This window comes from Bidens hawaiensis, unplaced genomic scaffold, assembly GCF_021521415.1.
Source record: "Bidens hawaiensis isolate Kalapana, Puna unplaced genomic scaffold, B.hawaiensis_p1.1 tig00027762_1, whole genome shotgun sequence".
Lineage (NCBI taxonomy): Eukaryota > Viridiplantae > Streptophyta > Magnoliopsida > Asterales > Asteraceae > Bidens > Bidens hawaiensis.
The window spans coordinates 57,041-129,129 of record NW_027494497.1 but is presented as its reverse complement, the minus strand read 5'-3'; the positions used below and the strand labels follow the sequence as shown (position 1 = coordinate 129,129).

Genomic DNA, 72,089 nt, shown 5'->3' with positions numbered 1-72,089 from the left:
TCAAATGTTACGTATGCCGCTTAGCCTTTACAAGTGATATATAATTTATAACAAAATCTTTCATATGCGTTTATCTCAGAAAATATGTTTATCGGAGTATGTTATCTCCCCCAAGTGAAAAACGTTTGAAAACAGTTTAAGAGTGGGGTAAGTGAACTCACTGTTTGCGAAGAATATCCGATCTAGATCACCGAGTGATGCGCGTCGTAGAAAACTCTCCAGCGTTCTAAAATAACAAAGAGATTTTCTAAGTATCGGAATGTTTAACGAGTCTCTAGACTCGGCACATAATACCTATGCACGTAACATGTTTCGTGTTTCGTTTGTGAATCGTGTGTGACTTAAACAAGTAAAATTGTGATACGATACATGAGTGAGCAATTACTTTCGTGTCACGTATTAATAACATACTTATTAGCAATTATTCCCGTAGGGGCATTTTGGTCAACAAACAAAGACTAACTAACCATTATTCCCCATAAGGGCAATTTGGTCAATTCATGGCAATCAACTAGCAACTATTCCCCGCAAGGGTATTTTGGTCAAAATACAACAATTATATAAAAACTATCATATTTCATGCATTCCTATACAACTCAGCAGCTAGTTTCGTTATGACAGAATTTCTACTTGAAAGATTGCACTAGTTTACCGATTATAACGTCTCAATTAATTTACCAAAAATTACCACAGGAGCATACATATCTTAGGTTTCCAGAACATCTTTTATCTTATTTTTATTCCATATAGATTGTTCATAATGATCAAAACATTACAGCTAACTTATATCAGTCAGATTCATGCACATCAGAATGTTATTTGCAATTCCCGTTAAACGAAAAATCCAATAAATGCAAGACCACTTGGGTTTGGTTCCTAACTCAGTGAGTCAACCTCCAGAAGTGGAACCAACCCAATTGGTCTCGTAGTTCATGAGATATAACATTTACAACATAACCTAACAGCAGGTCTAACAGCTCAGCTTTGCATCACGTTTTTGTAAAATCATAAAAGTATACTTCCACTTATCCAAAAATTACGAATTTATACTTCATAGAAACTAGACTCAACCTAGTTTACTGCAGTACCCACAATCTCAATCAATTTTCACGTTTACACTTCGTTACAGTCAGTTAAACATCGTATATACGTTCTGTCCAGAATCTGTTCACATCAAAACTCATCATAATAACAATCTATGAACTATCATGCATCCATATAACCCTCTAGACACTATAACTACTATCCATGCATATCAATCACACCATACATACAAGATTAGGGTTTGTGTTTTAATTCAAATCAAGAACAACAATCAATCATGTATCAATATCAATCTAGTTATCAATCTATTATCCAACTAACAAGAATCATAACAATCACATACATACAAGATCGGCCGATTTAGGGTTTTCACACAACCCATCAAACATCAAAATTAAACAACAAAGAGGTAAGAGATGATCAAGTATACCTTCCTAGCACCTAGTTCTTGGATTAATATCTTGATTTGATGTGTATATGTGTGTGATGGTGGACGGCAGCCGTGGGTCAAGAGAGGGAGAGAGAGCCGATCGGTGGTGTTGTAGGTTTAGAATAATAGGTTAGGGTTTGTTTATTAGTGATATATTTATAAACAAACAAGTTACACTCTAGTCCTTCTACTTTCAAGTGTTGTTTTTCTAGAACATTCTATCCTAACTTGCACATAATCATGACAATAATATAACACATAATCCTAACACATAGTTATCACATCATTAGTGTTTTAGTGTGCTTCGTTTATTCCTCAATCGTTTGCGTTTCGGTGCAAATCCCGAAAGACTACTACACATGTAGTAAGTGTTAAGCGTCATTTAAACCCTAGTTTAAATGTAATGAAGTATGCGTTATAGATTCAACGATCTTAAAGTTTGAATTAACGAGGTTAACCTGAAATTGACGATTGTCACATCATTCCCATGTTAAAGAATTTTCGTCCCGAAAATTTGAGTCAAGTCGTGATGAGAGCCTGAAAAAGTAAGAAGGATTTTCAGTTTGTCATATCATCCCCTAGTAGAAAGAAATTTCGTCCCGAAATTTAGTTCATACCTCCGGTGATGTTTGACGGTTTGCCGGGTTTCGCGGTTTTCTGTGTTTGGTCAGCCCTTCAAAAAGGTGAGGATACTTTTTCATCATTTGATCCTCGCGTTCCCACGTGAACTCCGGTCCACGTCTCGAGTTCCAACGAACCTTAACGATTGGAATTTTGCTGTGTTTGAGCGTTTTGGTTTCCCAATCCAAAACCTCGACTGGTTCTTCAATGAAACGTAACTGTTCATCAACTTGTAGTTCCTCCAAAGGGACTACATGGGATTCATCAGATAGGCATTTCTACAAATTTGATACGTGGAATACATCGTGTACGCCACTGAGTTCTGTTGGTAGTTCCAGTCGGTACGCCACCGGGCCAATGCGCTCAGTTATCCGGTACGGACCAACATACCGTGGGTTGAGTTTGTTTCGCTTTCCAAAGCGAACCACACCTTTCCAAGGTGAGACTTTGAGTAACACTCGATCGTTTACTTGAAATTCGAGAGGTTTTCGGCGCTTGTCGGCGTAACTCTTTTGGCGATCTCGTGCTGCTGCCCTGCGATTTCGGATTTGAACAATCTTTTCCGAGGTTTCGAGTACCAGTTCCGGACCAGTGATTTGGCTATCACCCACCTCTGCCCAGCAGAGTGGTGATCGACACTTCCGTCCGTACAGCGCTTCAAACGGCGCTACCTTAATACTTGCGTGGTAGCTGTTATTATACGAAAACTCTACCAAGGGTAAGTGGGGTTCCCAACTTTTTCCGAAATCTAAGACGCATGCACGCAACATATCCTCCAGGGTCTGAATAGTCCGTTCACTTTGCCCATCCGTCTGAGGATGGTATGCGGTACTCATATCGAGACGTGTGCCCAGTGCGCTTTGCAGCGACTTCCAAAAGTGTGAGGTAAAACGAGAATCTCGATCGGAAATGATCGAGACAGGCACTCCGTGTCTCGACACTACTTCCTTCATGTAGACACGAGTCAGTCTTTCCATTTTGTCTGTTTCCTTAATCGCTAGGAAGTGCGCCGATTTAGTCAACCGGTCAACGATCACCCAGATGGTATCGCATCCCGTCGGTGTTTTAGGCAAACCCGTAATAAAGTCCATTGAGATGTGTTCCCATTTCCACATTGGGAGTTCCGGTTGTTGCAGTAGACCAGATGGTTTCTGGTATTCTATCTTGACTCTGGCACAAGTCAAGCATTTGCTCACGTAGGTGGCAATGTCGGCTTTCATGTTCGGCCACCAGTAAAGTTCCTTTAAATCATGATACATTTTATCTGAGCCAGGGTGGATAGAATATCGGGACTTGTGAGCTTCGTCCATCACTAGAGTTCTCAATTCTCCGTATCGTGGAACCCAAATCCGGTTCTCAAAATATCGGACCCCGTCCGATCTGGTTTCAAGTTGCTTGCTCATGCCCCGCATGAGTTCCGATGGAAGATTATCATCTTTCAACGCTTCCAGTTGCGCATCGCGAATCTGATCGGGTAAGCTGGCATGAATTGTAAGTTGCAATGCTCTCACCCGTCTGGGTTTATCTGTTTCTTTTCTGCTGAGGGCGTCGGCCACCACATTGGCCTTGCCAGGGTGGTACTTGATGGCACAATCGTAATCTTTAAGCAGCTCGACCCAACGACGCTGTCGCATGTTCAGCTCCTTCTGATCGTAGATATGTTGGAGACTCTTGTGGTCGGTGTAAATGGTAAACTTGGTACCGTACAAGTAATGCCTCCATATCTTAAGAGCAAACACTACAGCTCCGAGTTCCAAATCGTGGGTCGTGTAGTTCTTCTCGTGAACCCGTAGTTGTCTAGAGGCGTAGGCTATAACCTTCTCGAGTTGCATCAGCACACAACCGAGACCTTGTATAGATGCGTCACAGTGTACCTCAAAGTTTTCCGTTCCCTCGGGGAGAGCTAAAATAGGGGCGCTACAAAGCTTGGTTTTCAACAGTTGAAAAGCGGATTCTTGCGCGTCACCCCAGTTGTACTTAGTGCCCTTGTGAGTCAAAGCGGTGAGGGGTTGAGCAATCTTTGAAAATCCCTCGATGAAACGCCGATAGTAGCCGGCCAGTCCTAGGAATTGTCGCACCTCAGTCGGAGTCTTAGGTGCTTCCCAGTTTTTGATGGCCTCTACCTTACCGGGATCGACATGGATACCATTCTCGTTGATCACATGTCCTAAAAAGTGAACCTCGCGAAGCCAGAATTCACATTTCGAGAGTTTAGCATACAGTTGTTCCTTCTTCAGTAGTTCCAGAATTATCCTTAAGTGCTCTTCGTGGTCAGTCTCGTTCTTGGAGTAGACGAGAATATCATCAATGAAAACAATCACAAACTTGTCGAGGTACGCCTTGCATACTCGATTCATGAGATCCATAAATACGGCTGGTGCGTTGGTTAGGCCAAAAGGCATAACTGAAAACTCGTAGTGACCATACCGTGTTCTGAAAGCCGTCTTTGAAATATCTTCTTCGCGCACTCTCACCTGGTGATAACCGGATCGTAGATCGATCTTCGAGTAGTAACTCGATCCCTGAAGCTGGTCAAACAAATCATCAATTCGGGGTAAAGGATAACGGTTCTTGACCGTCATCTTGTTCAACTCCCGGTAGTCGATGCACATTCGGAAAGTCCCGTCTTTCTTTCGGACAAACAAGACAGGGGCTCCCCATGGCGATGAGCTAGGTCGGATAAAACCTTTATCCAACAAATCTTGCAACTGGGTGGACAACTCCTGAAGTTCCGCCGGTGCGAGCCGATACGGGGCTCGTGCTATGGGTGCTGCACCGGGTGTCAACTCGAGCTGAAATTCGACTTGACGAATAGGAGGGAGTCCAGGTAAATCCTCCGGGAAAAATTCCGGGAAGTCTCGCACAACCGGTATGTCTTCAATTCGTTTCTCCTCCGCGGGTTTCTCAACAATCTGCGCCAAAATTGCCGGATGACCCTTTCGTAAATACTTCTGTGCCTTCAAAGGGTAATAACGCTGGTGGTCATGCCGCTTCTCTCGCCTCGGACCGAAATGATCTCGCCAGAAGGGGTGGTAATATGGACTATCTTATCATGGCATATAATCTCCGCTCGGTTCTCGGATAACCAGTCCATGCCGACAACGACATCGAAACTACTAAGCGTAAAAGGAATAAGGTCGATGTCAAAGACATGACCTGACAGTTTCAACTTACATCCCGCAAGTATATGAGTTGTTATTACAGTTTTACCGTTAGCTAATTCAACAGGAAACTTAGCGTCTAACGGGGTTGGAGTAAGGTTTAAAAGTTGGCTAAAGGCCTTTGACACAAAACTCCTATCAGCTCCAGTGTCAAACAAAACAGAAGCAAAACAATCGTTTACAGGGAACTTACCAGACACCACATGCGGATCTCTGCGGGCTTGACCCGATCCAATCACAAACGCTCTTCCTTTGCCATTTCCTCCACCGTTACTGCCACTTCCATTACCCCCATTATTGTCATTCTGTTTCAGCTTGGGGCAATCCTTCCGGAAATGACCTTCCTGTCCGCATTCAAAACATCCCTTAGTCGTCATCGGTGGCTTAGGAGCACCCTTCGCCGCAAGGTCAACTCTACATTCCTTCGCTTGGTGACCTATCTTTCCGCATCTTTGACACTTGACACGGTCACACTGGCCAACATGATGAAAGTTGCACCTGTTGCACTTTGGATATTTCCCAGCATATCCGCTCGAAACCTGCCCGCTACCGTCGTTGTTGTTGTTGTTGTGATTCTGAGTGTTGAAACTCCGAGTGAACTCGGGCTTACGGTAGTGTTGTTGCGGTGGAAGTTCGAGGATGAAGATCTGGTGTTGTCAAACTTTCTCTTCCCGCTGTTCGGGTTGCTGTTGTTGTTGCTGTTGCTGACGTGGTCATTACTCGGGTTGTCACGGGCTTTAGTGGTCGAACCCCTAGGTGGTAACGCACCTTGGGTCACAGCCTGATCCGTCAGTTTGTGAGCTAAACGGATCGCTTGTTGGATCGTGGCTGGTCTGGAAGACGTCACCATGCCCTGAATCTGCGGTGCTAACCCTTCAATGTACATTTCAATCCTCTTACTCGGCGGATCCACCATCCGCGGACACATCACAGCCAACTCGTGAGAACGAATAGTGTAGGCTTCAATTTCTGAGCCCACCATCTTCAGCGACCAAAATTCTGACTCTAACTTCGAAATCTCTTCTCTCGGACAGTACTCCTCTCGCATCATGTTCTTGAACTCCTCCCAGTTCATCGCGTTAGCCAGTTCCAATCCAAGAATTTGCACATCTGCACATCGTCTGGGGACACCTCTGAGTGTGCCTCTGGCTCAGCCGGTTTTTCCTCCGGTTCTCCTTCGGGTTCCTCCTCGGGATTCTCCTCAGGCTCCTCTTCGGGATCTTCTTCAGGTTCTACTTCAGGCTCTGCCTCGGGCTCGGCCTCAGGTTCTGCTGCGTTCTGAGCAAGTTGCATTTGTAGGTCATCGCAACGCTCGAGTGCTATTTCGGTTCGGGTCCTTGCTTCTTGGAGTTGCTCATGCAAGTCTATCATCTCGGCTTGCATCTTCATCATAACCTTCGTTTGTTGCTTACTAGTCTCTTGCATTTCTTTCATTGCCGCTGCCATGCGGGCAATCTCCTCCTGAGTCTCGGTTCCGTCTTTAAACAGTCTGGAAACATTCTCTCTCGTGTAGCGCATGTAACCCACATCACGCTCCAAACAAGAAACGACAGCTGCGAGAACTCGCTCCACAGGTTCGGTTATGGGTGGTAGGGTGTTAGGGTAAGCAGGGTGGTTCGGGTGAGGCAATGGGGGAACTTGTTCACGGTAGACCATACGTCTGATCATGTTGGGGTACCATTCCCAGCTAACGTTGTTGTCATACAAGCCTCCGGATAGGCGGTACCTCTTTGGTGCAGGAGCTTCAAGTTCCGGGACTACACGGGGTGGCGAGGCAGTAGGTAACTGCGGTTCCTTCCCGTGAGCATGCGTCATCGAATCGGATGATGATGAGGGTGGCGTCGACATTCCTACAGGTAAGCCGGGTATATGCGCGCGTATGAGTGAAGGAGATAAGGAAATAAGATTTCAAGACTACACAAACCTATGCAGTGCGTATCATTATAACTAATGGGTCGTCGCGGTTATAGTCTAGTATTCATGCAGCTTCTAGTTCGCTATAACCAATGGCTCTGATACCAATCTGTCACACCCTCAAAATCCACTAACGGAGTTTTACCGTCAGAGGGTGTGAACTGGCAGGATCGGAATCATTAGTTATAACCAAACCAAAGAAAAACATTTAAATGAAAGTAAGTGCGGAAGCGTAAAACCTTAATTCAAAAGTTGCGTCACGCAGGACGACTTAAAACCAAATGTAACTGTTAAAATTAAGTTTGCAGAATAAAAGTGTTTTCATTAATGCATGCTCCTAAACCGCGCGCCCGCCTCGGCTACCTGAGAATAACATACTAAAAGTGTCAACACAAGGTTGGTGAGTTCACAAGTAAAATAAAATAAATCGTTTAGCGTTTTGCGTAACCTCGTTACGACGTTTAAATGTTGCGTAACCCCGTTACGACGTTTGAGTGTGTAACCACGTTACAGCGTTTGAGTGTGTAACCATGTTACAGCGTTTGAGTGTGTAACCATGTTACAGCGTTTGAGTGTGTAACCATGTTACAGCGTTTAAGTGTTTTGCATTACCAGATAGTGTTATGTCAAATTATATATCGATAGGTAGCTAATCTATACAACAAGTATCGCTAAGTGGTTCGCGACCGAAGCTGACTGTTTATCAAGTGCCCGTCACCAGGTCCTCCAGACCATGGTAAGTGTTAGCCAAAATTTACACCCACTCAACCTCCAGTTGAGCTTAGCGTCGGGTGGGGTTTGTCAAACCCAGTAGTACTACCCAAAAGTGACTCGCTATTCCAAATATTAACCGGTCCGATGTGTGGGACTTCAAATGTTACGTATGCCGCTTAGCCTTTACAAGTGATATATAATTTATAACAAAATCTTTCATATGCGTTTATCTCAGAAAATATGTTTATCGGAGTATGTTATCTCCCCCAAGTGAAAAACGTTTGAAAACAGCTTAAGAGTGGGGTAAGTGAACTCACTGTTTGCGAAGAATATCCGATCTAGATCACCGAGTGATGCGCGTCGTAGAAAACTCTCTAGCGTTCTAAAATAACAAAGAGATTTTCTAAGTATCGGAATGTTTAACGAGTCTCTAGACTCGGCACATAATACCTATGCACGTAACATGTTTCGTGTTTCGTTTGTGAATCGTGTGTGACTTAAACAAGTAAAATTGTGATACGATACATGAGTGAGCAATTACTTTCGTGTCACGTATTAATAACATACTTATTAGCAATTATTCCCGTAGGGGCATTTTGGTCAACAAACAAAGACTAACTAACCATTATTCCCCATAAGGGCAATTTGGTCAATTCATGGCAATCAACTAGCAACTATTCCCCGCAAGGGTATTTTGGTCAAAATACAACAATTATATAAAAACTATCATATTTCATGCATTCCTATACAACTCAGCAGCTAGTTTCGTTATGACAGAATTTCTACTTGAAAGATTGCACTAGTTTACCGATTATAACGTCTCAATTAATTTACCAAAAATTACCACAGGAGCATACATATCTTAGGTTTCCAGAACATCTTTTATCTTATTTTTATTCCATATAGATTGTTCATAATGATCAAAACATTACAGCTAACTTATATCAGTCAGATTCATGCACATCAGAATGTTATTTGCAATTCCCGTTAAACGAAAAATCCAATAAATGCAAGACCACTTGGGTTTGGTTCCTAACTCAGTGAGTCAACCTCCAGAAGTGGAACCAACCCAATTGGTCTCGTAGTTCATGAGATATAACATTTACAACATAACCTAACAGCAGGTCTAACAGCTCAGCTTTGCATCACGTTTTTGTAAAATCATAAAAGTATACTTCCACTTATCCAAAAATTACGAATTTATACTTCATAGAAACTAGACTCAACCTAGTTTACTGCAGTACCCACAATCTCAATCAATTTTCACGTTTACACTTCGTTACAGTCAGTTAAACATCGTATATACGTTCTGTCCAGAATCTGTTCACATCAAAACTCATCATAATAACAATCTATGAACTATCATGCATCCATATAACCCTCTAGACACTATAACTACTATCCATGCATATCAATCACACCATACATACAAGATTAGGGTTTGTGTTTTAATTCAAATCAAGAACAACAATCAATCATGTATCAATATCAATCTAGTTATCAATCTATTATCCAACTAACAAGAATCATAACAATCACATACATACAAGATCGGCCGATTTAGGGTTTTCACACAACCCATCAAACATCAAAATTAAACAACAAAGAGGTAAGAGATGATCAAGTATACCTTCCTAGCACCTAGTTCTTGGATTAATATCTTGATTTGATGTGTATATGTGTGTGATGGTGGACGGCAGCCGTGGGTCAAGAGAGGGAGAGAGAGCCGATCGGTGGTGTTGTAGGTTTAGAATAATAGGTTAGGGTTTGTTTATTAGTGATATATTTATAAACAAACAAGTTACACTCTAGTCCTTCTACTTTCAAGTGTTGTTTTTCTAGAACATTCTATCCTAACTTGCACATAATCATGACAATAATATAACACATAATCCTAACACATAGTTATCACATCATTAGTGTTTTAGTGTGCTTCGTTTATTCCTCAATCGTTTGCGTTTCGGTGCAAATCCCGAAAGACTACTACACATGTAGTAAGTGTTAAGCGTCATTTAAACCCTAGTTTAAATGTAATGAAGTATGCGTTATAGATTCAACGATCTTAAAGTTTGAATTAACGAGGTTAACCTGAAATTGACGATTGTCACAGTTAAAAATATGGTCGTTTATTTTCCCAATGCGTCTTCTCAGTACATATTTTAAGGGTTGTTTTGGGAATCTTGATATAGTTAGGATTATTTTTTCTCTCTCTCCTCATTTGGATCATTTTGGAAATTTTCCCTATTATAAATTGTGTATGTGCGTACTCTATTTTTCATAACATGGTTGTAAGTGGAGGAAAGAGACATGTTGTCGTTCATGAGTTAATTTGGAAAAACATTATTCATGCTCTATAATTTTTTAATATATATTGAAAGTGGTTGTGAGTGGAGGAGATATCAAATATAATGATAAATGTATAAAAAAATAATATTTAATTAAAAATTCGAGATTAGATACATTGAATTTTAGTGTAATTACAGATATGGAGATATATGACATGTCGGGAATGCTCTAATTACAATAAAAATTATTCTTTTTTTTTCAATTAAATAATACTTCTTTATACTTTTATCATTAACATGTTTATTTCATTCACCCATAACCATTTTTAGAATGTATTAAAAATTTATACGATATTAATAGTGTATTTTCAAATTTATCTTTTTCACATAACATTTTTCTCTCATCTACTCACAACCACTTCCAATCATATTTTATAATTTACAAAACCTTCTTACAAAGTATACGAAACGGATTGTGAATGAATGTGTGTCACACCCTTAAATTTTGACTAACGGAGTTTAACCGCGAGGCATGTGACATACCAGGATCTACTCATTTGTTATACCAAACATCCAATTCAAATATTCAAAATATTATTTAGGTCTCATTCAAACATGAGAAAACAAAAACCAAACCATACAAATTAAAATTTTGCGGATGCGTAAAGTTAATGGTTTAAAATAATAAACCACGTGCTCAAACATGCACAACCCATCAAATGTAAACAATGTGAAATAAAAGTTCATGCGACAACTGTGACTCCTGACATAGACAATGCAACCAACTCCTTAGCACATCTAGCAACCTAGGCAAGTATAAATACTTAAGGGTCAACACGGGGTTGGTGAGTTCATAAGTTGTAGCAAAAAGTAGTATATACATTGTAGATAGTATACGTAGCATAAGTAGTGTATGTATAAGTAGATTTAGCACTTTTCAAATATTAGGGTAGCTAATCCATTTACAAGCTACTAGACGTTTGAACCGAAGCTGACTGTATGTATGCCTTCTTACCAGGTCTATCACCAACATTGGCGTATAAAAGTTAAATAAATATAACACCCGTTTTACGACATCACAGCCGTGCTAGCGCGACTAGCCCAGGTGGGTTTGTCAAACCTAGTAGTACTACTCCATATAACCCCGCGATCCCATCCTATCGGTTCAAGGTAACGTAAGGACTTTAAGTGATATAAGGGCATCTAGTATAAACTTGTGATATATAAGAAATTACATAAATCCAAAATAAGTTGCTGCGTTTTCCTCCAAAAAACCAGTATGTAAGTATGTCCGTGTTTTCAATCCAGAAAACATGTATGGGCAAATGTTTTGTGTTTTCAATCCAGAAAATAAGTATACGAAAATAGTTTAGTGTAATCCAGGAAACATGTATTCGTAAATAATTTAGTGTTTTCAATCCTGAAAATAAGTAAGGAAAATGTTTGGTGTTTTCTTTCTAGAAAACAAGTATACGAAAATAGTTTTGTGTTTTCTCTCCCGAAAACAAATAGGAAAAAGCATGAACTCACCTAGTGTCGCGTGTAATAGACTTTTCTCAAACCAAAAGGATGCACTTGACTCACTAATCATTACCTAGTACAAGTGTTTAAGTTATGAGAATGTGTTCAACAACACATGACTCTAAAACCCAAGTATGGACTCACAAAAACTTGACCCGATGACTCGTTGGTGATAATAAGTAATTTCAAATGTAGCAAAAGTCTTAACATGTATCCACACATCATATTACGGCAAATAAACCAAATATTTATCATACAACTCAACTTATGATCATTCAGTTCACGAGACAGATTATGACATGCACAAACTGATTTTATTAACTAAGTAAAAATTAAGGATAAATTATACAAAATTTATCACAGTAGCATATAGGAATTAGGTTTCTAAAGCAATTTTTATTATATTTTCTCATGCATACCAAATGCACAACAATTCAATCGTTGCAGATAGGTACCGACAGTTCAGCAGCTTGCGCAACAAAAGGTTGTTTCATGGTTCTCTCAACTTATTTATCCAAATTGTACCAGTCCAATTGGGTTGTCTTCTAGACTCATAATTTTAAGTTCCAAAACTGAAACCAACCCATTTTAACTTTCCAAGAAAGAGTTATGATGTTGGGAAGACAGACCAGAATCTGACTCCCCGTATCAGCTTTGACACACGTTTTTGTAAAATCATAAAAAAAAATTCAAAACTTGTCCAAAAATTATAAAATTTACCTTTCTAGAAAATAGACTCCGAATACTATATCCTAGAATCAATAATCGATTAATAATAATCGTTTAATATCAAGTTACAAACCAATCAATAAACGAGAGCGAATCTGTCAGCAAACTGTTGTCATTAAAACTCAAAACCTAACATGTTTATGTCATCCTTAGGGTTCTAAATCATCAATTAACATTATAATCATCAAAGTTACAAAGATTGAACATCTAGGGTTTTACAATAACTCATCAAAACACAAAAATTGATACATAAAACTTACCAATTAACATTAGGAATCATGTGAATCACTCAAAGACACCTCTAATTGCAAGATTAAGATTGAATGGATGATGATTGTGTGATGATCAGCCATATGGGAGCTAAGAGGCTGGTTACGATTCATGGTTGGGGAATTAGGGTTGGGTAATATGTTATTTTAATAAAATATTAATCTTATTTACAATAGTGACCCTTTTTGAATGAGTTTCGGCTTAAAACGAACCTTTTAACACCAAACCGAATTATAACAAACCATTATGACTAAATACCAACCCAAGTTAGTAAAAATAAAGACTCATTGATATATTTGTTATAACTATTTTATAAAATCCGAAAACATACAAATCACACGCAATTGAACGCAATTTCATGAAACACACTATAAACTAAACACATAATCATTTAGCAAGCAATTTCACACAGATAATATTATAAACATATGCTTGAGGTACCACATCTTAAATAATAGCAAGTTAAGCTAGCATAATGTACCTAATCGTGTAACACGTAAAATCATCTAGCACATAACAATTATATCAAAATAATTTATTCATATTTCATTCGACATTAATCACCAACGCTTATTAACAGACTCATGTTTATGACTCGTTAATGACTCGTGTAAATGTTATGCATGACGTGTAAGATAACGAAGTTTGTGTTAACGGTGTTAACGTGAAAGTGCTGGGTGTTACATTATCCCCTTGTTGACAGAATTTTCGTCCCGAAAATTGATAGATGCGGCTAAGTAAATAAGTAGACTCACAGTCTAAACGTGTGATCAAAATGAACCAAGTAGACATCTCGTCTATATGTTTGATCAAAATAAATCAAGTAGACATCCCGTCTATAGATTAGTGTCGCTAATGTTTGGGTAGAGTTGCCAATGTTTAAAAAAAATAAAAAAATTTTTTGTCGGTTGTCACAATGTGTTCCCGAGTTCATTTAATGAAGGAAATGTAAGAAAATGATTCCTTTTCTTTCTTTTCCTTTCCATTTCCTTTTCTCCATTCTTTTCCTTTCAAATTGGAAGGAAGCATATCCATCTCATATTACTCTATAAAATACATCACTTTCTTTCATTCATCCATAACCACTTTTAGAATACATTAAAAAATTATACGATATGAACAGTGTATTTTCAAATTTATCTTTTTCACATAACATTTTTCTCTCATCTACTCACAACCACTCCTAATGTAACATCCTACTAGGGGTTGCCGCCCCTAGAACCTTAGCCAGGGGCTCTGCCCCTTGGACCCTGCTAGGGGCTGCTGCCCCTAGAACCCCGCCGCCAGGGGCGCTGCCCTCGGACCCCCGTTCGTTGAGGATTATAATAAACTAGAAATACGACCTGGGTAGTGATAATTAATTGATACGTGTAGTTGTTATATAGTTAGTCGCGCACAACTAAGGAAAGAAATAACCATTAACGGTGAACGTAACCGCATTCAGGTGAGTTTCTAGCCTCATTTCCTTGTTATGTTTTCGGGGCTGTGTGCATATTCGATGTGATAGTTAATACACTTACCTTAAATGATAAGTGTATGCCATGTATGATTTATATGTTAATTATGTATATCTTGAATGTGAACGGAAGCTTGTCGGTACGTGAACGATCTTCAAATATTGCACGTGTTGACAAGGGAGGTATGTATATAATAGATGAATGTGTATGATAGATAAATGCACAACATATGAGTATGTATGAATGAGTAAAGAATGTATATGTATGTTACGTGTATGTAAATATAGAATGTACGAAGATGAAGAGGTAAGGGATCAGACCCTAATAATATCTGAGATAGAGAAGAAATGGATCAGACCCTAATAATATTTGAGATAGACAAAGGAAAGAAGGATCAGACCCTAATAATATCTGAGATAGAAAAGAAGAGGACCAGACCTTAATAATATCTGAGATAGAAAGAACAGTAATTATATAGTATGAAAGTAATAAAGTATGAACGTATGTATAAAATTATGTAATGAAAGTAAATTAGTAAGTAATTATTATGTATCTTCGGATGCATACTTGAATGTAAGTATATGCATTGTATGATATGTGATTAACTAGAACTCACTAAACGTAGCTGATTTTTAGTATGCACGCAAGTGAGTAGGATGAGATAACTGGCTTGAGCGGGGACACATGGCAGAAGAATAAGAGTTTAGCATCTGAAAACTCATGATGTTTTATATTTAATGTTTAGTTTTGAAAGACAAGAATGTTTTAAGACAAGTTATGAATAATTGTGTAATGTTTATGAAAGTTTCATATTCCGCGTAAAACTTAATTTAACTCTGATATTTAGAACTGTGTTTATGAGTAAATCCAACGTCCGATGTAAGGCACCGGTAACGGGGCCTTACACCCAATCATATTTTATAATTTACAAAACCTCCTTACAAAGTATACCGAACGGATTGTGAATGTATGTGTTCCGGATTTCATTTAATGAAGGAAAGGTAATGAAGAAACATTAAATGAATCTGACCTGATCCATGATGATGTTCCCCGGTCTTCGAGATGAATGAACCACGACTCGATCTTCTTCTCCGGTAGCTTGAGATCTGCAATGGTTTTTGGGGGTGTGGAGGTGACTGCTAAGAAATCTCGAAGATCTCTTGTTTACAGACACAAAAATGGTTATGGTGGTGGCTCTTATTGAGAACAACAACCCTTAATAAGCCTCATGGCCACCATCATGGTACCCTAATGGGCCTAGCCCAGTTAGGGTTACCTCCACAAAACCCCCTCAACCCAATAATATTGTATTAGTCCATATAATAAAATAAGCCAGACATAATAAATTAAGGTCGTAAGCCGGGTTTAGTACCATACCCTTACAAGCCCCCCAAGTCCAGTGTTGCTCCTAGGCGTGCAAGCGTTTAGGTGGAGCGCTGGACTTCATAAGGTGTGTTAGGATATGAGGCGGTTTTTTCCCCTTTCTTCGGCCTTGTCTTTATTGTCTTTTAGTTTTGAGAGGTTTTCTCCATGATGGTGACATGTTGTGATCCTTATGATAATAATGGTGCACTGGCATGAATAAGATATAGCACGCATCATAACAATAGTGGCGCGGGGCCTGATAAAAGATAGAGTGCGCATCTCGATAATAATGTAATGCAACTTGCGCGCGAGGCAGCTTACGAGCTATAAAAATAATGAAGCTTGCGAGCGAGACGACTTTCGAGCTATAAAATAATGAAGCATGCGTGAGTTGCGGCTTATGAGCTATAATATGATGATGATGACTGGCCCACAAGGGCCTCTTCTACGCAGGATGACTATCCCAACTTGTTTTCAAAATAATAATGGAGGCACAAACGGCCAGATAATAATAATAATGTCATAGGTGCTTGTGCGACTCGTAGCCGAACCTGCAAAAACATATCAACTAAAAGTGGATGTATTACAAGGTTCCCATCCTCGGGCCAATTATGAGGTGCGCCCAACCTACGTTGGCGCGTGGCCGTTTGGGATATTATTAGGCTCCCGACCTTTATGTTTGGCGCGTGGCCATGTGGGATATTATTAGGCTCCCGACCTTTGTGTTTGGCGCGTGGCCATGTGGGATATTATTAGGCTCCCGACCTTTGTGTTTGGCGCGTGGCCATGTGGGATATTATTAGGCTCCCGACCTTTGTGTTTGGCGCGTGGCCATGTGGGATATTATTAGGCTCCCGACCTTTATGTTTGGCGCGTGGCCTTATGGGTTTATGAGGATTCCCAACCTTTAAGTTTGGCGCGTAGCCGTATGGGTTTATAAGGATTCCCAACCTTTAAATATGGCGTGTAGCCGTATGGGTTTATGAGGATTCCCAACCTTTAAGTTTGGCGCATGGCCGTATGGGTTTATAAGGATTCCCAACCTATATATTCGGATGTCTTCCATCCTTAGGCGAATTATGAGGTGTGCCCAACCTAATATTCGGCGCGTAGCCGAGCGGGTTTATTAGGATTCCCAACCTATATATTCGGATGTCTTCCATCATTAGGCGAATTATGAGGTGTGCCCAACCTAATATTCGACGCATAGCCGAGCGGGTTTATTAGGATTCCCAACCTTTATGTTTGGCACGTGGCCGTTTGGGATTGACCCGCGGACGTTCCGCAGAGCGGAAGTGATCCGCCGGAACTTGCATGCGGGGTGCTTACATCATATGTGGGAGTGTTTTAGTGCGTCAAAGCTTGCACTTGACTCTTGAAACCATACTTGGCATGCCGGAGCGTGCATAAAGTTTGCGTGGGGCGGAATTGACCCGACATAGTTTGCCCAGAGCTTTTACATGATCCGCGGATGTTGGTGACTCACCGGAGTGCGTAAATGAACCCCGGATGACACCCATTTGGCGCATCCAAACGTCCGTTTGGTGCGTATAAGTGACGCGTAGTTTGTAAGTGACCCGCATGTGCCCGCGGAAGCCAAAATTGACCTCCAAATTTATGCTTGCGGACGCAGAAAGCTGTGATGATGTGAGGAAGCTTAGTATGTGTTCCGCGGCAACGGAAATGCGGGAGCCGGAATTGATCTCACCATTGACCTACACTACCAGCCTTCACATCTTCTTCCTTGGTTTTATTGATATGATAAAAATTTCAGAAGTGATAGACATTTTATGTGATAGCAGTCATGTTTGAAAAACCGGTTCCGGACCTTCTACGTCTCCCTTCACCGAAGATGGTATGTCGAGGCAAAATAAGGTCCCTGCTTGAATTTGCAGGTTTGAGAAGATGAAGAGAATAATACAGCATAAAAACAACGCATGTAGCCCGCGATGATCAGTTTCCTTGATGCGTATGTAGTTCATGATTGCCGGAGCGTATCCACCTGAATCCGCTAATGACCCGCGGAAGCTTTTTTTTTTTTTTTTTTTTTTTTTTTTTGCGGCCCGTGGAAGCTATGGCGCGAAGCTGAAAACGACTTGCCATTGTCTTGCTCTGCGTGCGGGGGTTGGGATTGACCCGCGGATGTTCCGCTTAAGCTGCATACTTGACCCGCAGGGCGGGAGTGACCCGCCGAAACTTGCATGCAGCTGTGGTAACTGATGTTGACCCACGCAGCGGGTAATAGTGACCCGACAAAAAGATACGGTATTGTGTACAAGCCTCCATCCATGATTAGCTTTTTTTCATTTGTTGTATAACACATGTGGCCAATAGTGACCGGAGTCGATCTGGGTGAACCCGTATGTGATTATAGTTGATCCGCGGGAGCGTTTTTGATCCGCGGTTGTCCCGCAAAAGCTTAAAAGCTTCATTCGCAACGTGGAAGCAAAAAATGACCCGCATGAGATTATAGTTGATCCGCGGGGAGCGATTTTGATCCGCGGTTGATTGAAGTTGACATGCGGAGAGTAATCGCCGGGAGCGCGCATGCGACCCGCTGTGGCGGAGAGTAATCGCCGGGAGCGCGCATGCGACCCGCTGTGGCGGAGAGTAATCGCCGGGAGCGCGCATGCGACCCGCTGTGGCGGAGTGTAATCGCCGGGAGCGCGCATGCAACCCGCTGTGGCGGAGTGTAATCGCCGGGAGCGCGCATGCAACCCGCTGTGGCGGAGAGTAATCGCCGGGAGCGCGCATGCGACCCGCTATGGCGGAGAGTAATCGCCGGGAGCTCGCATGCGACCCGCTATGGCGGAGAGTAATCGCCGGGAGCGCGCATGCAACCCGCTGTGGCGGAGTGTAATCGCCGGGAGCGCGCATGCAACCCGCTGTGGCGGAGTGTAATCGCCGGGAGCGCGCATGCAACCCGCTGTGGCGGAGTGTAATCGCCGGGAGCGCGCATGCAACCCACTATGGCGGAGAGTAATCGCCGGGAGCGCGCATGCAACCCGCTGTGGCGGAGAGTTGAGCGCGCATGCATGGCGGGGAGTTGATCCGCGGCTGCATGCATGCATGGCGGGGTAGTGCATTATCCGCGGCCCGCGCATGCATGATGGTGGAATGCTCATCCGCGGGGACGCATGCATGCATTGTGGCGAAGTCTTCCACAGGTGGTGGAGTGTTGATCCGCGGCTGCACGCATGATGTATGAAGGCGTAGTGCACTATCAGCAGCGGCGCGCAAGCATGTCGGTGGAGTGCAACATGTGCATGGCGCGCATGCATGGCGGCGGATTGTTCATCTGCGGAAGCGCACGCATGGCGGCGTAGAGTTGATCAGCGGGACACACATGCATGCACGGTGACGCGATGATCCTTAGCTCGCATGCATGGTGACGTATTGTTGAAACCCATCGGCGCACATGAATGGTGGTCGGGTGCTTACCTGCGGAGCTTGCAGGTGACCCGCCTTGGTCAGAGTTTGTTATGTCGGAGCACGGCGCCCATGAATGGTGTCGTCTTCCAAGCTCATATTGTACTATTTTTGACCCGCATGGGGTCGTCTTCCAACCCGCATGGGGTTTTGATCCGCGGTGCGCATGCATGGCGGCGGAGCGGTTACTCACGGGCGCGCATGCATTGAGGCGGAGTCTTCTGCGTAAAACCGAAGGCATGGAGTCGTCTTCCGACCCGCATGGTGGTTTCCGCTGGCGCGCATGCCTCACGGCGGAGCATGGATATTTCCGCGGTGGCGGAGTTTTTCCGAGACTGTTAACTTTAGTTGCTCCGGTGGTGATGGAAGAGCACCGATATGCGTGTGTTGGGTACTCTTTTTTCATCACATAAAGGCAAAATTTTTTGGGGATGATTAAAAGCTGGAGTGTGTCATGCTTTCTTCAAATGAGTCATCCCAAATCATCATATTGTTGTATAAGAGTTAGAACCAGATCTGATTCTAGATCTGCGAAGGAATTAGAACCAGATCTGACCTCCGTCACTCCAGAAACACAGATCTGGACATGAAACCGAGAAGATTGAGGTGTGGTTCGTTGCCGGTCCCACGGATGGCGCCAATGAAGAAACATGAAATGAATCTGACCTGATCCATGACGATGTTCCCCGGTCTTCGAGATGAATGAACCACGACTCGATATTCTTCTCCGGTAGCTTGAGATCTGCAATGGTTTTTGGGGGTGTGGAGGTGACTGCTAAGAAATCTCGAGGATCTCTTGTTTACAGACACAAAAATGGTTATGGTGGTGGCTCTTATTGAGAACAACAACCCTTAATAAGGAGGTGGAGACCTCCTTATATAGGAAGCCTCATGGCCACCATCATGGTACCCTAATGGGCCTAGCCCAGTTAGGGTTACCTCCACAAAACCCCCTCAGCCCAATAATATTGTATTAGTCCATATAATAAAATAAGCCATACATAATAAATTAATGTCGTAAGGAAAATGATTCCTTTCATTTCTTTTTCTTTCCATTTCTTTTCTTTTTTCCTTTTCTCTCTTCTTTTCCTTTCAAATTGGAAGGAAACATATCCATCTCATAATACTCTATAAAACACACAACTTTCTTTCATTCACCCATAATTACTTTTAGAATATATTAAAAAATTATACGATATGAATAATATATTTTCAAATTTATCTTTTTCACATAACATTTTTGTCTCAAATACTCACAACCACTCCCAATCATATTTTATACTCCCCCCCGGTCCCTTTACAAGTGTCATAGTTTGAAAAACACAAAATTTAAGAAAGTTTAAATGATTGTACTTTTTTCTTAACAAATGACTATAATACCTTTGGCATATATAAAAAGACAAAATTTAAGAAAGTTTGAATGATTGATTTGTGTAAGGGTAAACTTGAATATTAGTTAATAAATTTTGAAAGTGAACATTTATAATGGAACAAACTAAAAAAAAAATCTGGACACTTTCAAAGAGACGAGAGAGTAATTTACAAAACCTCCTTACAAGGTATATATACGAAACAGATTGTGAAACTAAAGGATTAAAATTCGATGATATGGAATCCAAAACATAACTATTACATTTGAAGCTTTATTCAAATAACTTGTAGCCAACTAAAGGAATAAAAACAAAAGACTTAATTAGTTAATTACAGATAACTAAATATATATACTTGGGATGAACACATTTTCTTTCACTCATTTTTACCGATACTCCCTTTCTCAAGTTTTATACTTATACGATTCAAACACCTTTTTTTACTTATTTGTCATTTTGTTTGTTATTATTATTATTTTTAAAACACTTTTTCTCTAGATTTTATTTGATTAATTTTTTTAAAATGATATTTATTTTATTTTTATTAAATAAAAAAAAGAATTATTTAGTTAAAATAAACAATTTATTATTATTATTATTTTTTAATTTTTTTCTATTACTCTTTTATTTTCTAGAGAGTATTTTTTAATAGTTCCAGGGAGAGTTTATATTTTTTATAGCAAATTTCATATTGTCTATTACTCCTTCCGTCCCATTTTAAATGTCCATCTTTTCATTGTTTGTTGTCCCAATTTAAATGTTCATTTTCAAAAATAGAAATGCAATTTCCAATTTTACCCTTAATATTACATACAAATATTTAATCTAAGTGGTATATAAAAGTCAAAGACATTTTAATTAACAGAGCCTTCATTTTACTACTGTCCAAAACTTTTCTTTCTTTTTCCTTAAGAATATGAAGCTAGAGTAAATATGAAGATCTGTTTTTCTTCATTGCCACCAACAAACAAAAAAGACATGAAGCTCTAAATAGGACCCTTTACTGACCCAAATATGAAAGGACTTCATATATCAAGTTTTCGTCACACTCGATTTGTAGTGGTAAATTCCCTTGTCGTTCTAACTTACCTTTGCCGACATGCGGTGTTTTATAATTATTGCAACCTCGAACTTTCATGATCTCTTTCATGCATGTTTGTAATGTTAAAAACACTTTGTTAAGCTCATGTGATGGCATTCTTTCAGAAGACGTTTTAACAGCACTAACCAATTCATCGATTGATCCTAAAACCTCTTGTTCCTGAAGAGATTGAATCGCCCGAAAAAAGCCCAGGTCTAACACATTTAAATCTGGACTGTTTGGAGGTTGAAAATATAGTCGGATATCAAACCCATCTTTAGATGCCTCGTGCATGAACTCCGTGTCATTGACATCAATATGAGGCTTTGCATTGTCTTGTTGAATGAAAATTGGACCCGTGTGATCTCTTGGCCATGTAGATCTAATAGCCGGTAGTACTTTCTCGATTAACCAAGACCTTGTTACTTCTTTAGTCACTGATAAGATAGGTTTTGTTACTAACGTTCCCGCAACATGATTCTTACTCGACCGTTTTGCAGGTTCCAAAGTTGTGAACGGGAATATACCGATCTTTCCCGAAAACACTTCATTACCCGATGCATCGTATCTTGGCAGTGCAACGGTGGCTAGAAACATTACTTTTGTGATAAACTTTTTTGATTTACATGTTCTTAACGGCTCATCCTCGTTGGGAACAAGGTAGTAACGTTTGGATGGTTTTGACATATAAAACCATTTTTCATCTATGTGAATCACATTAAACATATTATATAATGTCGGACTAGCACTTGACAAAGATCGAGTAATCATTGATAAACAAAACTCTAACCTTGCTTTCTTATTCTGATCGGTTAAATCCGGCTTTATCGCATTTGTGTGTGGTCTTAAAGCTCATTCTTTAATTCTTCTATGCATTGTTGATTTTGAAACGTTTATTGCTTTTGCTAGAGACCGAATATTTGTTCGACGACATAGCGGGATTTGTGAGACATGAGTAAAATCGATTTGTATCCTTTTTCGTCTAATTACATTAGCCCTTTTCAAAGATACATCAACAACTGATCCATGTTGAAGTTGAAGTTGAAGTTGAAGTTGAAGTTTAGCGTCATGCCAAATGCGACTTATAGTCCGGGTAGATACAGAGTAGAGTGTCGCCACATCCCTTATGAATTCACTTTTCAATCCTCCATTGACACTTTGTTGGAATAACATTTGGTAAATGGATTGTCGTTGCTCATTGGTCAAGTTTGTTTTTTTACGTGGGTTTATTGAGTGTTCCATAGTTTAATGGAATAAAGAAAATTAGTGAAAATGAAAGGATTCAAACACTTTATTATGGGTGTTTCAAACAGAAGGCAAAAAGTAGGCGGCAATTTAAATTTAGTGAAAATGTAAAGGATTCAAATATTTTGAACAATACAAGTAAAAGTATAATTGTTGGTTCTATGAAAATGTGGCGGCAAAAAGTAGGCAGCAAATGGTTGGTGTCATGTAAAACAAAATGGATTTTAGCCAAATAAGTTAAGAAGATTATTGTCATTTTACACCTTAGAAAATAAAAAAACTAAAATATTTCTTAAATTGTGTGATGTGGGTCCCATGACATCTAAAATGAGACGGAGGGAATAATAAATTGAGAAGGAAATAGTGAAATTACTTTTATGAGTTAAGAATAAAATAATGTTAATGAGACAATTAATATTTTAACATAAGAATGCTTTTTATATTTCAAAAGGAAGGTTTAGTTGGACAAAAAGTCAGAGGTGTGATCATTTGTACTCCATATTATTAACACAGAAGAAATAGTTTTTATATTAAAAACAATGTGAAACCATTAAAAATTAGTTTAATAATAATATAAGAAGAAGCACACCATCAAGGCATACAAAGTTATGTGTTTTTTTAAAGAGTGTGTGTGGTGTGTGGGGTGGGGTGGGGGGGGGGGGGGGAGTGGTTGTGGGGTATGCCAAGTAATATCAAAGAGAGTGGTTGTGGGGTATGCCAAGTAATATCAAAGAGAGAAAGGTACGTTTAGTTTTGCCTTTCTGTTTCTATTTGATTATATTTATATAGCTAAGTTAACTCAATTTTTATAAATAAAATTAAGAGGTTCCAACCTCCAAGTATTTGTAAGTGCGCGTATGAGTAATAAGCAAGCAACCCCATCCAATGGTCGCCAAAAACGTGTCATATTAAACTTCAAGCTTCCAACAAGATAACAACATTTGACCTTATCAAAGAGTCAAACATGTTCCTAGTCTCATCATCAAGCTTCCTGGTTTCTACTCATAAAAACAACTAAACTAAACAAGTGTTGTCAAACACAATACCACTAACCCATCTTTCTATATAAACCTCAAACCACCACGTAACTCACCATATACACAAACCAAATGATTCTCAAATTAAACAAACTTGGATTCTCCCATCATCACCGCCACCACCACCATATGTCCGAAGCGAATTCGGCTTATTTACAAGCTTTCCGTTCACTAGTATCCGAAAACCTAAACCGCGCATTGGAAAGTTTGAAACTTGGAGTTGGATCACAATTCTTGTCATTAACATGGATCCACCAATGTTTCAAAATGGTGCCCATGATTAACAAAGCTTTTGCAAAGTTACTGGTGGATATAGATTACCCGGTTACAAGTTGGGAGGATGGTTCCATTGATGAGTATCTTGATTACACCATTAAATTATTAGACCTTCTCAATTCTATCAATTCTTGTATTTCACATGTGAACCAAGCTCGGGTTTCGCTTACGCATGCTTTAAGTCTCATGGAAAGATCTCCAGCTCTTGGTATTGAACGAACGAAAAAGATCAAGAAACATGATCATTCCATCATGGAGTTCAAAGCTGGTGAAGGGGACGTAGGCCGGAATTCGAATGAGAAAGAATGGATATTTCATGAAGCTATGATGGTTTTGAAAAGTACTGGATATTGGGTGTGTGGGGTGGTGTTATCCGGATTAACGAGTGGAGCCGAGCCGATCATGGCGATAACGGGAAACATGGTGTTCGTGGATTCGTCGTTGATGGCTTTGGATTCAGTCTTCAGGAAGAAATTTATGAAGGAAGGGGGTTTGTGAAGGAAATTGAAGGAGTGAATGAGTGTTAGTTTGATTATTTCAAGTGGAATTGGTGATTCGGATGGTGAAATGGAATTGAAGAGAAGATTGGAAGTGGTTAGAAACGGATTGATAGGTTTAAAAGAGGAAGAAGAAGGTGTTTTTGAAAGTGTAATGGCTGCAAGAAATGAAGTGCTTGAGAAACTTAGAAGGAAAAATAATTAGTCATGACTTTATTTCGATTGAAAATTGTTGTAATAATACATTGCTTAAAACTATTTATGTGTGAAATGTAACATGTATGTATCATTCTTAATAATATACGATTACCGTCACGTTGAGGCGACGCACCTACTTGGATTCGAAGCGTTTTAATATCGGTCAACTTCGTTAGGGTATCCACACTATATCCATAAAGTAATTTCGTAAATGCCCAAAGGATCAATATACGTAAAGTTTATGATCAAAACGAAAAATTAGGTCGGTATTTGTTAAGTTCATTATGCACCGACACTAACCAAAAAATAATTTAGCACCCAGAAGAGTAGCACCACCCGTATAGTGTATGATAAAAAAACAAACATATTTAAAACACTGTTTATTGGTTTAGTAAAACCTGGCGTGTTGAAGTGCTAGTGGACGTTTATTCGAAGCGTTCGCAATGATACCAAGACTAAACCTAAAAAGAATTTATAACAATATAACACTCTTTTAAAGCGACACAAGTATAACGATAGAAGAATTACATGTTTAAAACTTCATATTTAAACATATAAAATAAATAAAAGCGAATAAAATATTCAAAATATTTATTTGTGGCATCAACCATGGATTTTGACAATGTGTAATGAGGTATCATAGCACATTATATGGGTGATAAAATCCCTACACCATCTATAGGACCATTGGGGGGGGGGGTTGTGGTAAAGATATGAACGCTTTTACAATAAAATATATTTATATCTTATAATTGTAATGATTGAAGAGACAATACTGATTTACGTGTTTTTTATTTAAAGGAGATTAACAATTACCCATGGCCTAATATATAATATCATCCTATCGTTCACACTAATTCGAGCATTCTCATCATATCCTTTAAAAGTATATGAGTGAAGTTTGCAAATTGTATGATGGAGTTTTGAGTGTAAATTATAGGGTGAAAAGAGAAAAAATAATGACTTTTGTAAATTTGTGGAAACAAAGTTTGCTCATATTTATATTTTAATAGTTTTTTGAATTGGTTGTGAATAGAGGAGAGTGAAAACTGTAATGAAAAAATGTAGAAAATATATCATTTAATTAAGCAACAGAGAGAAATATAATGTTTTTTTAGTGTAATTATATTGACGATGATCTAGGATATATGTTATTCTATATACAACCTTTGTTAATACCATATGTACAAAATAACAAGAGTGCTATACTACTATCATTAATCGAAACATGACTTAACTATTATTCTTCCTTCTAAGTATCTCAACCACTTCATTCCTAGAAGCCATTACACTTCTAAAAATACCTTCTTCTTCGTCTTTTAAACCCTTCAATCCATTTCTAACCACTTCCAGTCTTCTCTTCAATTCCATTCTATAGAGGTAGGGTACCAAAAAGACCTAAATACCCTTAAATAAGGCCCTCGAGTCAATCAGAAGTCCCTCATAAGGCACCTACGGAACATATAAACTATCCGCATAGTCAATTGAGGAAGAAACACTCTCATAGCACATGCGGAAGCATCATAGCACCCTCAGAAGTCATCCGCAAGAAGGAATAACCTTCCGCGTAAATGGCCACGAGGTAATGCTCCGGGACAGCTGTCACCTTCTAGAAGATTTACCAAGATGCTTTCTTGGGTAATATGTGATCTTTAGGCCAAATAGCCAATGACATCTGGCAAGGTCGTTATAACTGTGCACATGGCCAATATTCCCCCGATAACCAAATATAAAGAGACACGTGTCCAGGTTGTTATACATGCACATGCAACGTATAGGTTGAACCTATCACATAGGGACACGTGTCCAGACGGTTATTCAAGCATATTCTTAAGGGACAGCTGACCCAATCACCTTCCACATCCTTCGGCTATAAATACCCTCTCGATCATCATAAGGTATTCATTCACAATCACGGTACTCTCTCAATTTACTTAAGTACTTTATCTTCTCATCAGGACTATACTTATTCTCACGCCGGAGGGTGGTTATGGGAAGACCCCCCACCTCATCCTTCCCGTAACGAGCTCACGGTGTTACGAACTGATGCCATGAACCCTGGAGGTTTTACCTTGGGTGGTTCAACGGCTCGGGGTTGTTTGCTCAACAGGAGGACGTCACTCCGGCGGACACCGGAAACGTTGTTACACCGACTACTGACTTGGGGTACATCACAGCCCCAGGAGGTTCTAATAAAAAGAACCTAGAACGTATTCCAAGAGAAGTCCATCAAACTTAGTCAGATTTAGGTTTAGAAGAAGATTCCGGTGACTCTAATCTAAGAAGAGCTCACCGTCATAATCTCAGAACCGAAGAAACTTTGTCTCCGGACGAGTGGCTTAGTGTTCAGCAAGAAAGTTTAAAAGCGGAGTATGAACATCGGGTCTGGAATGAGCGTTTCCATGGCCGTACCTTGACATACGATGAGCCTCCCAGGAGATCAATTTCTCTTCCCATAAGAGGAAGCCACATCCAATACAGTTTGCCACCAGAGCGAAACATGAGCGAAACCCGAAGGTTGCGTCCCCTTCCCCGCATAGATATGTGGGTGCCATCATATGAGGACGAACTGGACAGGTACGACTCATATTTTCGGCCGGATGGTAGTTTTTATAGCGGAGATAGTCGTCTTCCTTCTTACGGAGGAACTAGCTACCCGCGAACAGTTGTCCGCCATGCGGAATATCACAGCAATGCTGATCATGATTTTTTGAAACCATACCGTCTGGAATCTTTTGCAGAGAAGTCGAAATTTATTCCAAGTATCGCACAGGCTTCATTTCCAGTAAACGCGAAGATTCCAACATCTGTTGGAACATATTATGGAATGACAGATCCTAGCGATCACTTGTTGAGATTTGTGGCAGTTGGGGGAGTCAGCGGTTGGACTCTTCCGTACTGGTGCCACATGTTCGCAATCACACTCATGGGAGCTGCGAGAGAGTGGTTTGAGAAACTTCCTGCTGGACAAATCAAAAGCTGGAATGATTTCATAGCAAAATTCTCCCAACATTTTAGTCAACAAAAGAAACATACTCGGGACCCTTCAGAGATATTAGATGTTACAAGGCGAAATAACGAGTCTATTGAGGACTTCATTACTCGTTTTACTAACGAGAGCCTTAATATCGGAGGAGTAAGTGAAGACATGCTGCGCGGAGCATTTTGTAAAAACGTCCACAGCGATGCCTTGATCCGTACCTTAACAGGAAGGGACGGAATGCCTGAGTCATGGGATGAAATCATGAAGGCATCAAAGTTGTTTGCAAGAACTGAAAAAACTCTAAGTTTCGACAGTCAAAAGCAGTCTCGAAGGGTCGAATTCCAAACTCCGAGACCAAACAGACAAGCTAAGGGACCAATATGGTCAAGACTTTAGCCAAGTGCAGAAACGCCTAAACCTTTTGATGCAAGATCTTTGATCGGCAACAAGGTAACTTTTCGGCTCGTTCCACCAACAGTTGGACTCAGTTATCAAAAACTCCCTCAGAAATTCTCACAACCGAGAATTTGACTTTCCGGAAGCCTCAACCAATACCAAGGAAGTCATTCCTTGATACTAAAAAACATTGCTCATATCATAATGATGTTGGACATAACACGAATGAGTGTGTGGCCCTCCGAACAGAAATTGAAGCAGCAGTTAAAAATGGTAAACTCGAACATTTGGTTAAGGGCGTATGAGCAGGGACTGGCAAACCTCCCGCAAAGGATAACCAGGGCTCAGCTAAAAGGCAAATCAAGGATCTGAATATCCACATGATTCAAGGGGGATATTCAGGTAAAGGAAAGAGGAGGGATTATGAGGACGAAGAATGGAAGAGTGAACCGGTGATCTTTCCTCGGATCAAAGGTGGTCCGTGTAATAAAAACCCACTGATAATTACTGCCGAACTTGGCCACTACCGGTCACAATATGTATTCTTCGACACAGGCAGCACGTCCGACATTATGTACGAACAGTGTTTCGAACAGTTGGACGATGAAGACAAAGAAAGACTACAGCCAATCCATGCTCCCGTCTATGGTTTCGGAGGAGAGATAATGCACCCGCGCGGTGTTATCACTTTCCCGGTCACATTAAGCGACAGAGTACGTTCGAGAACTGAAGAAGTAGAATTTTGGTCTTACCAGCAACTTCCAAGCATGACATTATTTTGGGACGAGAGGCGATTGGATATTTCAATGCCCACCCGTCCACAGCACATGGTGCAGTAGGAGTTCCGACTCGCACTGGTGTGGCGATAATTCACGTAAATCGGCATTGTTTTGCAACAGAAAGCTCAAGACCAAGCAAGGTCCCAAGACAGGCTCAGAGGACTGCGCCAGAGAAATGGATTCTCAATAAAAAGTTTCCGGACCAAACCGTAATAATTGGTCCGTCCATCTATGAAATCGTCCGAACCTTTCTAAACCAGCTATTGATCAAACATCGACATTTTTGCATGGCAGCCTGCGGACATGACCAGTGTCCCGCGGAGCATTTCAGAACACAAGTTGAAGGTGAATCCATTAATCACCCCAATCGTACAGAAGAAGAGAAAAATGGGCCCGGAACAAACGAAGGCCATGAATGAACAAGTACAAGATCTTCTTCATGCTGGGATTATAAGAGAAATCAAATACCAAACATGGGTAGCCAACCCAGTGATCGTTCCAAAAAGCAACGGAACGTGGAGAATGTGTATAGATTATAAAGATTTAAACAAAGCATCTCCGAAAGATTGTTACCCACTTCTGGAGATCGATTTAAAAGTAGATGTTGTAGCCCCATTTAAGTTCAAGTGCTTCCTCGATGCCTACAAGGGCTATCATCAAATCCATATGGCAGCTGGTGATGAGGACAAGACAGCATTCCGCACTGACCAGGGAACATTCTATTACAGAATGATGTCTTTCGGGTTAAAAAATGCGGGAGCCACATATCAACGACTGATGGATCAGGCCTCAAAGGACAAATAAGTCGGAATCTTGAAGTCTATATGGACCATCTGGTAATCAAAAGCACTGAAGAGGATCAAATGTTGAGGGATATCGAGGAAACTTTTGAAACACTGAGAAGTATCAACATGAAACTTAACCCAGCAAAGTGATCATTCGGGATGGAGGAAGGGAAGTTTCTCGAAGTAATTGTTACAGGCACGGGCTTTAAAGCTAACCCATACAAGGTTCAAGCAATAGCCCGCATGCCATCTCCCGAATCTCTCAAACAAGTTCAAACACTCAACGGCAGACTAGTAGCATTAAACAGGTTCCTGGCAAACCACGCTGCTAAATCTTACCCGTTCATTTCAACATTAAGGAATTGCCTCAAAAAGGCATAGTTCAGATGGACTCCGGAAGCCGAACAAGCATTCCAGGAAGTCAAGAAGTGTTTAATGGAATTACCCACGCTAACTGCTCCTCACGCGGGAGAACCATTAACACTATATTTGTCGGCATCTGACATTGCCATAGGGGCGGTCTTACTGACGAATAGGAAAAATGTTCAAACACCAATTTACTACGTCAGTAGAACACTATCGGACCCGGAAACAAGATATTCAATGTTGGAAAAGCTGGTTTTGGCATTGGTATATGCCGCCAGACGGCTCCGCAGATATTTCCAGGGCCACCCCATCAATGTATTAACCGGGTACAAACTCAAGAACGTGTTGAGTAAACCCGAGCTGTCCGAACGACTGGCGAAATGGGCTATCGAATTGGGTGAACACTCGATTGAATATAAGCCGAGACCAGCGATCAAGGGACAAGTACTCGCGGACTTCGTTACGTAAGTCCCACTGTACAAAGAACAAGAATGCCTAATCGAACAACAAACCCAAGAACCTCCGGAACAAGGGCAAGTTTGGTCATTGTTCACGGACGGAGCTTCCAGCAGCGAAGGGTCAGGTGCAGGCTTAAGATTAATCAACCCGGAGGGGCATGAATTTACGTATGCCATCAAGTTGGACTTTAAAAGTACCAACAATGAAGCGGAGTACGAAGCCTTCCTGGCGGGACTGCGGATAACAAGAAAGCTTGGAGTGAAATATTTAGAGGCTCGGGTGGATTCTATGCTAATTGCGGGACAAATAAACGGAACATACGAAGCTAAAAACGATGTCTTGGCTTCTTATTTGTCACAAGCACGGGTCTTGATTCGCCAGTTTTCCTCCTTCAACATTGTTCACATTAAGAGGAGCGAGAAAAAGTCGGCGGACGCTCTTAGTAAGCTAGCTTCAACGAATTTTGAGCATTTTGCAAAAGATATTCGTGTAGAAGTTCTAGACCATCCATCCGTTCCACAAAATCAAGTCCTGGTAATTCAAACTGGTGTCGAGTCTTGGATGTCACCCATTATAGCTTACTTATCTTCCGGAGCACTTCCAGCAGGAAAGGCTGAGGCTCGAAAGATCAAGCATAAAGCTTTAAATTACCAGTTGGCTGATGGTATCTTGTACCGAAGATCATTACTTGGACCACTCTTGCGCTGTGTAGACGCGGAAGACGCAGATTACTTAATCAGAGAAATTCATGAAGGCATTTGCCGATTACACGCGGGACCAAGAATGACGGTTGCAAAAATCATGAACGCAGGGTATTATTGGCCCGGCATGCACTTAGACGTTGTGCAAGAAATCAGAAAGTGTGATTCGTGTCAGGGCCATGCCCCCAACACCCTGCGTCCAAAGAACGAACTGATTCTAGTAACTTCTGCCTGGCCGTTTCAGAAGTGGGCTATTGACATTATGGGACCTATCCCAGAAGCCGCGGGACGAGTCAAGTTCCTGATAGTGGCCATTGATTACTTCACCAAGTGGGTGGAAGCCAAACCAGTCGCATCAATTACGGCTTCAAGCGTGAAAAAAATTCTTTGGGAATTTATCATTTGCCGGTTTGGTCTCCCGCAAGATTTGGTAAGTGACAATGGGACCCAATTTGCTGACAGTGGATTGCAAGCATGGTTGAAAGAACTCCAAGTCATTCAAACTTTTACATCCGTTGCTCATCCACAAGTATATGGTCAAATCGAGAGGACCAACCGAACTATCAAAGAAGGGATTAAGGCAAGACTAGGGACCAAACGAACAGGGTGGGTGGATGAACTGCCTCATGTACTTTGGGCTTTTCGCACCCAAAAGAACTCCAGTAATTTGGAGACACCCTTCAGCCTGACATATGGAACCGAAGCCATGATCCCCGCAGAAATCGGGATTCCATTTGCGAGAGTTCTGCTGATCAATGACAACGATCACGAACTCAGGATAAATCTGGATCTGTTAGAAGAAAGAAGAGAGCTAGCATTGATTCGTGAACACAATTACAAACGACAACTTGAAAAATATTACAACTCACGAGTCCAAAGTTGCAAGTTTGATGCGGGAGACTTCGTCTTCCGCAACAATGAAGCTTCCGGCCAAGAGCCTCTGGGCAAACTAGCCCCAACTTGGGAAGGACCTTACAAAGTCAAACAAGTACTAACAAAAGGTGCCTATAAGTTGGAGAGGTTAGATGGGACTGAGGTCCCTCGAACTTGGAACGCAGCACAATTGAAAAATTCTATATATAACAGTTTTGTTCATCTTTTACTTTTTAGGCCTGCGTGCCCACATAGATTAGAAAGATATGCAATTTCTTTTTGTAAGGCTTCTGCCCAACGAATACAGAATGTCAAGTTATTTCCATGACATTTTAAGATGTAATCTTTTATTGACAAAACCGAAGTTTCGGATAAGCACTTATATTATAGTACATAAGACAAAGTGCACCAAAAGAAACATAAAGACTTCTTGTTTTAGATCAAAAGAGATTACAATAAAGGAAGCAAGATTTACAAGATAGAAGTACATATACATCTACGGAGCAGCTTTTTCGCCTTCCGCAAAGTCTTCGGCGTCCTCATCGTCTTCCTCTTCAAGGTCTAGCAACTCCTTTAGTTGCTCGATGGTATCCACTTTATTTGCAAGTTCCGATATATGGTCAGAAAGAAAAAACTTCAAAGTATCAAACTCCTTGGTTTTCTCCTCAAGGATAGACATAGTATCCTTGCCGGCCAACACATATTCTTCGGGAGACAGGCCCTCGGAACCAAACTTATAACCCTCCTCAAAACCCATTTGTCGGCCCGCCTGCTCGGAGGCACGGAGGAGTATCGCAACACAATTCCCGAGGTCATCACTGTTGCGAACGTCGGAAATCACCTGTTAAGTCACACAAATATAAGTAAGAACGCATAAACCCGGATCACTTATATCGGTAATAAGACTCGATACCTTGGGAATCGCTGTCGATAAGAGCCATTTTTTATCCGCTTGAGCCCGGAGGAGATCCATTTTATGACCAGCACATTCCATAGCTTGGTCCCGACTCCTGGCATTCAGGCCAGACAAACGTTGATCTTTTGTCACTGAGTCGGCTTGAAGGGTCTTGATAAGCTCAGCCTGTTCATCCAGTCATTTCCGGCGAGCAGTCTTAGCCTCCTCAGCTGCAAGTTGCGCGGCTTTCGCCACTTCCATAGCCCGGTGACTATCTTGGGCGTCTGTCAGCGCCTTAAGAGCCTCTTTCTTGGCCCCAAGCAAGTTCCGCTCAGTCTCCTCCAACTCGTCATTCATAGCTAGCCAATCCCGGCGAAGTTCCTGATTGGTAGACACAGCGTTCGCCACATGATAAGAGTTAGAGTCGAACAGTTCTTGGCGGATGCGACGACGTTGTCTTTCCTTCTTTGCAGGAGGAATGCTCTCGTCGAGATATTCCTGACAGACATCCGCATTGCTTAGTATTGAGTTCCGCCGTAACGTCCATCGAGGATGATACAGAGCAATGTCCTCACCCACCTGAGAGGAGGAAGCCTGTTCCCCGTGTTTAAACACACCTACTCCACCCTGATCTCCAAAAATATGCTCATGATGAGATGGAGATGTGTGAAACTGTCCAGCTTCACCAATTTCTTTATTCTTAATAGGAGAAGAGTCCGACAAATCAATCGGCTCTTTAACAGTGTTAATTGGTGAAGTGGGTGGAGTCGGGAGTTCAGTAGCAGCAGAATCCTTCAGACCTGAAATAAGAACCTTCAAGTTATCCGGAAGCAAGGAATTAAGAAATAATAATAAGAAGTCAAGTTTTACCTTTCGAAACGTCATGGGCAGCAAGCTCTCGAAGCCGAGCACCCAGAGCCGGGACCTCAACCTTGGTCTTTTTCTTTTTCTTCTTCTTGGGCTCAGCATCGGAAGCTCGTACCTTCCGTTTCCCAGCAGCCTTGGAGGCACCTACCTCCACAGCTTGAGGTTCACCCTCAACGGATTGAGGACCACCCTCCTCACCTGCGAACGGATCGGTGATGGTCTTCAAATCTTGTTTACGGGTCAAACCTATAGACGAAAGTGGAAGGTTAGCAGCACCAATCGGTAACTCCCCCTCACAGAGTGATGAATCCTCGCTGGATGAAAGAAGAACTATCACTCCGCTTGAGGTAACGGCGGTTACAGGGCGGGGTTGAAAAATACCTTCGCATTTTTTGACAAATTCCTCACCTTGGGCGTACATAGCCTCGGAGACAATAGGCTCCGGCGGAAGGCTTGTGGAGAAAACAAAATTACTTTGTGTACGCTCCAGAAAGGGTACGTCACGCTGAGTGATAGGACGGCGAACCATCATGCCTTCTCTCGTGTCCACAAGCGTAGAGAAAATCGTACCTTCACCTACAAAAGAAAAACGTCAAAGAAAGAATACTAGGAACCAGGAGTATGACAAGTAAACACTTACTCCCATCGGAATTCTCGTAATATGGTTCCAAGGTAGGAAACGGCCACAATCGACTCATCCGGGCATGAACCATCACCCTTTCGTGAATAGGATGCATGGGCGTTGGCGTGCTGGTCAATGTGTCAAACCACTTGTGTCCCTCATATTCAATAACGGAAATTTCGGGTGCTGCGTCTTCCGGTTTCCGTTTCGTCATGGCAAAAGGAATGACATCTTCCCGAATCCAAAAGAACTTGGATTTTCATCCATGAATACTCCAGATCCATTCGAAACCAATCGGACCCTTTCCGGTGGTAGCAAAACCGTACCACCCATCACGATATGTCATTTTGTAGAAAATGGCAAACATGTTAACGGACGGTTCGTAATTGTGGGATTGGCAACAGAATTCGAAGTGACGAATCCTCAGCATCCCGAAAGGGTGGATTTGAGATAAATGGAACCCATACTTTCTTAATATGGAACGAACAAACTTCGTCACGGGCAACCGGAAATTACCCTTAGTGAAGTGGTCTAGGTATACGGCCATCTTCTTCGGTGGCGGTGTCGTTGCAATGGCCCCATGGGCAGGGCTGTGACATCTGCCCCGATCCGACCCGACCCAGGTACCCGTTTCTCTGACCCGATCTCTTTCTTTTATGATTTAATATTTATTTATACTTATATTTTACTTTTAATAATAATAATATATTTTCCTTCCCGCCTCTTTCTCTCTCTTTCTTTCCGCCGTCCCGTCCCTCTTCTTCTCTCTTTCCGCCTTCTTTTCCCTCTTGTCGCCGTCCCGCCCTTACGCCTTGTTTCCCTCTTTTTCTTCCAACTCTTTGCTTGTCCTTTGTTCCTTCCCGCCTAAGGTTGTCTGCGCAGCTCCACGCGCCAGACCCCTTACAAGGAATCCTGCGTGAAGACCACCTGTTTCAGCGATACGCGAGACGAACTCTTCTCGCAGCGCGCTAAGAATTGTAATTCTTCTCGCAACGCGCGAAGAACGGTAGTTCTTCCCGCGACGCGCTAAGGATTTGTAGTTCTTCTCGCAGCGCGCTAAGAATCGTAGTTCATCCCTCGACGCGCGAAGAATTATAGTTCTTCCCGCGGCGCGCTAGGAATTTTAGTTCCTCCCGCGGCGCGCTAAGAAATGTGATTCTTCCCGCGGCGCGCTTGAAATGTAGTTCTTTCCGCGACGCGTTAAGGTTGGTTCTGTCTGCCTTCGCGCTCGCGCTCTCTTGACCTCCTGTGTCTGCCTTCGCGCTCGAGCTTTCTCGCGCTAAACCCTTTGAGTTTTCTTCTGTTTAATCTAGCCGTTTGCTTTTGTGATGTCTTATCTTTTGAGCCGTTGACCTAATCTGCTCTATGTCTAAAAAGCCACTTTCGGCGCAGCATGCGCACCAACCCCATTGGTTGGCAGAAAAAGTGACTGACATAATCTTTTGAGATCTGCCTTTACCATGCTTGACCAGTACCTTTTTCTGAACCGCCCATGCCTTTTTACTGTTCCCTGTCAGCCTTTTTCTCTTTTTCCCTGCTGCCATATCTTTTGATATCTTTTGCTTTTGGAATCTTTTGCTTTTTGAGATCTTTTTCCCCTTTTCTAGGGATTGTGTTCCCTAGGGTTTCTCTATAAATAATAGTATTATTTTCATAACACTACACACACAAAACACTTAATCTCTCCTGTTCTCTTGCTCCTTGCTCTCTCTGCCGCCTCCCTCTCTGCCTCCGTCTTCCTCCCTGTTCTGTCCTGCTTTTCCGGTAATATATATATTATATATAATAATTTACTTAGTAATTATGCTAACTTGTAATCGAGACTTAAAACAATAATCTTATTTATAGGTTAACTTGTGCTTGTTTAAAGTTGGTTCTTGCTTTATCTTTCACCGCATCGTTTATCATGTGAGTAATCTCGTACCTAATCCCTTTTTGCTTTTAATGTTTTGGGATGTTCATGTGTTCGTACAAACTTGAGTCTTAACTTGTTTATGAACTTTAGTCGCGCAGTATCCCATGTGTTGAGGACGTTTACTTGGCTGTTTATTTGTATGTGTGCATCATTAACCGCTTTGTTCGGCCTATTCCGCAGTTTTCATGGATCCATTAGATGAACACGGGAGACCTATCGTTTACGGTTTTCTTTGTTTACACTTGCACAGATGTTTTCTCGTTTTTGTGCTCAATTGGGAGCACGGATTGAACTATGAACTATGAGCTATGATCTATCTAGGCTTGATCACAATCTGATTGCACCCTTGTTAAACACCAGACATACACGTGTTGCGCGCAGATTTATTGTTACCTATGTATTGTATTAAACTTGATTTCTCACCAACACGCAAGTGTTTGACGTTTATTTTAACACATGTTCAGGTTTGCAGTAGCTGTTTTGGAGCTTGTGGACACATAGGAAGTTTTCTTTATTTTGGACCTAGATTAAAATGTATCAAGACAAGTTATTTGTTGTTCTAATACTTTGCCTTATAATATGTTGATTTATGTTATCTTGTGTTTACTCTGCGCGTGCGCGAATGAATGTATTTATTAAATATTGACACCCAATAGTGTCACGAGTAATGAAACAATATGTGGCGCCCCGATGTATAATCCGCCTTTGGTCGGGGTGTTACAGATTGGTATCAGAGCTCGTTGACTTTAGGATAGGTGGTTAGACGTAACGGCCTAGAATACCTAAGAGTCCCTTCTCGCGCATGAGAGAAATCTCATGTTTGCGCGCTTATTGTTAATTACTCGTTATTTATGAATATGCTCGCGCTTGCGCAGTATATGATTTTATGTTTTATTTCGCGATATTTCGATTTTTGTTGAATTTTGATTTTTATTGATTTTTCTTACATATTCGTTTGTTGGGATTTGAAAATCCGAAAAGTCATGGTGATACATGAATAGTTGATTTTCAATTTCCATTTACGATTATGTTCTGAGGTTGGAGACTTGAAAAGTCATGGTGATACATGAATTGTCAACCTCCGATACTCATTTTCTTGTATATTTTATATTGAAGATTGAAAAGTCATGGCGATACATGAATCGTCAATCTCCAATACTCGTTTGCTCGTATATTTTAAATTGGGAATTCGGAAAGTCATGGTGATACATGAATTGTCGATTCTTGATTCGAATTTGTTACCTTTATTAAGTCTGCATTTAGGGTCATTTATTTTACTTTAACTTTTGACAGTAACTGACTCCGTGAAACCAAGCTTTTCGAGGTTATACTTTGCGATAAAACTAAGATATTAACTAAAATTAAAACTTTTATAGAATGCCTCCGCTATCAGCTCGCCATCTCAAGAAGAAAGAAGCCGCGCGCAGACGTTCGCTGCAACGTTCCCAGGAAATGGCCGCCGCAATAGCCCAAGCTTTGAGCCAAAACAATACCAACACCTCTGGTTACAACATTAAGTCCTTTAACGCGGGTAACCCTCCAAAGTTCACAGGTCTTGAAGGAGCCACCGTGATGCTCCAGTGGCTTGAGAAAATAGAAAACACTTTCCTCCACACCCAATGCCCCTCAGACAGACGAACCCTGTATGCTTCCAGTGTCCTGGAATCTAGAGCGCTTACATGGTGGAATGGAGTAGCTCATGCGCGTGGCGCAGAAACTGCTTCCAACATGCTCTGGGAGGAATTTAAGGAAATTCTGACGCGAGAATTCTGCCCTCCCAACGAAGTTAAGCGCTTGGAGGAAGAATTTTGGAATCTTAAGCAATACAGTGGCGAAGCGCGCGAGTACGCGACGCGTTTCCATGAACTAAGTTTGCTGGTCCCTCACCTTGTTACCCCTTCCCGCCGAGCCATAGAGAAATTCCTTGGGGGTCTCCCCATGGAAATTCAAGATTCTGTATGGGCCAGAAACCCAGTAACCCTCTCTGACGCCATCAAGTTGGCCGCTGTGCTCAGCGACAACCATGTCAGAGCAGGAACCCTGTTCCTGCGGGGAACAGAAAAGACCAAACTCACCAAGACTGCCCCTGAACCAACAGAAACCAAACCTGAACCCTCAAACCGTAACAACCTCAAGCGCAGGCGCAAGGCCTATGCGCTTACCAACCCGCCCATTGTCCAGCAACCCATCTACCAACCTCCAGTTTACGCGCCTAACCCACTGACAGCCTACCCAACACCTCCTGTAGTCCATAACTATGCCTTAACCAATCCCGCACTCACTGCCCCGCCACCTAAGAAACCTTACACAGGAAATCAACCCTTTTGCCCAACCTGTAGACTTCACCACCCAACCCAAACCCCGTGTCGACAATGCAACCGATGTGGCCGCGTTGGTCACTCTGCCGAATACTGTAGAGTCCCTCCCGCCAATCCAATTGCGCCAGCACCACCAGTCTACCCGCAGAACCCACAACCAACCTACCAAAACCCACGACCCAGGTCGTGCTATAACTGCGGTGATCCCAGTCATTTCCGGAACGCGTGCCCAAGGCTACAAGTTCAGATTACGCAAGCGAATCCGGTGAACCAGATTTCAAACCAAGTGACGCGTGGACGAGCTTTTAACATAACCGCGCACCAAGCGCAAGCGAATAATGACGTAGTTAATGGTACATTTTTGCTTAACGGATTTTATGCTTCTGTACTTTTTGATACTGGCGCCGATCGAAGTTTTATCTCTCGCGCCTTCGAGCAGAAGCTTGCGCGACCGCGCGATAACTTAAAAGAAGATTTTTCAGTTGAATTGGCTAACGGTGAAACTGTTTTAATTAACTCGGTGATTAAATATTGCACGCTTAACCTTAACGAAAACGATTTTCTGATCGACCTCATCCCCATGCCTCTTGGAAGCTTTGATGTTATCATTGGTATGGACTGGCTTACGCATAATCGCGCCGAAGTTATTTGTGCCAAGAAGATGATTCGCATACCTCGAGAAAATGGTGATCTTCATATCTACGGCGAGAAACCCTCCCGCGGTCTTAAACTTATGTATTGCGCCGAAGCCCGAAGGCTCATGCGGAAAAGGTGTATTGCATTCTTAGCCCATGTGGTTAAACCCGATGAAGGAAAGAAGAAGCTTCACGATATCCCTGTTGTGCGTGATTTCCCTGAAGTTTTTCCTGATGATCTTCCTGGTATCCCTCCCGCTCGTGAAGTCGAGTTCCGTATTGATCTTGTCCCTGGTGCTTCCCCCGTAGCTAAATCTCCTTACCGTCTTGCGCCCGCTGAGATGCAAGAATTAGCAAGCCAACTTCAAGAGTTGACTGCTAAAGGATTCATTCGCCCTAGCTCTTCGCCCTGGGGTGCTCCGGTGTTGTTCGTTAAAAAGAAAGATGGTTCGTTTCGCATGTGTATCGATTACCGCGAGTTGAACAAACTCACCATTAAGAACCGGTATCCCTTACCGCGTATTGACGACCTCTTTGATCAACTCCAAGGTGCCTCTTGTTTTTCCAAGATTGATCTCCGCTCTGGCTATCACCAGTTGCGCATCCGCGATGAAGATGTTCCGAAGACTGCTTTCCGTACTCGCTATGGCCATTTTGAATTCTTGGTCATGTCCTTCGGTTTAACCAACGCACCCGCCGTTTTCATGGATCTAATGAACCGGGTGTGTAGGCCTTTCTTGGATAAATTCGTGATTGTGTTTATCGATGACGTTCTGATTTATTCTAAGACCAAGGCCGAGCATGAGCAACATCTTCGGTTGGTGTTGCAAAAGCTTCGAACCGAGCAGCTTTATGCTAAGCTCTCCAAGTGTGAATTTTGGTCGGATGAAGTACAGTTTCTTGGCCATGTTGTAAACAAGATGGGTATCCATGTCGACCCATCCAAGATTGAAGCAATCAAGAGCTGGTTGACGCCATCCACTCCTTCTGAGATCCGTTCCTTTCTGGGCTTAGCTGGTTATTACCGGCGTTTCATTTCGAACTTCTCGAAAATCGCTTTGCCTTTAACAGCTCTAACGCACAAAGGTAAACCGTATATTTGGGGCTCGAAGCAAGAAGAAGCCTTTCTAACGCTCAAGCGTTTGTTGTGTGAAGCTCCTGTTCTTGCGCTACCTGAGGGTAATGATGATTTTGTCGTGTACTGCGATGCCTCCAACCAAGGTCTCGGTTGTGTTCTTATGCAACGAGGCAAGGTTATCGCTTACGCATCAAGGCAACTTAAGGTTCACGAAAAGAATTATACAACTCACGACCTCGAACTTGGTGCAGTTGTTTTTGCCTTGAAGATCTGGAGACACTACCTTTATGGTACTAAGTGTATCCTCTACACTGACCATAAAAGCCTTCAGCATATCTTTGATCAGAAGGAACTTAACATGAGGCAACGCCGATGGAACGAACTCATCAGCGATTACGATTGTGAGATCCGGTATCATCCTGGTAAGGCTAATGTGGTAGCCGATACGCTCAGCCGAAAACCCTGCCAGCTTAACTGTATTTTGCCGCGCACCCAGCTTCACTTCGCGCTGATTCAAAGCAACCTTGAATCGCGTATTCGTGACGCGCAGCGCGCATCCATCAGTAATGGTAACCTTCGCGCCGAGTTAGCGTGTGGCGCGGAAGCGCATTTTGTGCCCAATCTGAGTGGAATTCTTTGTTATCTTAATCGCATCTGGATTCCCTGTGATGAGAATCTTCGCGCTGATATCCTGAGTGAAGCGCACAAATCTCGGTATTCTATTCATCCTGGCGCTGATAAGATGTACAAGGATTTGCGCATTACTTATTGGTGGCCCGGTATGAAAAAGGATATTGCTGTGTTCGTAGCTAAATGTCTGACTTGTTCTAAAGTGAAAGCTGAACACCAACGCCCATCTGGTTTGCTCGAACAACCAGAAATTCCTACGTGGAAATGGGAAAGTATAGCGATGGACTTCATTACCAAGTTACCTTTGACAGCAAGCAAACATGATAGCATTTGGGTAATAGTGGATCGTTTGACTAAGTCTGCTCACTTCCTGCCCATTCGTGAAAACTACCGTGTTGAGCATCTCGCGCAGCTTTATGTCAAGGAAATTGTCTGCCGCCATGGTACTCCTTTGAGCATCATATCCGATCGCGATGGCCGTTTTATATCTCGCTTTTGGAAATCTCTCCAATCTGCGCTAGGAACTCGCTTGGACATGAGTACGGCATATCATCCTCAGACTGACGGTCAGTCTGAGCGAACTATTCAAACTCTTGAGGATATGCTCCGATCTTGTGTTCTTGATTTTGGAGGTAATTGGGATTCACACCTGCCTTTGATTGAGTTCTCTTATAATAACAGCTATCATTCCAGTATTGGTACGGCCCCATTTGAAGCACTTTACGGTCGTAAGTGCCGCTCCCCGATTTGTTGGAGCGAAGTGGGAGAAGCTCAAATCACAGGACCCGAACTTGTTCAAGAGACAACCGATAAAATCGCCAAGATCCGTGATCATCTGCTGACTGCCAGAAGCCGACAGAAGAGTTACGCAGATCGTAGGCGGAAGCTTCTCGAATTTCAAGTTGGTGATCTTGTTCTCCTCAAAGTGTCGCCCTGGAAGGGTGTTGTCCGCTTTGGGAAGAAAGGTAAGCTTGCTCCTCGTTATGTTGGTCCATTCAAGATTCTCGCGCGTGTAGGAAAAGTTGCCTACAGACTTGACCTGCCGCCCGCGCTCAGTAATGTGCATCCAACGTTCCATGTATCCAATCTCAAGAAGTGTTTAGCTGACGAGAACCTTCACATTCCACTTGATGAAGTTCAAGTTGATGAAACTATGCATTTCGTTGAGAAGCCTGTTGAGATTATGGATCGCGAGGTAAAACAAACCAAGCGCAGTCGTATCCCTATCGTGAAAGTTCGCTGGGAGTCCAAGCGCGGAGCCGAGTTTACATGGGAAAGGGAAGATCAAATGAAGATCAAGTACCCGCACCTATTCTCTGCGCAACCTACTTCGAGATAAATTTCGGGACGAAATTTCTTAAAGTAGGGGAGACTGTGACATCTGCCCCGATCCGACCCGACCCAGGTACCCGTTTCTCTGACCCGATCTCTTTCTTTTATGATTTAATATTTATTTATACTTATATTTTACTTTTAATAATAATAATATATTTTCCTTCCCGCCTCTTTCTCTCTCTTTCTTTCCGCCGTCCCGTCCCTCTTCTTCTCTCTTTCCGCCTTCTTTTCCCTCTTGTCGCCGTCCCGCCCTTACGCCTTGTTTCCCTCTTTTTCTTCCAACTCTTTGCTTGTCCTTTGTTCCTTCCCGCCTAAGGTTGTCTGCGCAGCTCCACGCGCCAGACCCCTTACAAGGAATCCTGCGTGAAGACCACCTGTTTCAGCGATACGCGAGACGAACTCTTCTCGCAGCGCGCTAAGAATTGTAATTCTTCTCGCAACGCGCGAAGAACGGTAGTTCTTCCCGCGACGCGCTAAGGATTTGTAGTTCTTCTCGCAGCGCGCTAAGAATCGTAGTTCATCCCTCGACGCGCGAAGAATTATAGTTCTTCCCGCGGCGCGCTAGGAATTTTAGTTCCTCCCGCGGCGCGCTAAGAAATGTGATTCTTCCCGCGGCGCGCTTGAAATGTAGTTCTTTCCGCGACGCGTTAAGGTTGGTTCTGTCTGCCTTCGCGCTCGCGCTCTCTTGACCTCCTGTGTCTGCCTTCGCGCTCGAGCTTTCTCGCGCTAAACCCTTTGAGTTTTCTTCTGTTTAATCTAGCCGTTTGCTTTTGTGATGTCTTATCTTTTGAGCCGTTGACCTAATCTGCTCTATGTCTAAAAAGCCACTTTCGGCGCAGCATGCGCACCAACCCCATTGGTTGGCAGAAAAAGTGACTGACATAATCTTTTGAGATCTGCCTTTACCATGCTTGACCAGTACCTTTTTCTGAACCGCCCATGCCTTTTTACTGTTCCCTGTCAGCCTTTTTCTCTTTTTCCCTGCTGCCATATCTTTTGATATCTTTTGCTTTTGGAATCTTTTGCTTTTTGAGATCTTTTTCCCCTTTTCTAGGGATTGTGTTCCCTAGGGTTTCTCTATAAATAATAGTATTATTTTCATAACACTACACACACAAAACACTTAATCTCTCCTGTTCTCTTGCTCCTTGCTCTCTCTGCCGCCTCCCTCTCTGCCTCCGTCTTCCTCCCTGTTCTGTCCTGCTTTTCCGGTAATATATATATTATATATAATAATTTACTTAGTAATTATGCTAACTTGTAATCGAGACTTAAAACAATAATCTTATTTATAGGTTAACTTGTGCTTGTTTAAAGTTGGTTCTTGCTTTATCTTTCACCGCATCGTTTATCATGTGAGTAATCTCGTACCTAATCCCTTTTTGCTTTTAATGTTTTGGGATGTTCATGTGTTCGTACAAACTTGAGTCTTAACTTGTTTATGAACTTTAGTCGCGCAGTATCCCATGTGTTGAGGACGTTTACTTGGCTGTTTATTTGTATGTGTGCATCATTAACCGCTTTGTTCGGCCTATTCCGCAGTTTTCATGGATCCATTAGATGAACACGGGAGACCTATCGTTTACGGTTTTCTTTGTTTACACTTGCACAGATGTTTTCTCGTTTTTGTGCTCAATTGGGAGCACGGATTGAACTATGAACTATGAGCTATGATCTATCTAGGCTTGATCACAATCTGATTGCACCCTTGTTAAACACCAGACATACACGTGTTGCGCGCAGATTTATTGTTACCTATGTATTGTATTAAACTTGATTTCTCACCAACACGCAAGTGTTTGACGTTTATTTTAACACATGTTCAGGTTTGCAGTAGCTGTTTTGGAGCTTGTGGACACATAGGAAGTTTTCTTTATTTTGGACCTAGATTAAAATGTATCAAGACAAGTTATTTGTTGTTCTAATATTTTGCCTTATAATATGTTGATTTATGTTATCTTGTGTTTACTCTACGCGTGCGCGAATGAATGTATTTATTAAATATTGACACCCAATAGTGTCACGAGTAATGAAACAATATGTGGCGCCCCGATGTATAATCCGCCTTTGGTCGGGGTGTTACAAGGGCGTTCAGCCTCCCACTCCGAGGGGAAACCGTATACATTTTTAACATCCTCGAAGTCTTTTTCTTTAATATCACATCCAACTTCACTAATGGTGGGAGAATTCCTTTTCTGAGCAGCCATGGGAATCAAGTATTGAAGACAGGTGTATGAGAGCAGAATTCTCTGATTAAAGGGAAAAATTTGTAAGTAATAAGAATGGTTGAAGACATCAAGGCCTATTTATACTCATCGCAATTAATGCGACCGTCTGACTAACAGAGGAGAGAGAAAATAAGGACCATGGGATGATGGACACGTCAGGCGGGAGAATCGAAAAAGTGGTTACAGGCTGTCAAACAAACGTCCTGTCAGCCCCCGCCCAAAATTTTCTCTCTGCCAAGTCACCAGTATTTTCCATTCAACTTACACAAATCTAAAATTTGAAGAAAGATATTTTGCAAAGATTCCTTTCATTAATATCCAAAATGGTGATTACAAAAGCATGAAAAGAAAATCACAAGTGTGAGTTTTGACACATACATTTACCCTATGGATCCTAAGGCGCCGTGCCTTCCGGAGCATTCTGGTCCGCATCATCAGCCTTGTATCACTCGATTGGTCATCATCAGACTCATCGTCAGACTCGTCATCAATGTATACCCGCAACTGCTTCACTCCATCTTCAGACAAGGCAAATTCCGGAAGCATATGTTGCAGCGGAAAGACCAAATTATCATATTCTTGAACCCGCATGTCAAGTTCTTGCTCCTCTTCAAGTCCGTAAAGAGGATGGCTCTCGACAGGTTGTCCGGATTGGGCAAAGGTCAACCCTTCGTTAAAACCTTTCACCCGGCCAACCCCTTCAGAAGCAGTCGTCAAGTTCACAAAGCAATCTGTGAGCTCCGTACTTCTCTTAACATGACGGATGACCTATAGAAGTGGTCCGTTAAACATCATAAAAAGAAGTAGACAAGGAAATTAAACAATATCCAAGAAAAAACTTACCGAGTCAAGACCGCGGGTGTGGAAATATCGCCTCTCCTGATAAGCGCGCTCCGCCCAGCTACGAAGTTGTTGCAATTCGACGGAGGCGCGGTCACTAGCTTCAGTGTGAGACTGCAAGAGAGAGTCGTATGCGGACTGCATTTCGACAATAGTCTTGTCTTTCATCTCAGATTGTTCTCCTTGCAGTCTTAAAGCTTCCTCGAGCTCTTGAATCCGGGCGTTTTGTTGAGACACTTCATCATGTGCCTTCACCAATTCATCCTTTTTTCTTTGAGTTTCTGCTCGGGAAGCTTCAAGGGTGGCATTGTACCTCTCGCAGGCCTCCTTCCACCGCTTAGCAGCATCAGCATTCCGCTTCTTTTCTTGTTCAAGTGCAGCCTCAACATCAGATTGTTTCCACCTAGCTGCACTCGCCGCTTTGCGGTGCTCCTCAGCCTCCTTTTTGGCAGCTTTCACTTATCGGAAGCAGCACCAAGCTTACCACCCATTGTCCGCCACTCCCGTAAGATGTCCTAACTACAGGCTAGACAGTTAGTCAAGGAAACGGCTAAGTCAGAATGGAGTTCATCGCGGGAACGGGTCAGCTGGTATGCTTTCTCAGCCGGTGGCATGCAGTGTTCAACAAAAATCAAACAAGTCTTGGAAGAAGTAACCCGAGATCCGTTGACAATGTCCCAAGACGGGACAAACAAATCATAATCTCCCCCCAATTGAACGTTCTCCAAATACTGGGAACTAGATGTCCCGAGACGAACAGGAGTGGAGGAAGATTGTTGAAACCCACCTTGGGTGGAACCTCCCCCAGCTTCATGGACATACGGTCCAGAAAAGAAATCATCTCCCCCACCCGATGAGAAGGATAAGGAGGTATGATTAAACTGAGGAACAGACTGGGGAAAAGTTTCATCAACCCTAAAACCTCCTGAAGTATCTTCAGGATTCTCTTGTTGAGGACCAGTGGCTTCAACATCTTGGAACAAATGGTCCAAAGACCCGGAGGTTATTGATTGAACGTTAGATCCCTCCTCGACTGCCTCAACAAGAGGAGTAACTGGTTTTTCCGTCTCCTTCTCCGGGGGAGGTGATGGTTGTTTCTCAAAAGTCGGAGTTGGCTTGGACAGCTTACCAATCACCGGACGCTCAGCAATAGACGAGTCTGCATAAGAATACCATAGTCAGATCCCATTACAACGGTTGACAAAAGTTAGCAGGTAAAAACTTACCTTTTACTGTCCCCAAACGCTCCGAAAGGTTGGGTGGTAATGGCTTCCTCGGTCGGTGCGTCCGGTGCTTCTTCATTTTTGGTTCCTTCTCGGCATCCGCAACACTGGTGCCCGCGTCACTTGCCTGGGATGCACGAAGGGACCTCTTCCGGTACAGCTCTGCCAATAAATGAGAAACAAATGAAACTTCAGGAGCATCATCTGAGCTTTCCTCCTCAAGAATGGCAGAATCTTCACTTGGAATGACGATTATCCCGTCGGAGGTCAGCATGTTAAGAGAAGGAGGGTTTAAAATGTACGCACCTGTTTCAAAGATAGCTTCCGAAACAACTGGTTCGGCACGTACTTTAACCGGAAAGAGGAAATATTGTGCAGTCTTCTCCAATATAGGCGTATGCTTCACATCGCGCATAGTTTTACTCACGCAGCCCTTGTCATCCTCAAGCACGTTCAACATCAGACCAAAACCTGAAAGCAAATAACAAACGTCACCAACAAAGCCTCAAAAACACGAAAAAGTAGAAAAAATAAAAACATTAAGACTTACGGCCGTTTAATTCAATGAAGACAGGCTCCATGAAAGGTGAAGACCACAACCGGCTCATTCCCGCCCATACAAGGGCCTCCTCGGGAAGTGTCCGCATCGGAGTGGGTGATGCGGTCAACTTGTGGAACCAGTCACGCTTCTCGTGAGCGGCTGGAGCGATATCGATCAGGGCGCCGTTCGGAGAACGACGAACCATGACCTCCGGTATTACATCCTCGGAGATCCAGAAGAATCTTTTCTTCCATTCCTTGGAAATTTCTTCGGTCATATTGCCGATAATCCTATCCGGCACACCGTGGCAAGTATACCATCTGTTCCGATTCACCATCTTATAAAATACAGCGAACCGATCCAACCGAGGAACTAAGTCGTGTGCTATACACACGAACTCGAAATGTCGAATTCGTATGACAGCACGCGGGTGAAGTTGGGACAAGTGAATCCCAAATGCCTTAATCACCCGTTGGAAGAACTTCGTAATAGGAAGACGGAAGTTCCCATGCTCAAAATAATCGGCATATAGTGCCATCTTCCCCGGAGGAGGAAAGCTGGCTATAGAACCAGTAGAAGGGAACTCCGGTCCCCACTCCGGTGGAATACCATAAGTCGTAATAAGCTTTTGGTATTCCCCTTGGTCCCAACAGACTTCTATCTCATCAACCTCAGATTGCGCAGGAGCCATTGGAAACACTTGGTAAAAAATGTTTGGATTAGTTCAAAGGAATTAAACAGAAAGAAAGCAAATCCGTAGTCAAGATTTGAAGGCGATAAAACTTCGAAAAGACGTTAACTCTCTCTATTTATACTCACCGCAATTAATGCGATGGGATATGAACAGTAGAGAGAGGAAAAACCGGCCAGTAACATATCGCCACGTCACGCGGGAAATTCGAAAAAGAGAAAAAGTTGTACAGTCGGGTACAGTAACAGCCGTCAAAAACGTCCTGTCACCTGCACACGCGCCTGCGAGTGGTCAACTTGTCCTTTTTCATGATTATCCACAAACAACAAAAGATATTTCCCACCAACTTGCAAAGTCAAAAACCCCCAAATCCATATCAAGTCCAGAATTCCATCCGCATAAAATACTTCACATGGAAGAAACACTGGACTGGGGGACTTATAGAGGTAGGGTACCAAAAAGACCTAAATACCCTTAAATAAGGCCCGCGGGTCAATCAGAAGCCCCTCATAAGGCACCCACGGGACATATAAATTATCCGCATAATCAATTGAGGAAGAAACACTCTCATAGCACATTCGGAAGCATCATAGCACCCTCAGAAGTCATCCGCAAGAAGGAATAACCTTCCGCGTAAATGGCCACGAGGTAATGCTCCGGGACAGCTGTCACCTTCTAGAAGATTTACCAAGATGCTTTCTTGGGTAATACGTGATCTTTAGGCCAAATAGCCAATGACATCTGGCAAGGTCGTTATAACTGTGGACATGGCCAATATTCCCCCGATAACCAAATATAAAGAGACACATGTCCAGGTTGTTATACATGCACATGCAACGTATAGGTTGAACCTATCACATAGGGACACGTGTCCAGACGGTTATGCAGGCATATTCTTAAGGGACATCTGGCCCAATCACCTTCCCACATCCTTCGGCTATAAATACCCTCTCGATCATCATAAGGTATTCATTCACAATCACTGTACTCTCTCAATTTAAGTACTTTATCTTCTCATCAGGACTGTACTTATTCTCACGCCGGAGGGTGGTTACGGGAAGACCCCCCACCTCATCCTTTACCGTAACGAGCTCACGGTGTTATGTTTTGCAGGATTCACGTCATTGGACTTTGGAAATTGTGTTCATATCGTATTGAAAGTTAACCGTATACTACTCTGTGGATTCATCGGATCTAGGACCCATCGGTGGGGAGTAGATCCCTGTTTCTTCACATTTCACATTCCACTCAGAATCATCAACTCCACTTGAAATAATCAAACCAACACTCTCATTCACTCCTTCAACTTCCTTCACAAATCCACCTTCCTCCATAAATTTCTTCCTGAAGACGGAATCCAAAGCCATCAACGACGAATCCACGAACACCATGTTTCCTGTAATCGCCATGATCGGCTCAACTTCACTCATTAATCCGGATAACACCACCCCACACACCCAAAATCCAGTACTTTTCAAAACCATCATAGCTTCATGAAATATCCATTCCTTCTCATTCCGAATTCTGTCTACATCGATTGCGGTTCCTTTAAACTCCATGATGGAATGATTATGTTTCTTGATCACTCTCATTCGTTCGATACCAAGAGCCGGAGATCGTTCCATGAGACTTAAAGCATGCGTAAGCGAAACCGAGCTGGTTCACATGTGAAATACAAGAATTGATAGAATTGAGAAGGTCTAATAATTTAATGGTGTAATCAAGATACTCATCAATGCAACCATCTTCCCAACTTGTCACCGAGTAATCTATCTCCACCATCAACTTTGCAAAAGCTTTGTTAATCATGGGTACCATTTTGAAACATTGGTGGATCCATGTTAATGACAAGAATTCGGATCCAACTCCAAGTTTCAAATTTTCCAATGCGCGGTTTAGGTTTTCGGAAACTAGTGACCTGAAAGCTTGTAAATAAGCCGAATTCGCTTCGGACATATGGCGGTGGTGATGGAAGAATCCAAGTTTGTTTAATTCGAGAATCATTTGGTTTGTGTATTTGGTGAGTTACATGGTGGTTTAAGGTTTATATAGAAATATGGGTTAGTGGTATTGTGTTTGACAACACTTGTTTAGTTTAGTTGTTTTATGAGTAGAAACCAGGAAGCTTGATGAGGAGATCTAGAAGATTTTTGACTTTTCGATAAGGTCAAATGTTGTTATCTGTTGGAAGCTTGTTTTTTAATATCACACGTTTTGGCGACCACTTGGTTGATTAGCATTGCTTGATTGTTTGTGAGGCACGGTAAGTATAGGGTGAAGAAAGTGTGCAACTCGTGATGTTACTGGTTATTAAAAATGTCCCACAATATATCAACTGTCCTCGAGTGTTACTAACCTATGGATGAGTGACTATGAGCATAGTTTTTTCTTGGGCAATTAAAGTAAATGTTTGAGCTTGTTGTGGGAAAAAGATAATTAACTGACTCAAATATATCAATGCATTTTGGGCTATGTGAATAGTATTAGCGGGTATTATATATATGGAATATGTTTTACATAGATTAAAAAATATTCGTAATAGGGAACGATTTGAACAATTACAACGAAAAATACAAAACCTAAAACAGCAGAGAATATTCTATGCACAATGGGAAAAAGTATTCACATATTTACATTAAGCCATAAAATTTACAATTTGGTATTTTAGATAAACTTAAGCAAATATAGATGTAGTTATAATGTGTTAATTTAAATACATTTTTATATGGTGAACTCTTAATTGCTAATATAAAAGTTTTAACTTTGTTATACGACTGATACTTTCCTTGTTTTCAATTTTAACAACAAAAGAATATATATCTTTGTCATCTTTGATGAGTCATGTATTTACCAACTATCGTAGCCTTGTAGTAGTGAATAAAAAATGGTTTAAGAAACTATATTGATGCATTATGTGAAAAACTCACGCTTCACAAAATATAGAAATTACACATAGTGTGATTATAGTAAAGGTTAGTGTCTTAAAACGGAAAATCTTCTTTTTGTGGTGAACTAAGTTTCCCATGAAGGCTACCAGCATGGGTTCTAAAAGCTAGATATCCAAAATTTCGGACAATGGAATTTTGTATCTGACACTTGTATCCGTAATCTCAGATATCGAAGTTGAACATCTGAATCTTGAGATACAAATTCTGTATCATCCAATGTGTAAACGGAAGTCAATTGCTTCACAACCCAAAGAGTTGTAGTTACACAACACAAATAGTGATAGGCCGTGAATAATTAAGTAATAATAAATTTATTTAAGGGTCACTTAAAAGTTAAAAGTAGTAACTCATAAACGTTCCTCAATCCAATCAGTATGTAACAAAGCCCAATATTAGTCTAGCCCAACCTTAAATGGGCCTTATAAAGTTTAAACCATATGGGCTAACTAGTTCTAATAATTATTTTCATATAACAACATTATGTAAGGTTCTTAACTGATGTTGGTAAAGGTGCACAAATAGGGTTTTTCTAATACACGGTTTCGGGTATGGAGTCGAGTTTGGGTACGACCGGTATTGGAATATTGAATATTAGCCAGATCCAGGTCGGGTTCGGGTCCGGGTATTGTCCTTAAAAGTCATACCCTATGCACCGGGTTCCAGTGGCGGATCCATGATTTTTTTTCCAAGGGTTTCACTGTTTTAGATACTTCAATTTCATAGGGTCAGACATAAAAAAATTTCAGGTCGCTTTATAGTTTAGGTCGGGTAAGGTTCTCACATTATAAAAAAACGATATATTAATAAAAAATATCGTTATTAGAAATTAAATAACACATGATATGAATACAATGGTCTTCACAAATAAAAAAACAACCTATAGTCGTTCCCTACGAATTTTCATCTTTTGAAATCGTTGCGTACTTGAGTTAAATCTTCGACCGAGCCTTGTGAAACAAATCCCTTTCTGTATAACAAATGTAAGAATCATTCACGCAATCCATCTCGAATGATCAACTACATAAATCCTATGAGTCTATGAGATGGCTAACCAATGCCGGTAAACCAAAAGCCCTGATTTGTAGTTAATTTCATGGACGTGTCATGAAAATGTCATCATCGAGCCAAGAAGCGGTAATAAAACCGACTATGAGGCTAACGAATTTAGTATATCGAGACATTCGATTCACAAATGTAGGGGTAAACAGCTTTATCAAACGGCTGTGAAACTTGCACGGTAAAAATTGACTAAAATAACCTTGGTAATTTCAATTAGTATTTTGACTCGTTTGGCTACGGTACCTGTTAATAATAATCCAAACTTCAAGGCTCAAACTAGACTTGTTTGACTATTTTCTTGTCAAGTGTTAACCCAATAATAATTTCCACAACTGCTCCTTGACCGTATTGCTAATAATCTGTATTCATAAACTGAGCAACACCTGATCCCAGTAACCAATTAATAAGCAGATTGATGCAGCCAATAAGATATCCCTTTGACTTACAAAAGTAAGTAACCCTTTATTGAACTCTCAATTATTTAACCTTTAATCTCCTTGACTCTTGCTGCTATATTTTTTTTAAAAAACATACCAATACCCATTCAGTTAAATTGATAGCCATTAGCTGCACAATTTTCCCAAGTACCAAACTATATATAAAGTTTGCCCATTTTGCCCTTAGTTTCAGTGAACTAAATTTCTATGTATATGGTCTCGACCTGCTTAAATGGGTTCTGTCTAGCTCATGACCCATGAACATCCCTAACCATAATTGGTTCTTCATAACAAAACCGTAAGAATATTTTTCGTCTAGACTTTAAATATGCAATTTAAAGATGAGATCCAATGCCTTTATATTTGAGAAAGAATTTTATTAAAGAGCATAAATGTTATAGATATCCTTTTAAACATTAAAACTGGCATCATTGTTATTAGTTTGCAAGGAAAAGAATAACATTTTGTATACATAAGTACTTTAGTAGTTATTGATTAACTTCCGAATCTAAACATCAAGCACCAGTGGTCTAGTGGTAGAATAGTACCCTGCCACGGTACAGACCCGGCTGGTGCAACTGCTGTGATGATAAATGCCTTTCGATGGTTGGGTCCATCATTGAACATCTTAAAAATTGATGAAACTGAGGCAATTCTGAGCATCTTTTTTTTTCATTACAGTAATTTTGTAAAACTGTTTTTGTGGTTTATGGTTTGAGAAATTGAGAGTTAATACATGTAGCAAAAAAATGGGGATGACCGGAGCCACCCAGGCCACAATACAAGCTTCCTCCTTGAGTGTTTTCACACTTACTATTATTATGGAGATATATTGACAACATGATGGGCATCATGTATGTTTAAATCATAAACCTATTGTAGAACACTAAATCATAAATCATATCCTAGCCTATGGCATACACTACATGTTTATTTAACTATTAACAACTATAAGTTATCATCATTATCTGAACCCTTCGATCAACTGAGATTTGTTAACAAACTCATCAGACAGATTAAATCCCCAAATATTAATATATCAAACTGCAAATCTTGATTTGAGAACAACTGAGTATTGAACAAACCGTGGACTCGACCACGTTGAAGAAAAGAGAGATTAAATATCCGCCATGTAACTGTAACAGGATTCGAACATGGGACATCCATCATCCGTGTTAACAACCAATGTCTTAGCCATTCCACCACCTTTATAATTTTGTTAGAAGGTGCACTTCAGATTATACATATAGTACTACAGTATAATTTAGAAACTTAGGGGTTCCGTACACCCCCTAACTACAATGTAAATCCGTCCTTGCGGGGTTCGGGTCGAGTATAGAACCGGGTATTTGAATACCTTATTTCCTTGTATTGAAAAAACATTATTTTCGTTTTTTTCGGGTTTTTAAGGGTCTGCACTTTTTGAGGTATTTTTCGGGTATAGATAAGGTATTTGAATAACTCGGTTTTAGGTGGTTCTGGTTTTCGGGTATAACAGGGTAAAAATCCGGTCCGGTGCCTTATCTGTACCCTACGGGTAGGGTCGGGTACGAGTGTGTTCAGGCAGTAAAATCCCGGGTATAAAAAACCCGGTTTCGGGTTCAGGTTTCTTATGCACCTCTAGACATTGGGTATGCTCTATTAGAGGTGCACAAGTCGGGTTTTTCTAATACCCAATTCCGAGTATGGAAGTGGGTTTGTGTGTGATCGCTATTGAAAAATCAGGTATTGAGAGAAATTCGGTGGGGTTCGGATACGTGCATTGAGGAGAAAAACTCAACCCTATGTACCTGGGGAAAAGTAAGATCGGGTATTGGAAAATCAGGTATTGAGAGAAATCGGGTAGGGTTCGAATACGGGTATTGGAGAGAAAAACTTAACTCTATGTACTCGGGAATGGTATGATCGGGTTCAGTTATAACGGGGTATGATCATGTATTAATACCCGGTTTTGAATTTGTACGTAATTTTTTATACAAATTTAAATTCGTTTATAAATTAAGTTTTCTTTGTAATTTATAAAAAATAATTACAATATATTACAAAAACCATAAACTAACTCAAGTACAAATTAATGCATTAAAAAAACACTAAATAAAAGTTATGAAGTAATATACTATAGAATTCATGTATTCTATCGGGTATTAAAGAAATGGTATCAGGTATAGAGTATAACCGGGTATGACCATGTTTGGGATTAAACCGACTGTAGACCACGCCAAGGTCAATAACAAACTAGTATATACTAAGTGTAGCAATTGTGTCGGGTGGAAAACGAGTAAGAACTATATATCTATTTGCATTAAAAATCAACGGTGATCTGTAACGCTTAAAATTGTGTAACCCGAACTACAGAACCTGATCATCTAAATGTAACGGTTTGACTAGTAGTTATCAAGTTGAAAACATGCTAATTCGGTAGGTGGATCGTAAAATTGTGATAATCAGGTAAGTAGGTCTACCTGTTTAATTAAACAGATTAACAGTGTGAACCATTTATTTAAACATGTCAATCTAAACATGACACATGTTTCGGATGTATCAAAATTTGTTACCCCTAATTAAACAAATTATCAATTCCCATAATTCGTCTCGTTTAAGGTTTAGGATTTGGAATTTAATATGGCATTCAATCACGCCCCATTTGTGTGTCTACTTGTGTCGTTTAGGACAAGAGGAGACTGAACCTCCTAAGACGTAACTTATCGGTGCACAGAAAACTAACGAATGGGTGTGTAACAATTTGTTGGAATGTGCCAAAAATGGTGATTCCATAAATGGAGAACCCATGACTCCAAATACGTGTTATTTAACTAGGTATTATTCTTTATTTACTTCTCTTTTTTTGGCTTTCCTTTTGTGCATCTTCCTTCAAATAGAATGATTGTTACAACCAAAATGATTTAATAATTTTTATGATTAGATAAAACTTGTGAAGCTGGGTTGGCTCTTTCGATAGAGGCCCGTTCACCAATCTAATAATGACACCGGCCAACCCATTCATTATTACTTCACTTTCTTTGCGTATACATATGTTATTTTAAGAACCAATTATTCAAACCAAATATAGTTTAGGCCCATCTATAAAATTAAATCCACTCAATTAATATTTTTTTTTCCAATTAAATATTTTTCTTGAAGCATATTAACATTTAAAAGACCAAAAAAAGCCCTAACAACGATGTAGTAGAGACCGTGGATTACAAATAATTGATCTAGAGCTTTGCTTTTAAAAATGTTAAGAGTTTCATGATTGGTGATTCATTTAAATATTTAAATTTATTCATTTTGCTAAAATACTTTTGTTTATTATCATTATTATTATTATTATACTAGTTTGAGGCCCGTGTATTACACGGTAATTGATGAACATTTTAACCTTAACCATTAAGTGAAATACAATCAAGAAAATGATCATATATTGTTAATACAATTAAAACTTACATTAAAATTAGAGAAATTACAAAATAAGATTACACAAATATGTTACAAATAAGTAAAACATTCTTTGTATACTACATTTGTGATTGTAATTGTCAGTATACATTGTTTATCAAAAATCAAAATCATTAGTCCATGTTTACCTGTAACTCTTGATAAAGTAACGTATCTTGACCGTGCATGTTCAACCTGGTTAAAATCTTGTTATTCAATTCAAATTAGCAACAAAGAAAATTAGTTAATAAAATTGAGATAAATTAGAAAAATTTATAAGGATTGACAAAATTAGTGGAAAGATTTAAAAAAATCTTGATCAAATTTGACTATTGATCGCTTAAAAATTCAAAGCGAAAATGAAAGCGTGTTACTTGCTATCTTATTGGACAAAATATTTTTGTGACTGGATTTTTATTATTACTATAGTTTTACAAAACATCGAGTAATAAAAAAAATTTGAATAAAATTAAAAAAAATCATTAAGATTAATAATTTGAAAAAAAATAACTTACAACTTTTAATGACCTTTTTCATCATAGGGATTATGAATTCCACATGAGGCCACTGGAAACAATTACCAGTTTCATCAAGTTTGCAAGATTTGGTATTCAAAGTTTTATTAGGTATGTTCTTCCAATAATTTATAAAAAAAAGTGTGAAATTGTGGCAGACTGCAGCAAGGGTCTATCCTTAAAATGGCTGGCACTGCGCCATTATTCAAAAAATCATGTCGAAAGCCGAAAAATCTCATTGGAAGTCATAAAAATATCGGAAGTCAAAAATATCGTGAGAAGACAAAAAAAATCTTGTCGGGAGACAAAAAAAAAGTCTCACTGGAAACCAAAGTAATCTCGTCAGGTACCTATAAAATCCGGTCGGCTTAAAGAATTAAGAAAAAAAAAAGAACAAAATAAAACCATCGACCAGACAGTTGTATGACTCATGCATGACAATATTGCCAGTTGAAAATCTCATCGATGAATGATTAAAAAATGCACGGGTCGACAAGATTGAGAACCCAAATAAACATTTTTTTTCCATTTAGTCTTTAACCAGTTATAAATCTACAATTTGATAATTTTCCCTTTAAAAACCACTCAATCAGTCAAACATATCCATTAAAAGAGTAGATATTCTATATATAACAAAAAGAAACTCCTTGACATAAAAGCAAAATTGCAAAAAGTCAGATAGATTGTGAAAGAGCAACATATTTTCATATTAGACGCCTAGAAAGATACAACAATGTGTACCTTGTGAAAGAAATCTGCAACTCCTTGAAGTAGTGCTCAAACAGATAGTCAATCTTGCAACAGCAACCGCATTATGTAAAGGTAACATCGACTGCACACACCCGAGTTCCGAGGGACACCTATCAGTCAGATAGATGATCACAAACTCATTAATAACAAAATATTATTCCGCAACTAAAAGGCTAGTGAAACATTGTATAAGATATATGAGCAATAGTGCTTTAAACACATTTACAGCAGTCAATGCCTAACTTCTGACATGCACGACCACCACCGCCACCACTACTATCGCCCCTTTCACTATATCTACTATATAAATGTATATATATATACACACATACATATACGACGCAATGGTGGACCACAAAACCCCTTAAATCTCTTTCTCTCATCTTCACCAGGTATTATTATTATTATTATTATTATTATTATTAACTCTTTTGATTGAATTTTGATATTAGATTAATTGAAGGTTTATGTTTAATATATTCAATTTGAGATTTGTGTATTAATTAGCTCTTTACAGATCATGTGTATTTAGGGTCTATTTCGTTGCCGGCACTTGGGGTGGCGGTGGGGACAATGGAGAGGGCCGATGGAAAGGCATACATGATGGAGTTGGGAGAAATTTGGTATCTAGAGTTTGATTGGATAAAGGATATGAGGTTTGAATAACAAATAAAGTGGGTGGGTAATGACCCATGTAGTATTCATATTTAAGAAAATGGGTTAAAAAATATGAGAATGAATGAGAGTGTGACAAGTGGCATATAGTAGTAGGTATTTATTAGAGTAGTAAGATATGAGTATTGCTTCCAAAAGCTAGTATTTTAGGGCCATTTTTTTTACATGCCCTAGACCCTGGATTTATTTTTTATTTACGGGGATGACCCTGATACCATGCTAAACTACATGAAAACATATATTTAACGTAGATGGCTAGATCGATGTATAAAGGGGGCACGTGCATGAACTCATAATTTTATATTTGTATTATCTAAATAGTAAATACAAAGACTATCAACACATAATGATAGTCTTAACAAGATGCATCGATGTATTCGTATATATGAGCATTTATTACAATAATTTGTGATTTTCGTTGATGAAAAGTTTATTAAAATTCTATCAAACACCAACATAGAAGTTCTGAATCTAAATTTATCCACATATATGCCTAAATTAAAAACTCTAGTTTGTTTGAATACTTGGGAAATGATGGGGGCATATATCTAATTGCAATTAAAGAATCATCTAGTGGCCTTTATTATTTATTTTTCACATACCGAATACTTTTTTTAAGTTTTAAAGTACTGCTCGTCAACTCTTGTACGACTATGTGTGTGTGTTTTGATTGAATCATGGGAAGATGATGCTAAATATGGTTTAAAAATTGTGTAATGAGAAGAAACTGGAAATGTATATATATTGTATGCGATTGCACATGGTTGAGTTGACCCTAATCATCAATTATTCAATAATCTCATGCATGTGGAAATACGTCATAATAGCGATTATTTTACATGTGAAAACTATCATTTTAGAAGCAAGTTTTTGCAACATTGTGTTGGTTTTTATAACACATTTCACTACTAGAAGGTGCAATTTGCTATGCTTTTGTGATAAAAAAAAGTTGAAAGCTACCGTGTCATAAACCTTTTTTTGGTACTCCAAAGGTCTATTATTTAAATTTTCACCTCCCCACGACGTTGCAGGCTGAAATCGTCCAAAATGCCTCACCGGTAGCATTGTTTGATGTTGTAAAAGTAATGTTGACAATAACACACGCCCTATTACGCATATTAATTATCTTCATAAGTATTAACGCAAGTACTGTCAATAACTGGTTAAGTGGTTTTAGTATTGTAAAACAATTTTCCTAGGCATTACTATAGATACTCCGAAATATACATTAATAATTTCTCTAATAATAATGCTTTCACGCGACTTCGATAGTTCGATTTGAAAACTTTGTTTTACCATTTATATATAAAAGAACTTACTAACTACGAATAACATAATATTAAATCACGATAAAATAAGTGATTTGTCAACCCATTCCAATATTATTGGCTTTTTAACATTGACGGTGAATAAATTATTAAGTTTTACTTTTTAGGTTTGTTACGGGTAATAAGGTGTCATATTGAATATACCATATAAATAATGAATAAAAATGCAATGCAATGAAAGACTACCTATTCAAATTATCTGTCTATAAAATTATTCATCCAATTAGACCCTTCATATAAATTATAAACTATCAAGCATATAGGTTTATATTTTTATAATTTTCCATTCATGAATAATAAAATAAAAAATATATAATTGGTGAGAATCGAACTCACTACTTTGCTTTTTAAAATGTCCGTGACTTATCAACTCAACTATGATGAATTGATGCTAACTTTCTCTTTTTCTTAATAAGTAATGATTCACAACTTTTCATTTTAATTTCTTTTAAAATACAAATTATTCTTACTAATCTATGTATTTTAGGAAATTATTAATGTCTTGTAAATCCATGAGATATGTTATTATGTATATTATTAAAAACAACGTATATCCGGTTGGTAAAACCCGAGCAATACGCCAGAAAGTCGATACGAATTTAATAAGTATCGGGTTATGGCAACGAAACTAAACTAAAAAATAAATTGGTCAACGCCAAGTCGCCAAATACAACAACTCAACATATTTAAGACAAGATAAACAAGACTAACTTTTTTAAAACACAAAAAAAAACTATCGACGAACCAACAAAAGAGACCCACGGGTTATGAGTGCGAACAATGCGAATATAGCTGGTCCTACAAAGTAGCATAAAATACATTAAAACTAAAAGAAAAAAGAACAATATGAAAATATGATCACAAGAACCAACCATGTATTGCCAATCAGAGTGGAAACATTGCAACACTAAGATACTGTTTGTTTTTTCAAAGATAAAATGTCTATAGTCTGCAGATCACATTTGCAGATATCTGTAAAAGAAGAGGTGGACCAAATCTTTGCAGTCTGCAAGAAGAATACTGTATGTTTTTAACGTCTGTAGATTGTTAAAATAAACTGGTGGTGGTCTACGAACTGTGGTAGTGGGTGATGGTGGTGCTGAATAGTGATAGTGGTAGTGGTGGGTGGTGGTGACGGATGGCGGCGGCGGCGGTGGTGGTAGAAGGCGGTGGTAGTTGGTGGCAGAAGGTGGTCGACGATGGTGGTAGAATGTGGCGGTGGCGGACGGTGGTAGTGGGTGGCAGACGGTGGGTGGTGGACAATGGTGGTGGCCACGATGGGTGTGGTAGTGGGGGTAGACGGTGGTGGCGGCGAACAGTGGGTGGTGGTAGTGGCTGATGGTGGGTGAGTGATGGACGGTGGCGGTGGTGAACGACGGGTGGTGGTTATGGACACTGGGTGTTGGTGGTGGACAGTGGGTGTTGGTTGGGTGTGGTGTTTTAACCTCTACAGACCTTAGAAGATCTTAGAAGTGTATGAGCAAAGTTTGCATCAAGACGAGCTTATGCAGACGTTTTTTAATGAAACGTCTTCGAGAAAACAAATAGTCTGCAAATGACAATATCTGCACGTGGTCTGCGCGGTGCAGACAAAAAAGGTTACGCATATCTTTTTCAGAAAAACTAACAACACCTAAACCATCAATATTTATCAATATATAATATATAAATAATGTTTCCTAAGAACATGTTTAAGGAATATTTTTTATATAATATATAGATAATACAATATGTTTAGCGTTATTCTTTTTCTTCTGTTAAGAAAACGTAACCTTAAAATCTGACAAGGATATATAGCGGCTGAGTTCAAGTTTCACATGAGATGAGATGATGAGATAAAAAATGAAGAATAAAAATATGACCTTTAAATAAAATCTAACTAGGATATACAAAATATATAATACAACAATAAGAAACTTAAAAGTTTATGCAATAAATAATACTTCCCCTGTTCCATTAAAAATGTCTATATTTTTTTTTATTTGTCTCATTAGTCATTACAAATGTCAATTTTAAAAAATTATTAGCCAATTTCCAAGTTTACCCTTAAACACACACAACTAGCATTAATAAATAATACTAATAGACCCAATTTATAAGGGCACTGTTGTCATTTGATAAGCAAAAAAGGTAACCATTCAATCTATCTTGAATTTTGTGTTTTTCGAACCTTGACACTTAAAGAGGGACAGAGGAAGTACATAAATGAACACTAAGATCAATATTATTATGCATATAAGGGCCGATATCGCTCGCCCTTGTTTATTATTATTTTAAGGAATATTGGTTTTAAATACTCATAACTTTGACTTATTGGTAGATAGCACTCTCAATTTACGAAATGTTTTCCAACACTCCCAACTGTTAATGTATTTTCTTCTAGCACTCCCGGAGTAACGAAACACTAACTTCGTTAGTGTTAGGGGTAAAAAATGTCATTTTTCAAAGTTCAAGAGATAAAATCAAAATTTCATTTATTATATATTCCATCATTCCTCTCCACCCAACCACCACCCCTCTTCCCTGCCGACAACCACCACCGCCACTGACAGCCACCAACCACCACAGTTGCCACCACCACCACTGGAACTATACTGCAGAAACTTGGAAACATAACAAGCCTTCAACAAATCTATCTCATGTATTACAACACTTACACCAATGGTATTCTGCCGGAAATCGGTAACGTATCTAACCTTCGCAGCTTCGGTGCTGCTAATTGCGGCCTCTCCGGTGAAGTCCCGCCTGAAATTGGAAAACTTTAAAATCGTGATACCTTATTCACAAGCGAGATACCAGACTCGTTCTGGAACCTCAAGAACCTCACTTTACTGAACCTATTACAAGCTTCAAGTATCATATTTCATCGGTGAGTTACCGAAGCTAGAGGTGCTGCAACTCTGGGAAAACAACTTACGCGGGCAGTGTTGTAATACCCGAGGTAGATTTGTTGAAGGCTTGTTATGTTTCCAAGTTCTGGCGGTATAGTTCCAGTGGTGGTGGTGGCAACTGCGGTGGTTGGTGGCTATCAGTGGCGGTGGTGGTTGGTGTTTGTTGACAGGGAAGAGGGGTGGTGGTTGGGTGGAGAGGGATGGTGGAATATATAATAAATGAAATTTTTGATTTATTCATTGAACTTTGAAAAATGACATATTTTACCCCAAACACTAACGAAGTTAGTGTCTCGTTACTCCGGGAGTGCTAGAAGAAAATATGTTAAAAGTTGGGAGTGTTGGGAAACATTTCGTAAGTTGGGAGTGCTATCTACCAATGAGTCGAAGTTAGGAGTATTTTAAACCAATATCCCTTATTTTAGTCAAGTACTGTTGAATGGTCGTCAATTTTAATAATAAAACAAAATTAATTAGAACAATATATATACATATACCTCTTCTTTTCCAACCCCATATCCATTTCATACAAACCATTAACCAAATTTTTCAAAAAAACATACAAAATTGAATCCTGGAAATAACCCGAACCACCAGAACCAACCATTCCCTCCTTTCGGTCAATACCATGGTTTACAAAACCAACCAAACCAACCGAGCGTAAACATGCAATGGTTCCCGAACACCGAAAACCAACCGAACCTAAACTATATGTTTCCTTTTCGAACAGAACTTAAACATGTATGCCAACTACCTCATGCCCCAAAACCTCATGTCGGCGTTCGTGTCTACCTAGCCGGAGCCGGTGATGGTGCCGGAGACTCAAACGACATGGGCCTCCGGTTCAAGCCAAAAACCGACCCATAAACACGAAAAAAAACAACAACCGGGGGAGGAGATGACGCAACGTGATCCATACAAGCAATGGACCGAGGATGAGGAAGTAGCCATCGCAAGCGCTTGGATCGTCATTCCGGAGGATCCCAACGTTGATAAGTTTTTTAATATTAAGTATTTATATAACTTTATTTAGTGTTTATTAAAAATGTATATTAATTATGAAAAATAATTATAATTTGTAGCTAACTTTCAAGCCGTTAGAATATTTTGGAGGAAAGTATTTGAAGTTTGGCTCGCGCTAACGTGTAAACTTGAATACTACTGGGATAAAGAAGTGGTTCAAGCCCATGGAAGACCGTTAATTATGAGTGCAAAATATTTGCCGGGATATACAACCGTTTCCGTGGGAGTGGTTGGTGTAGCGGGCAAAACGACGCCGACATCCAATCTAAAGCGTTAAGCGACTTTCGAACTCAAGGGCAAACCGAAGGGCGGATTGGGAAAGCGTTTAAGCATTTAAGTTGTTTGGAAAAACTCAGGGTATGCCCGAAATGGAATGGTCCACCCTCCGTTCTGGTCGTTCGACGAGCCGGCGCATCATCCCGAGCTTCAAAAATGCCGAGGACATCGTCTTCGACAAATCCGAACACACCAAACACACTCTCCGGTGCTCATAACTTCAACTCCGTTGACGAACACGACGTGGTTAATTTAGATGCCGCCGCCGATGAAGTACATGAGTTGGCTCGACCTCACGGGTGTAACATTCATTAATTTTCAAAACAGAAAACCCGACTCGTTTTAAATTTTTGGTTTTGTTTCTATTTAAATTTATATATATTTTTATAATATTATTAATTAATCTCAATTTTCGTTTCACGTATTTTATGTGATCATTTCTACGCAATTATACTTTTCACCACTCTTGTAGTATTGTATACTCATTTAAAAACATTCACAATCAAGATCAAATATTTATGTACATGTCTCATGCAATTAACTTGAATTATTATTAAAATACTACTACTTTTATTATTATTATTATTATTATTATTATTATTATCTTTTCATATGTTACTTAACTAATAAAAACTAATGAATGTTTTAATTAAATAAAGTTGATTAAAATTGTTAAACCTTTTGAAAACCTCATTAAACTATTTTTACTTTGTGTTTTAATTATATTAAACATAATTTAATCTCTTAAATTCAATAAAACATGACACTCTAAAAATTCACTATAAAAGGAGGACCAATCTTCCATCTTTTCCACATCTCAATACATTCTTTTCTTAAGCTTAAGAACACTAACGAGTAAGTTATTCATAGCTTTTATTCATAGCATTTAATGCATTTTATAGCTTTTATTTTGATTTTACCTTGACTGTTCATACTTATTCATAAGTTGTTCTTCTTGATCATGTAACTTTTATCATAAAAATCTTATATTTTGGTTTTAACACTCATTATGATAATGGATATCCAAGATAAACACTTTGATTTTTCTAATTCTCGGATCAAACCTATTTATTTTGCAAGAACAAGCATGAATATGTATTTATCTAAATCTTATGATATGTTGATCATCATAAACTTATAAACTTTCTTTTAAACAAGATGATTTATAAAAATTTATTTTATTTAAATATATCTTATAATAGAAATAACAAACTTCATATCTTTTAATTAATAATTGAGTAAATTAATTATTATTTATTTTTTTCAACATAAACTAATATTAACAATTTATTTAAAAGAATTCATGCAAAACATTAAAGTTAATTAATTAGTAAATTAATTAATTATGTTACTAGAATAAAAAAACGTTTAATCATAAATTGTTATTAATATTGTTATTTAATATTATATTAATAAGTTTATAATTGTTTATCTACAAATCATTCTTCAACTAATAAACATCAAATGATTTATATAAACTTTAATTCATTTTTATTAAACTCATTTTAAATATAAAATCCCCAAGTCCCCATTTGTCATAAGTTAATGAAATAAATATTGAAATAATGTCTAATTCCTAAAATTAATATTATTTGACTTTTATAATCCCGGTAGTTAGTCTTTAAATTTTATATTTCTTTTTTAATTATAGTTCGTGAGGTTCGATCGTTTCAATTTCCTTAACGCGCTTTCTGTTGCTATCTCAAGTTTAACTTCAATTTCAATGTGAGTTTCTCACACCCACTTTTTAACGTTTTTTTTTATTACTTTTGGGGGTAACATATGTATCCTACAAAACTCAATTATTTACGATTTCGCTTACAAACTACCATTCACTACATGGACTTGTGTGTTTACTTGTTACTTGCTCAAAATTACTTGCACATGGATTTCTTCAAGAAAGTATGATCATACGTCCCCTTTGCACTCAGGACCTTGTTATTATGAGTGGAAAATGACCTCATTATCCAAGTACGTTGGTGTGTAATCCCAATTGGAAATGACCTTATTTGCTTTTCACAAGTTTTCATGGAATTGTATGGTTTTTATGTATTATATCAAACTGTGTGAATTCACTAATTATTAAGTTAGTTGACATTATTTTATACGTATGTTACAGGCATTCTTATTAGTGAATGAAACAAGAGAAGACACTAGACTTAGGATTATTAATAAAGTATATGACATGTTTCATTTCCTTGTAACTTTATTATTTGCAAAACAACATGTTATTTGAATCATCAAAGAAATAATGATAATATTGTCACTTAATAGTGTCACATGTGTTTTGAACAATTCGTACGTCACACTCGGGCGTATTCCGCTTTAGCCGGGGTGTTACAGATTGGTATCAGAGCCGTGACTATAAGATAAGACATTAGACGTAGTGTTCTAGTTGGTTATAGCATATTTTTATTTATTTAGGGTTGCATGATCATAAATTATGTGGGCATCATTTGATTGTTCAAAGCACTTACTTGTTACTATTTTACTGATGATACAATTACTTCAATTACACAAGCACACACAAGTCCAAGGCTTATGCTTAAAAACAAAGATTTTCAAACATTTTCAATAATCGATTTTTTTCAGTGTTCCGATATTTCTTCTTCTTAAACGAGGTGTTCAGTCGTTTCGAAACATATACCATGGAAATGGTAATGGAGATGAAAGAAACCAACAAACACCACGAAAAGCATGCCCAAACGCTGAAATTGCGACAAATGAAAAGACTACGAATCCCTCAAAGCGGACGAGTTTCACAAAGATTTCACAGAACTGCAACGACAACGTGTTGAAAAAATGCACGAATATTATGGACATTAGTTTTTTTTATGTATTTTTTGTATTTATTTTTTAATTTTAATGTATTTTTATTAACTATTTAATTTAATGGGTTTTTATTTGTTTAGTTTAATTATAAAATAAAAATAATAAAAAATGGTGACGTGGCAAAGGAGGAGCTACAACACCATTACACCCCAAAAACAAAAACCTAGAATTTGCTGACTGGGCGTCACGTGTCGCAATTCGTCCTAACTTGTAGCCCCTCCACTACACATAGCCTAAGTGAACAACTTTAACCATAAAAACTAATCTATTTACTAAAATGCTTTTGGCCTTAACGGTATTCAGGAATTAGATGTTGAATATCCTTTCCAAGAGAATTGTGTTAGAGTCATGATGTTGTCAACTATGTATAATTTAGGAGGTAGAGTTAAAAGGTTTGTGAGTTTTTGTTAAAAGAAAACTAATCTATTTGTTCGAAAACTCAATTCAACAATTACACCTATACTTTTAGAGACAAATCAACACAAGTACCCTAAAATTAGTTTGAAAGGTTATGAATAGTCAAATAGAAATGCAAGAAACAATCTACTAACGAATATACAACCTAATAAAAATATTTATGATGATCTCAAATCCAAGAAACAATCAAGGTTGATTAAACACAAAGCTTATCTTCAAAACATCACTCTTTATCCATTTGAGTTCTTACCAAAATCCCTTCCTCAAATTTATATCTAGTCCAGTATGTTTTGGTACATCTAACAGCCTTAACTTTAACATGTGAAGATACAAGAATTAGCACATGAGGATACTGAATTCGAGCAACTCTAAAATGATTGACAATAACCCAATTGTTATCAAACTTTATTAACCTGCAATCCAAAACGCTGTCAGAGCTCATGAAGAAACAAGGTTTCTTCTGCGACCTCCCTCTGGTGTGAGAATAAGCGACTTTGTATTGAGTGAGAGAGTAGAGAATAAATAATGATTACATCACTTAAGTTACATGTAAGTGATTTTTATACCCTCTGTTTGGTTGGGTTGGAGCAATAGTGGTCTCCTTTCGGAGGAATGTGTGTCGGAATTAGTTACGAGTAGTCCTCATCAAATATCTTCTGCACAAGTCACTGGCCTAGCGGGTTCCATTTATATGTATTGATCGCACTACTTATGCTCCTTCTTCCGAAAGTCACACCTTACACGTAGCTTCATCCAAGTATGTTCTATGTTCTTTCGTGGTTCGTTCATTTAAGACTTAACCTTTGTGATGTCTAACCTTTATTCATGCATTAAATAACACATCTACACACATTTTCTATTTGAATAACTTTATATTTTTAACACTTACGGTAATTCAACTAATAAATCAATCAATCATGCATAACATTTTAAGTTTTCACATACAAAATTTTGTTGATGTTTTCAAAACGTTTTGAACTCCCAACAAGTAATTTTTTCTTAAAACATTGAATATCAATTTCAAAATACTTAGTTCTTTCGTGAAACACTTGAGTTGCTGAAATCTAAATTGCAACATAATTATCACAAAACAATTTAATTAAAGACATTCAAATGTTTCTCTCAACCAAATTATTCATTTTGTTTTTGGTTGCCCACGTAAAAACTTCCCAAGAGGTCATCTATGGAAAGTCACATATCCTGATACTATTCTCTCTTGGACATGCTTAACTGTGGAGTTCTCCTCTCATCCACCAACGTTGAACCAAAAAACGCATTGGTGTATAAAAGACATGACATTCCTTATGCACAAAGAATCTCTATGCCCACTGCCAATGTAAGATTCGTCTATGGTGTTACGAAATTGTAGAACTATGTATGATTATATTTTCACAACACGTAATTAGCATATAACACATATGAATCATCTTTTGATTATTTTATAGTAGTTTTTTCGATTCTTTCAACTCAAGGTAATCTCATTTTATTCTTCCACTATTTAGACATGTATCAAATACTTATAAGAGGAGGGGGCAGAGTGCCCTATGTGGGTGTCCTCCGGGTGACCCAATACCGGAGATGCCTCGGGGCAGAAGAAAATTTTCTCTGAGCGGGGTAGTCATGCCGATCGTCCCGTTGTATTTTAGATTTCCAATGGCCGACATTCTTTAATTTTTATTTTTGTATAATATTAATATTAATTATTTAAAACTGATGAAAGATGAGCAATTATGCGCTTGAAAGATGGATTAAGATGTAATGATGAAAGTGTTATATGACGCTTATGTGACGGGAAGAGAGGATTAAAAAATAAAAAAAAATGGATTGGCTCGGAGCATGGGATGGATACCCTCATACCCCCACTATCCTAACAAAATACTTAGTAAACTATATATAGATACTAGCTTTTATCTCCCATATTATGGGGTTGTTTTACATGAGTCGTTTATAATATTTATACGTATTTAGGATTTTAATTTTATTTATTGTAAGTAAACTAATAATATACTTAAGATTTGATGATGAAAGAGTTTCACAAATAAATGAGACACGATAACTCGATTTAAAAGCTATCTGGGATTGATGAGACCTATGACTCGTTTTTTTACTATAAAGTTGTTTCTTAATTATAAATAATATTATTTTAAAAAAATAAAAAATTGGATATTAATTTTTAGTATATTTATATTTTATAGGATTTTCATACCAAATATTTAATAAGATTAATTTTTAATATAATAAGATGTTATAACCCGGTTTAGGACTATTTGGGTTTGATAAGATCCATTCCCGTGAATTCATGTCAAATGCATAAGAAACTTTTATTACAAATAAAGCAATCTGATGGCTTGAGAGAATTGAAGAATGTTTCGTTTATATATATTTTAAGATTTATTAAACAATACATTACTTATTCCCTAATTATTGAAACCAACATGTACGTATATATCACAAGTGTACAACTTGACCTTCACCATGCTCGATATGTTACCATATAAACTCCACACACTATGGATCCAAATCCTTAAAACACCCTATTACTAGCTCAACCAATCTCTCTCTCTCTCAAGAATCTAGAGAGAGACAATTACAATGGCGAATAAAACTGTTTTGGCCCTTTTCATCACTCTCTACCTTTCAACCTTTGTTTATGAAACCTACGCCAACAAACAAGTTCATGCTCTGGTTCGACTCTACAAGGCGAAGCTGTCGAAAGATCCAACCGTAAACACGAGCCATTTCGAGCCACCTACAAGATTACATAAGCCGAATGTTGTTCTTCCTCAAAATGGCAGAAAAGCGAGTGATAAAATCGACAAACTTCCCGGCCAACCGTATGTTAAGTTCGACCAGTATGGTGGCTATGTTACCGTGAACGAATCCGCGGGACGAGCATTTTATTATTACTTTGTTGAAGCTGAGAAGTCTAAGGAGTCTTTGCCTCTTCTTCTGTGGCTAAATGGAGGTAATTCTGCTTAAGATTATTTGTTTTAATTTGAATACGAGTATATTATTAACTTTTATACAATATATGATTTTTTTAAAAAAAATATGTATATTATTTATAGTAAAAAATATATATTGTTATGTGTCTCACAAAACCCAAATAGCTTTTAAACCGGATTATAACATTTCATTTATTTATGAAAACCTTTTGTCATCAAGTACTAAGTATATTATTAACTTACGTACAATAAATAAAATTAAAATCTAAAGAATTTATATAAATGTTATAAACAAATAATGTAAAGCAACTCTTGTGTAACACGGGGGATAAAATCTATATATATATTTAGAGTGCTAGAAATGTTATGTTAATTTACTTTATAAGTTTATTTTTTCATTTTTTTAATATTAAAAACAAACAAAAGTGTAGAAACTTTTCAAGTTGAAAGCAAAAAATACGGCAGCATGTGATATGATATCATATTCCCTATCCAGCGGAGGTGTCAAGGTTGGACACAAGTGTACTTTGAATTTACTGTATATTTTTACTAAATATAGATAAACAATTATACAATAACTCATTCACCAGAAATAGGGTAAACCGATAACAAAAGACGATCCTATATGTTCGCAATCATGAAAAATATTAAGTAGTCCTAGCCCACAATCTCCTGTTCTGGAAAGACCCGTCACACTAAGCCCATTGTGATAAAACCCGGTTAATGTTGGAGTCAAATTTGAAACCTCACAATCTTCAGCACAAATCTTCATCTCCCATCCAATATCAGTTAAATTAAAGCCCATTCACATTTACCTGACAAGTATGATTATAAATTAGTATGATTATAAATTAGAATACTAAAATAGTTTTAACCTTCATTCTTTTAGAAAGACAAAACGTTAAACAAACTTTTTGATACAATCAATTCGAGTCAAAGGACCTTTTAATATTAAAAAAATTAATATCGAATAATTTATGCATTTTAAAAGTTTAATGAACTTGAAACATTTTAAAGCACCATAATTTTAGTGAAACTTCATTTCCGAAGCCATCTTCAAGAAGACGATGAGCAAGACAAGACAACTACAAAGTTTATAAAATTTACTCAACCAACATATTTATTTATAAAATAAACAAATAATTGCATGTATGGACAATCATACAACATTACACTTGAATCATACAAGGAAAACATGTGATAAAGGAATATAATAATTTCTAGCTTCGAATGCATGATATACACATATTACATATATATTGAGGGAGAGAAAATGGATGAGGATAAATGTTTCAACATATACTCCATGTTTAACATCTTATTTTCTATTTTTTTCGAGTTTTTTAAAACGATTTTTGGATTATTTATAAGATTACCAATTACCTGCCTACCCGATAGGAAACTTGACAGAAAAGTTAAGATAATCCCATTTCTCAAGCAATCACTTAGCATTTTTAATTCTGATTTTAAATGGCTAGCTAGCTAATAAATATACAAAGAATGTTCAAGCAGATATACTTTAATTATTTATTATATTTTTATTAATAGATTTATATTATTTTTTAAACTCAAAACTAAAACACCATGTTTTTCTCTCTCCCCCCCCTCCCTCTTTTAATTATCTTCACTACAGTTTACATCAATAATTATAAACTTCCGTTTTACCTAGGTTTGATTTGAATCTGAAGCCTATTTAAAATGCATATGTTGTCTCTACCGGACTGGACTAGCCTCACATTTGGTAAAAAATAACAAAAAAAAAACTAGAAAAACTATAAGAATTGTTTCAATATGTAAAAATATTTTTAAAAAATTCAACCCTTATTTAATATAAAAAAATTCCATTGCAAGGGTTTTTAACTACTCTAACCTACTTCTATTAGACTATTACCGTCTACGTTTTCACGTTGTAGGATTTGAACTCTCGATTTATTTTGGTGTAGGATTTAATTAAACTCTAAACTTCTAAGCTAGATGTCTTACCACCAGGTCATTCATACTTTAGTAGGATGGTAGTAGCTAAGGTATAAATAAGATGTTAATAATTCAATTCTTATGAAGTGTAATATTTAGCACGTCATAGGGAAAAAAAGTCTCATCACCATAATATTTAGCGTTGTAATTTGTATATAGTAAATTTTGATACAATAATTGTTATTAGCTACAGACTTTTTTGTGCTTTATATTTGACATCAAGGCACTGATTGAAGAGATGTTTGGATATTAGTACACGGAAGTAGTTGTATGATATAGATTTTTCCTTGTAACAACCAACCATCGCCATCCCTCATATATCTTTTACATGATTATGTCTTCTCCTTATCTTATTATTTATATAGATATATATATTATTATTGCTACTATTGTTGTTAAGATTATTAAATTTTCTTTTTATAAGGTGTGAATTTTTAAACGTGAGCTAAATTAACGAACACGCAAGTCATGTTTGGATTCATATATTATGTCCGGCCCAGCGACGTGACGTGCTCAAAAACACCTACTACTTTTTATAATATCATTGTGAGAGGTGTGTGTGTGTGTGGGGGGGGGGGGGGGGGAGTTCTTGGATATGTATATATATGCAATTATGCATGTAAGTCCATACTTAAGGAAAGGTAATTAACATCCATAAGTTCACACTGAAAATCTTCTATATGTATATTCATTGAAGGCCCTTTAGTCTAGTGATGTTTAATACACAAATTGTAGAATTTCAAAAGAACTTGTGGAAAAAGGTCATAGATATAATAAAAA

General features: G+C 39.3%; 1 protein-coding gene and 3 pseudogenes across 2 annotated transcripts in view; 2 read left to right on the top strand and 2 right to left on the bottom strand.

Annotated features, from left to right (window-relative positions):
- Positions 1-21,310: 21,310 nt before the first annotated feature.
- On the bottom strand, positions 21,311-22,162 carry LOC143575840 (uncharacterized). The gene has a single exon (XM_077060105.1). The coding sequence runs from the start codon at positions 22,160-22,162 to the stop codon at positions 21,311-21,313; it is 852 nt and encodes a 283-aa protein (XP_076916220.1).
- A 1,583-nt stretch (positions 22,163-23,745) lies between these two features.
- On the top strand, positions 23,746-24,651 carry LOC143575839 (protein BPS1, chloroplastic-like; annotated as a pseudogene).
- Positions 24,652-25,877: 1,226 nt separating this feature from the next.
- LOC143575838 (protein BPS1, chloroplastic-like) lies at positions 25,878-49,808 on the bottom strand (annotated as a pseudogene).
- An 18,989-nt stretch (positions 49,809-68,797) lies between these two features.
- LOC143575844 (serine carboxypeptidase-like 40) overlaps positions 68,798-72,089 on the top strand; it is an 8,562-nt pseudogene continuing 5,270 nt past the window's right edge. Inside the window, exon 1 of the transcript XR_013142841.1 lies at positions 68,798-69,355. The product of XR_013142841.1 is annotated as a serine carboxypeptidase-like 40 (transcript). The remainder of the gene's footprint in view (positions 69,356-72,089) is intronic.

Coding starts and splice junctions, on each gene's coding strand:
- LOC143575840 (XM_077060105.1), bottom strand. CDS start 22,162: ATGATTACTCGATCTTTGTCAAGTGCTAGTCCGACATTATATAATATG.